The sequence below is a fragment of the Brienomyrus brachyistius genome, chromosome 22, assembly GCF_023856365.1.
Source record: "Brienomyrus brachyistius isolate T26 chromosome 22, BBRACH_0.4, whole genome shotgun sequence".
NCBI classification, from domain to species: Eukaryota; Metazoa; Chordata; class Actinopteri; order Osteoglossiformes; family Mormyridae; genus Brienomyrus; species Brienomyrus brachyistius.
The window spans coordinates 6,871,867-6,943,955 of NC_064554.1; the positions used below are offsets into that span (position 1 = coordinate 6,871,867).

Below are 72,089 nucleotides of genomic sequence, written 5' to 3' on the forward strand. Positions count from 1 at the left end.
TTATCCCACGATGCCTGTTTTCTCTTTATTGTACCCCAAATGCACCATTTTTCCCAGAGACAATCAGTGACTTGATTGTTAACCACCCCAGCATGGTGACCGAACAGACACACCTACAATCGCAAACATGGTACCTACCTTTAATATCTATGATCAAAACTGTGAAAAAGGCGCAACTGGTAGCGATGGGGAGATGATCTGGTCAGTCTTAAAATAAAACACCTGCAGACTCCAACAATCGATAAAATGGAAATAAAAAGAAAATTAAATGTTTTTCATTCTTTCTCTACAGTCTGGTACCAAATGATCCACGGCCTGGTGGTGAAGGTGCTTTAATCTGAGCCACTTATGGAAAAACAATAAAATGCACAAATATGCCTGAACCTCTACACAGAGCACTGACCATCTGTTAATCTCATGACACCAGCATGGTACCATGTCACCTTACTAGGCTATGAAGCTAGTGAACCTCCTGAACATTTCACTGACCTGCTGTCCTGCCTCCCTCTCTACGACTCAGTGAGTGACGTAGGTGCTCAGCTTTGAAGTGAATTATATATACATCTGCTGGCAAAAAGAAAAACAGATTTACTGATTTTGCAAAGTGCAGAAAATAATTGTTGATTTATTTGCATGAATTTAACACAAAGGGGTATATTTAAACTGCAGCCTAGTGATTACAGTTTGAGAATAATGCTTTTATAAAAGGGAAAAGTCAGGCTAAATGAATTGTATATTTAAGCTTGACTGCCATTCTGAAATTCAAAATTCATCCGTGAAAACTCTTGCTAATAAGAATGATGGCATATCCTGTGTTTTTCGCAGTCTCTGAATTCAGTATGCAATGAACCATTATATTGGAAGTTGTAATAAAAAATGAGAGTGGTAGAAAAATGAGAGTTGTAAAAAAAAAATCAGAGAGCAATTTAAAAATTTTGGCAAGACCACGGGTGGCACGATGGCATGACGGGTAGCACTGTTAGGAGCCCACTCCTCTAGCATTGGAGGTTTCATTCCCATCTCTGCCAGTGTACACTGTGCATCATTCCCATCTCTGTGTGTGCACACTGTGCATCATTCCCATCTCTGTGTGTGCACACTGTGCACCATTCCCATCTCTGAGTGCACACTGTGCATCATGCCCATCTCTGTGTGTGCACACTGTGCATCATTCCCATCTCTGTGTGTGCACTCTGTACATCATTCCCATCTCTGTGTGTTCACCCTGTACATCATTCCCATCTCTGTGTGTTCACACTGTGCATCATTCCCATCTCTGTGAGTGCACACTGTGCATCATGCCCATCTCTGTGTGTGCACACTGTGCATCATTCCCATCTCTGTGTGTGCACTCTGTACATCATTCCCATCTCTGTCAGTGTACACTGTGCACCATTCCCATCTCTGTGAGTGCACACCGTGTATCATGCCCATCTCTGTGTGTGCACACTGTGCATCATTCCCATCTCTGTGTGTTCACACTGTACACCATTCCCATCTCTGTGAGTGCACACTGTGCATCATGCCCATCTCTGTGTGTGCACACTGTGCATCATTCCCATCTCTGTGTGTGCACACTGTGCACCATTCCCATCTCTCTCAGTGTACACTGTGTATCATTCCCATCTCTGTGTGTGCACACTGTGCATCATTCCCATCTCTGTGTGCACTCTGTACATCATTCCCATCTCTGTCAGTGTACACTGTGCATCATTTCTATCTCTGTGTGTGCACACTGTGCATCATTCCCATCTCTGCCAGTGTACACTGTGCATCATTCCCATCTCTGTGAGTGTACACTGTGTATCATTCCCATCTCTGTGTGTTCACACTGTGCATCATTCCCATCTCTGTCAGTGTACACTGTGTATCATTTACATCTGTGTGTGTGCACACTGCGCATCATTCCCATCTCTGTCAGTGTACGCTGTGTATCATTCCCATCTCTGTGTGTGCACACTGCGCATCATTCCCATCTCTGTCAGTGTACGCTGTGCACCATTCCCATCTGTGTGAGTGCACACCGTGTATCATGCCCATCTCTGTGAGTGCACACTGTACATCATTCCCGTCTCTGTGTGTGCACACTGCGCATCATTCCCATCTCTGTGAGTATACGTTGTGCACCATTCCCATCTCTTTGAGTGTACATCGTGCATCATTCCCACCTCTGTCAGTGTACACTGTGTATCATTCCCATCTCTGTGTGTGCACACTGTGCATCATTCCCATCTCTGTCAATGTACACTGTGTATCATTTCCATCTGTGTGTGTGCACACTGCGCATCATTCCCATCTCTGTCAGTGTACGCTGTGTATCATTCCCATCTCTGTGTGTGCACACTGTGCATTATTCCCATCTCTGTGTGTGCATGCTGTGCATCATTCCCATCTCTGTCAGTGTACGCTGTGCACCATTCCCATCTCTGTGGGTGCACACCGTGTATCATGCCCATCTCTGTGAGTGCACACTGTGCATCATTCCCATCTCTGTCAGTGTACGCTGTGTATCATTTCCATCTGTGTGTGTGCACACTGCGCATCATTCCCATCTCTGTCAGTGTACGCTGTGTATCATTCCTATCTCTGTGTGTGCACACTGCGCATCATTCCCATCTCTGTCAGTGTACGCTGTGTATCATTTCCATCTGTGTGTGTGCACACTGCGCATCATTCCCATCTCTGTCAGTGTACGCTGTGTATCATTTCCATCTGTGTGTGTGCACACTGCACATCATTCCCATCTCTGTCAGTGTACGCTGTGTATCATTCCCATCTCTGTGTGTGCACACTGTGCATCATTCCCATCTCTGTGTGTGCACGCTGTGCATCATTCCCATCTCTGTCAGTGTACGCTGTGCACCATTCCTATCTCTGTGGGTGCACACCGTGTATCATGCCCATCTCTGTGAGTGCACACCGTGCACCATTCCCATCTCTGTGAGTGCACACCGTGTATCATGCCCATCTCTGTGAGTGCACACTGTGCATCATTCCCGTCTCTGTGTGTGTACACTGCGCATCATTCCCATCTCTTTGAGTGTACATCGTGCATCATTCCCATCTCTGTGTGTGTACGCTGTGCATGATTCCCATCTCTGTCAGTGTACGCTGTGCACCATTCCCATCTCTGTGTGTGTACACTGTGCATGATTCCCATCTCTGTCAGTGTACGCTGTGCACCATTCCCATCTCTGTGTGTGTACACTGTGTATCAACCCCATCTCTGTGTGTGCACACTGTGCATCATTCCCATCTCTGTGTATGTATGCCATGCATCATTCCTATCTTTGTATGCCCCCAAGCAAAATGTCACCTTGCCCCCCTCCCTCAGTACATTCTGTACCTCCCAGCCCTGATGGTCCTCACCAGGAAAGTGGTGGTTAGAAAATGCACGGTGAGCCTGCCAGTGAAATAAAAATAAGCGTATCTCGCTGAATGGGAGGACCCCCCTCATGAGAAGAGGAGACACTCAGGTTACTGGGGGGAAATATATCTAGTGGCATAGGAGACAATTTGACATGGGGGGCAGAAGATGGTAATTTAAATGCAAATGTCTGTTAATTGGGGGTGGGGGTGTTCATATTGTCCCTGGTTCCTATGCACCCTGAATAAATCATCCATCTTCCAGCCTTCTGAGGCATTATAGGCCTAAAGGGGCACCCTAAACATTTATGATGCACCAATTAGCCTGAGCAAACCATGGAGCATGGCAATGCACACAGCAGAAGAGAGATTCAAACCAGTAAGCTGGGGGTTTAATGCAACAGCACCACCTACTGAGCACCAGTGCCACCCCGATATGTGTAATAATGGAAACACCCCATGAAAGGTAATTTTAATACTGAAGCAACTAAATCAAGATTACAAATACTGCCACAATGGTGAGTCATGTTAGGCTTAAATGCCAGTTAGCAGTATGTGTTAGCTATTAAGGAGCTCTGGCAAATAGTGCTTTGATTTACGAGTTTTCAGAGCAGCAGGAGGCAGCCAACATAAGTTCCGAAGAAGCGCGAGAGTCAGTGCCCGTAAGGTGCGGTATTCCCAAACAATGCAACATTGTTTCATGGGCCAAAGGACCCAGTCACATTCCTCACAGCAGAATACGCCAGACGCAAACAGAACAGGCTCTTTATCAAGGTGCTGACAGCCTTCCACAGATTCTCAGAGAAAATGATCCTTTTCGTTGTCCTTGAAATTTATGACTAGACATAAAAATTGCTTCATTATAAATTTCCTTATATCAATCATATGGAAGATTTTTTTATTATTCAAGTAAATCTAGAAGAATTGACAATTTGGGATAAGCAATTACAGTCTTTTACCTACAATTACCCTTTACTTAAGGGGGCACAAATATTGTTGAAGTGCTCTCTTACTTTATGTATTAATTACTGAGAAACAGAGAAAAAAAAATGAGATGTAATATATGTAGAAACTTCAACACACAATTCTGGGTTTTGCTTAATCTATAAGTAAGAGTTAAAAGGTAGGACACATTTCCGCACATTTTAATGTGTGATTACTATTATTACTACGTTATTGCAGAATAGATAAAAATAAATAAGAGCAAACAATAAATGTGGTATATGCACCCTGCCTGTCAGTACTAACACCTCTTTCGGAAGAAATAATCACTTCCAAACAGTTATTCTAGTTCGTGTTAGTTTTCCCACTTTTTCAAAAGTCTTCAAGTACAGAAACTTTCTTAGGTGTTTCCTTTAACTGCAAAAATCAATCTGTGAAACCAACGGTGTCCAGACCTTTGTACACAGCTGTAATTCTACTGCTGAGCACTGTAACACAGCAGAAAATGATGTGAGACCTTTTGAATTACCTACATTTATGTATAAACTTGATCGAGACCAAATTTTAAGACACAATAATAAATTAACACAATCCGCCGTAACTAAAAACAAGTTATCATTATGTGCTTTGCATATTCTCAGTGTAGGTTGGGGAAAAGTATGTGAGCGTGTAGGCTAATGACTTCAGCGAAAGCTAAATGGATTCAGCAGTGAGCAGAGCTGGAGTCCAGTCGATGAAATGAGATTAGAGGTGTGGGTTAGAGATACTGAAGCATTATCAGTTTGCTGCTCCTAAGAACTGTCTGCTATGTGAACCATGTCACATAAAGAAGAGATCAGACTCAGAACACGTGACCAAGAACTGTTGATTTGCATAAACCCCGAATGAGATACAAAGCAATCTGAAATAGTTTCGATTTTCATAAGTCCACAGCAAACTGTCTTTAAATGTAGCTACTCTCGCGAATAGTGGGCACCCGTCCGAGGTTCCTGCACCAACGCAGAGGTAAAGGCTTGATGGAATTATTGGAGATGGTTAACCTATCTGTTTGTGGGGCTACCATATGCAAACCGTTCAACAGGAATGGTAAGAACATGCAACACTACATATGGTGTAAAACCGACACCACATACCAATGGGAAATCGTCATCCCAGAGGCAAAGCAGAGTGGAGAAGGAACGTCGGCGATTCTGTCGGGGGGCTGTTTGCTCAGTATAAGCCGAATGATGTGGCAGGACAATGACCCTAAACATCAAAGTAAATCTGCTACAGAATGGCTTTTAAAAAAAACCACCTTTTGGAGTAGCCCAGCCAGAGGTCAGACCTTTACCCAGTAAAGATGCTGTGGAATGATGTCAAGAGAGCCATTCACAGCAGGCATCCGAAGAACGGGGTGAAGCGGTTCTATAAGCAGGGTACGGTCCGGAAGTCCTCCAGAACGTGTGCACGTATAATCGGCAGCTAGCAGAAGCCCTTGTTTGGAGGTTATTGTTGCCAAAGGAGGTTCGACTCGTTATAAAATCACTGTGCACAACACCGTGAACGTTCAATGGGTATGTTCAGTGTTGACATAAATGATTACAACTGTTGTGTTAATAGATTAAGCGCATTTTGTTTGTCTATGCTTGTGACATAGATAAAGAACAGACCACATTTCATGACCACTTAATACGAAAAAACAGGTAGTTCCTAAGGATTCACGTTTTATTTTCTTGCTACTCTCTTGCTGTGTGATGCATGACTTGTTAACTATGGTATTTGCATAGGTTAAGAACAGGTCACCAACAGCTTACAGGAACCAGAATGAAAATGTGATGCTTAAAATGTTAGAATAATCCAATATTAATATTTCTAATATAAGACATGCTCCCGCAGCAGTGATTCACTAGATTCTCTGGGATTCTGGGATTCAAATGATGCCTTCATATTCCCATGGTAACCATTCCCTTAACCTTTATAATCAAATAATTGTGCAATGTTTCTTATTAATGTAAATTGAAGCTGTTAGGGCATGTTAGGATGTTACAGTGTACTTACATGCTGCTTATGAATGTTTCATGGATGCCTAATGAATGCATTATGATGTTACAGTTACTGTAAAGATTTACCAAATAGTCATAATTAATAGTAAATTAAAAAAAAAAGAAAACACGACAACAGAGGAGAGGAAACAACAGAGGAAGAATACAATCTGAATCATTAAACAACATTCATTATCAGTATGTATGAAATCACCTGCTTTAGGTTTCGTACCTAATACCTCATAAATAATGTTAGTACTCTGCAGTTAGTTTCCTTCTTAAGCTCAATGCATGATTTACACAACTGCTTACTACAAAAAAAAACTGCACCTGGTTTTATCCGTTTTTCCCTTAATTGTTCTGTGTTGATGACGAGTTTAATGAGCAGCTGGGGGAAGCGGCATCCTGCTCATAATATCAGCATGTACAGAACCAAGAAGAATATGCTGTCGTTCATTACTCCTGTTAGGTAACAAGTGACCTTGAGGGGACGTTACACGCGGTTCACCCAGCACAGGACAAGCTCTCATTTCAGCATATCCTCCCCCCCTGCCCCCCCATGGTCTCTCTCAATGATGTCTGTGTTACACCAGGTGCTGCCCCTGTCCATTAACATTATAAGGTTTATTGCTCTCCGGAGCTTTTCCTCTGACACAGAGAGCAGGCAATAAGCCAGAAGGGCTTCGATTATTTAATAAATGTCATATTGGTCAAAAAATGGTTTCGTTTTTCATTTAAATCTGCAGCCTGCCACAAATGCACCGATGGGCAATGTTTTGATTAAGTTTGAAACACTCAAGTAATAAGCTTAGAATAAATGAATTGTTTCATTTAATTTACCAGAGTATGACCCCTTTTTAATTCTGAGTTTCAGGCTAAAAACACAATAATCTGAAAAAACGTCATTTTAATAGGATAAAAAAAACAGAAATAATTTTTAATTTTTTTTTTTAGATGTATGTTTTTCAGAGTCTGTGTGCGTGTGTGTGTGTGTGTGTGTGTGTGTGTGTGTGTGTGTGTGTGTGTGTCTGAGCGGGTATACCTATCCTTATGGGGACGCAATGTCCCCATATCATGACAAATATCCGGAAACCGGTCCCCATAAGGGAAAACTCTATTTTCAGTCTAAATCAGTGACTGCTATGGAAAAACTAAAATGCAAAAACTCTTGTATTTAGTTTGGTTACTTATGGTTAGGGCAGGGTGGGGGGTTAAGGCTGTCATAGTTAGCGTTAGCATTTTTCCCGTAGAAGTGAATGTACGGGCCCCATAAGGATAGGTATACCCCACGTGTGTGTGTGTGTGTGTGTGTGTATGGGGGGGTGGGCATGTATATACTACACTGTGGGGGATCAGATGTCTCCACAATATGATAAAAACCTGTTATTTTGACCTTGTGGCAACATTGTGTGGCCCCAACAGGGGGAAATTCAATTTTATAAAAATCTCTGAATGCAATCAAAAACTAAAAATGCCGCACAGGCTTCCTGTGAGCCTCGGAGTGATGGGCACGTCTTCTCAACACGTACCTTTCAATGACCAATGTACAAGCTGTCGCCGCAGTTGGGTGATTGTACCATGCTTGTTTGTACCATGCTTGTTTGTACCATGCTACCTCCGGGTGCTACACTAAGACCCGTGTTCCCTCCGCCATCCACCCTGTCCAAGCGGAAAACACCCATTCATACCCACCTGTCCTCACGTGATCAAACCACCCTGTGCAATACACCCCCCAGTGGCCAAAATACATAATACACCCCAAAGTTATAAATGGCTCCCACAAATGCCAAAAGACTTGCATTTTGTTTGGTTACTTATGGTTAAGGTTATGGCTGGGTAGGGGTAAAGGTTGTCATTGTTGGAATAAGCTGTGTGTGTGTGTGTGTGTGTGTGTGTGTGTGTGTGTGTGCGTACTGTACTGAACCATCATCCTACCCTGAGTGTCCACTGCCAGTAAAATGGAAGATGGATGAATAAGGCTAATTCTTCCATCCATGCATGCATGCATCCATCCATCCATCCTTTACCTATACTTACTTGCTCAGGGTCACAGGGAATTCTTCTTCCCACTCTCCTTCTTCCTCGGCTGCTAGTCCATGGCTAATTATAAACTCATTCCCTTATAGACACTGGTCTGTCAGCCTCCTGTATGACACCCATACTGACTCCACAGCAATGGGAGCCGAGGATCACCCTGCTTAACAGCAGATGTTCCACAGACCTTAGAGCTTAGAGCTGCTTCTGGACTCTCATGGGAGTCAACAAGGCGAGGCTCACAGAACGAGTGACTCGCCGGCGTCCCGACAGGCGACAGGGTACGTGAGAGATGGCCAGAAGAGACAGGCTGCTGTAAGACATATGAAGGGCTGGAGTGGCATGGAGTGTGTGTGTGTGTATTGGGGGGGGTCCTTTCATATCCTTGTTTGTGTCTGAGAACCTCTGAGCGTCAAAAGAAGAGCACACATATTTGACGAACCACTGAAGGAGCACCTGTGACAGGCTGTTTTTTTCTCAGTCAGATGAAACTCTCCTCAACTGTGTCAGTTGTTTTCATGCTGAAACTCTCAGTCATACTGATTTCTCGCCAAATATGTCCCTCTGATTGCTTCCCTGTGCTTCCAACGATAGGCTCCAGGCTCAGACTTTGCTCAGGATAAGTGGTTCTTTCCCAGTTTCCGATGTCTTTAAACCATTGAGTGTGGCTTAACAACCAGCCCTGTAAACCACAGATGACCTCTATAGATCCTAGGCCACTGTGACACGCAAGGTCTATATACCGCACAGACACAAATGCATGGGCAGGGGGTTTTATTTCAGTGCTGCAGGTGAGAATTTGGCTCCAGCCCTGCATGGGCGCAGTCCGCAGTTCCAACACGAAGGCTTCCACAATCACCTGCAGCTTCAGTAAATCAGTGACCGCCAATGTACCTTCATGCCCGAGTGCCCTGTAATATACAGGCGTCTTTTCTTGTGCAGGAATGTAGTAACACTAACCAAAGGACCGGATTTCAGGAACACTGCGCTGCCACGGTCATCAGCGGAACCTCTCGCTACAACTTTAAATCACGTGACCATTGAATGTTAGAAGACAGGATTTGTTTTTATGGTTTAAAGAACTGTAGAAAGCCCTGAAACCGCGAACCACAGTCTGCTTAGCGTTTTGCTAATGGCCCTTAAAGCCACTTTACACAGAGATTATCTCATTTTAGCACTAAACTAAATTCTTCCCTGCTCTTGATGCCTTTAAATGTTTATATTGCCTCTATTAAAAAATATATCTTAAAATTAATTTGTACTAAATTTGTAGATTGACATGCTTTAGTGCCATAATGGATTTTGGGCTTTTTTGTATCCTAAATCCTCCCGTTGAGTTGCCACCTCTTTGGAAGGGACCCGAATTCACATTCATAGCACTACAGCACAAAGTAGATCATTGGAGCTCCATTATTTTAATTTTCTCCCTTAGTCGTCATGGAAACATGCCAATCTATTAAATATAAAAAAACACCTATCCCAGGCTGTCAAATAGTCCACAATTACATTTAATAATTTTACATGTAACATTTAGATAGTGTGTCAAATATTTCAAATGGAAAAATACACAGGCTGGCAGTTAGCATAATGCTTAAGGAGATGGGCCTGGGAGATACGAATAACCCCCTACAAACATGATGCCTTCTCAGCTAAAGGTATGAGCTGTGAAAGTCTACACAAGCAAATAACATATGGCACCTATAAAGCAGCTTCTCAAAACAAACAGCCCCGACTACCAACCCGCCACACTGGCCTCGTGACAAAGCCTACAAATTGTGAGAAAATGACAGCTGGATTCAAACCCTTTGTCACGAAATAATGGAGGAGCTGTATGCAACATGGGGCGGGCAGTTTGAGCACAACTGGAATCACACGCAAGAGCAGAAGAGAAAGGTCGAAATACACAAAGGGAATCCAGGTACAAAAGGGAGAAGCAAAAGGCCGGGGTCAACAATAAAGGCACGGCAGCCACATCCAAATAATCAGGCAAGAGTCACAAAAACAACAGCAATGCATGCAGAGACCAGACCCAGACTGTGTTACAGGGCTACTAAGAGAAGACCGCTGACCAGACCAACAATCACCCCAATGGCACATTGACTACGGAATTCAAAATGACCGCACCCTTTATCAGAAGAAATTAAAGCTGTAGTTTTATAATGTTCATTAGTGGCTCATTAAATCGGTCGTACACACAGTACTGTCCAACCTCTAACTGTGGACCTGTTGCTATGGTGTTTTTATACGCAAAATATGTTATCAACTGATATTCTGATATTGCTAACAATGGCTAACGGTGCACCTGGCTAGAAGTGAGAGAGCTTTAGGGTAGTCTGGGCTAAATGTAAGTGAACAAAGATAAAGGCCATTTAAACTAGGGCAAATTTTGTGTGCTGAAACGGTGATCACCCCACACACTGAAATGTGTTGCTAAAATGGTGTAGATTCTCATGATTTAGTTTGATTTTGTTTTACATATAAGCAACAGCTAATGAGACATGATTCTCCCACACTCTTAAGTATGAGAAATAAGCCTCACATTTGGTCCTAACTTGGTAAAGGATCAAAAATCGCTTCAGTCATACTTCTGAGAACAGAAGAAACAGAAGAAAGACAAAATTTCATCACACAGTATCACCGATGGATCATAGAGCTGAGAAGACAACAGTAACACTTTTGCTTTGACTTGAATCCTCATTTGACTTGAATCCTCATTTGACTTGAATCCTCATTTGACTTGAATCCTCATTCACATTCACGGAATATCTAAGAATAAACCAGACATTGCTGTAAGTCACCATCCACGAAGAAAGCAGCACTCAATTGAGGTTTAACTCCACAACCCCTAATCCAAACACCCCCAGCCTCCCCCTGCTACCACCCAACTATGGCCGAGTCAGATTGTGAACCCTGCAGTTTGCTGATCAGGGCAGAACGACTTTGTGATATCTTCACACCTGTTGTTCCCTGCAGAAGTGGAGAGTGGAAATGGAGTCTCTCTGAGCTAATCCTCCTGGCCGTAGGAGCCTCGCACGGTCACTGAGATCCCAGAGGTGAAATCATGTGCAGCACATCCAGAACGTCATCAGCCTCTTTGCTCTGCAGGCTAATCTCCTTAGAAAGGACTAAATGACTTCACTTGGCTCATGCAGGGAAAACATTTTGTTAAAGATTTTTAATGGAAACCAATAATATTGCTTTCTGGCTGTAAACACCGCAAGAGTCCGATTCGGAAGGAGTCCTCGGAACGGGACGGCTCTTCTCGCACAGCTGTGACACATTCAGCCTTTGAATGCAGAAGGATGCAGCCCCTAAATTCGGACACAGCTGAAGGATATGAAGGGAAAAGGCATAGACTCAAATGCTGTGTTCCATTTCAACCCAGAAGTCGGAATTTGTGAGTTCCTAGTCGGAAATTTCAACTGGAACGCCCCCCCGACTGGGAAAGTCGGAGGGAACTGTAAAACCTTGACCTCAGAATTCAAAATGGCTGTGCCCTTTACCAACAGATGTGAAAGCTGTAGTTACATACTGTCTATGAGCATTTATGTCTTTATTCATTAAAATTGTTGCTACACACTGTACTGTCCAACTGATATCTGAGTACACGTTGCTACAATGTTTATTTGCGCAAAGTAATATCTAATGTGTTATCAACCGATATCGCTAGCAATGGCTAACAATAACCAAGCTCGAACTGGGGCCAGTTCTGGAAAGCAGGATTTCCTGCTTAACTGGATAACGAAGATGAAGGCCATTTAAAGTGGGGTACCTTAAATCTGACGGGTTGTTTGGCTGCTGTTTGCAACAGGTCCTTAGTATTGCTAAATGGCTTTCCCACTTGCTGAGCTGCAGGGCTGCATAACCCTGCACTTGGAGATCTACTACAATGCAGCGCTTAGGTGCAGCCCTAATTTAACACACCTGATAAGACAATCAGGCCCAGTTTTAGAGCTAACTTAGCTTCAACATAGCTGGCTCTTATACTGAGATGCTACTCAAGGGCCTGATTATCTGTATCAAGTGTGTTACTTTGGGGCTGCACCTACTGTAAGCTCTGCGGGGGGGTAGATCTGCAGGAGCAGGGTTGGGCAGCCCTGTCTTACTGGTGACCGCGGTGAACTCAGGTGTGACACCATTCACAGCTCTGACCACCAAATGGAATGCAATATTAGCAACTTGGTTTATTCCTTTCTAAAACATTGCTCACAGGTTAAACATACTGTGATCCGCAATATTTGCTTTACTTCATCGAGTAATAACTTAAAATGATCGTCATTCCAGTTACTAAGTGCACTTTCAATGTTTGTCAAGCCTCCGTCTTTAAAGCCATTTGCCAAATAGGTTTTAGATTTACATCAGAAGTATGCCAATCAAAGAGGAGGATGCCAGCAGTGAAACATACCTATCAGAGTGGAGGGAGGTAATACTGTCGGTGAAATTTGCTGATGGGGGAGGGGGGGATATCGCACCAGATGTCACAGTCTGAGGGGTATCTGACACGGGGGCGAGGCATGATGCAGGCAGGTAAGAAGGGGGAAGATCCCCCTGCAGCTCCAGGAACAAAACAGGGGTTTATTAACAGAAGCAGGAGACAGTAGAAAACACTGAAAAGAAAAAAAAAACAGATGACGAGGAGTCAAGACTAAAAAGGGTACAAAGTAAGAACAAAATGATCTACAAAGAGAAACTAGCTACACAGGGAACAGGAGGGGAATCAAAAAACAGCCAACAACAGATCAGCAGCAGCAACAATGACTCCCCACCAGAAGAGAGCGGGGTCAGGACTTATTTACAGTGGCCAACAAGAATTAACAAGGGCTGCTAAAACAGGCAACAGGTGAAACTAATAAAACTAAATCGTGAAACTCAAACTAGGAAACAGAATCTAATGCTAGGGGAATAGCAGACAGGTAAAACACAACTACTGGCACAAAGCAAGAAACCAAAACCGAATACAAATTACAAGACACAGGAACTAGAAAACTGATACAAATGAAACACTAGGGAACAAAATCTAGAAAAATACAAAAAACAGAGGAGGCAGGATCTGAACACACAACCGCGCACTCAGCTCATTGAGTCATGTGACCATCTGGGGAGTTGAAGACTCCCCACACTGAGGACTTTAACAGGGAGGACAAGATGTCCAGCGATACCTGCTGGCCAAACAAGGAGGATACATGACAGACTGGTGCTGACACTGACACCAGAGGATTGATCTAACATATTTAAGAGGCGTATCCATGTCCTCTTTTGCTAAGCTTAGTCTTGAATTCTTGCATATGTTTATTTAAATGTGTTCTCGTCTCGCCTGTTCACAAGCTGTCTACCACTCTAGTGAGAGTGTCAGACAATTAAGGGAGTTGTAATGTTAGTCTGGTATCTTTGTGCAGTTTTCTTTTTGTTAGGCTACTTTATGTCAGTTTGCTTGCCAGGGAACAACTGGTAGACCCCAGTTGTATATCTTAAAACTGGCTATAAAAATGCAAATAACATGTTAATATGTACCTTCTGGAAATTTGTGAGGCCCCTGGGTTTTGGGTGCCCAGGTAGCTGTCTGTAAATCCTCCCCTGATTGGAAACATGCAACACAACAGACAATTTATTTTTTACTTTATTCTGAGACATGTTTGCAATAATGAACATTTCTGTAATTAATCGTTACAGTTGTAGTCTTAATTAATAGCGTACAGTTGCATTTGCAAACAGGGTAGGAAACCCTGTATTTGCATGTCGTTTTGAGCACATCGTTTTAATAAAAGTGTGTGGAACATTTCATAAGGGACTTTGATTTACAATTTAACATTTTGCTCACGTCGTAGAAAATACCGATACAGTATATGACATGTCCCACTATTCTGCCTAAAAATGTTGTGTCTTTGGTCCATATCGCCCAGACCTACATGAAAATCTTGAGCCCGCCTGTCAGAATTCTTCTGGCGCCGGCGCTGATGTACATCTATAATCATCTTAACACTTATCTGCAATTCAGGGCTTTAGATGGCAAATGGAATTAGAATGTTCTTCACACTGTTGTATTTTTACTCTCACCTGTCGGATGCTCTCACGGCCGATGGATAGAGCGCTCCGGAGGGGAGTTACCATCCTGCAGTCCCACGTCACCTCAGACGCCGAGCCCCGGGGCCACTTCCATCCGCCGCGGGCTGACAGCGCTACCCGCTGACCCAACCTGCTGCCCTCCACCCTGAGCGACGGCTAGACACGGCCAGAGGACAACAAAACTGGACGTCTTATGATTATAAGAAACCCTTCACCGAGACCAACTATCCACGCAGTTAACATTTATGGTTCAATGATTGGTTCTTGTGTGTTAATTGTGCCGGTGTACACAGATATATTATCTAACTGGATGGATAAAACACACTACAACTAAATTTGAACACAATCCATTCCCTCTTTATCTCTGTTGGAAATGAATAATTATTGTTATTACAGGAATGAGTATCTTGTGCGTGCCGACTAGATCAATATAACATAATATTGTGCATTATTGAAAATAGAACTTCTAATGCAATACATATTCCAGTCTGCTCAAGGTGAGCTTTATTTCATGTAACAGGGATTTTTGAAATTCATATGGAATATTTTTTTAAGAATATACAATGGGGTGCGGGTTTACATATAGAAGAGTGAATATTTATTGATGCCTATTGGGAAATTTTCTTTTCATCTACTCCATCTTGCTGTATGTGAAACACACATACACACAAGCATGGGTGGAGGGGGGGAGGGGGTTGCTACTGCACCTGGTCAGCACCCCTGGGGCTTAAGGACCTTGATCAAAGGCCCACAGATGCATAACATCTCAGCCAAGGCAAGGGCTTGAACCAGCAACCTTCTGCTCGCAGGAATGCAGCCCACTGAGCCATTCATTATACAACAAGCTTGGCTGGATTGTGCCTGCAGAAGGCACCGTGTTACTAGAATAGCACAGGTTAGACATTCCACTGTAGATTACAGAGCACCATGTAAATTAGACAGCTGCACAGTGACAGTGAGGGAGTGAGTGAGCAGGCTGGGCGCTGCTGTCCTCAGTCTGGGTCTCCTGCTCGCCCCCAGGCTGGCTGGGAGTGAGAACACACCTGCTGCGGAGGTGTAGACACTTTCCTGGCTGCAGGACTTTAACATATTTAACTTTTTACTGATGGTGTTTAAAGCTGAATTACTTTGCTGCATGACTTTCCAGCTCAGAACATGCTGTGACAGTCACAAGCCCTTTCAGGATTTTATTAGAATTTGTTTAAATTTAAATAAATTAATATCTAATCCTTATAAATTGAAAAATAATACCTGAGGAAATATCTCCAGAAATCACGCACGCCCCAGTTCATTCTGTAGCTATTTTAGCTGTTTCTGTGAAAGTTTTTCTTCAGTGGAAATGCATTGTAACTCCTGAAGCAGATTTTCCTTCAATATGTCCCTAAGGAATGACAAACTACCCTTTTTATCAGGTAGATGTGCTTAATGTAGCCCTGATTTCCTCCCCAGCACTCGACACTCGCGGATTGAGTGGATCCTGAAATAATCAGCAAACCCTTGATCAGAGAGCATGTCTTTAATTGCCCCCGTGATTATAATTTATCTGAAGGAATCACCAGACATGTGCTCGTGCTCAGCTTTTCAGCAGAATCCGGCTTCGAATCGGAAAAGGTCTGTCTTCTGCTGCTGGTGATACAGAAACACCGTAACTGGCGATGTCCTTGAAAGCATCAAAGCAGCTGGGGAGTGAATCTGGCTTGACGTAGCAGTTCATTAACCAGCCCCTTATTATACAAACTCACCACTGTCCTGTCAAAGAAAGAGAGATGATATTCAAGAAAAATGAAACTGGCAAGTGTGTGCCCTGCAATGGGTTGGCACCCCTTCCTGGGTAATTCCCTGCCATGCATCTGTAGCTTCTGGGATAGGGTCCCTGCATAGGCCAAACTAGTATAGAAAAAGGATCACTGTATGGATGGATGGATGGAACCTGGCATTTGTATTTTTCAATATCAGGATAAATACATTAAATGACACAGGAATTTATTTCAGGTTTTTGGGATTCTTTAATTGTATGCTTTATTGCAGGTTATCATGTTGTAAAAACAACTAATCCTCTTTCAGACATGCATAATATTCATTAAGGTCCTTCTGTCAAACTCTCAACAACTGTCAAAAGCGAAACGTCAAACGTTTCACAATTAGCCCTTTTGCCATGTATGTCCAGCTTCTTATACGCTTAGAAGTGCCTGGCGACTCCTTGATCAGAGTAATGTGACCGGCGTCACATGACCGGTGTGGCGTGCTGTTCACGACAGCTGCAGGCAGGGTCTTCATCTCAGTCACCCACTATATGCCTGTAAAATCATCTCTAATCGATTTGCTGCCATGCTCCACTCTCTCCATTTGTTCCCGTCTCTGTATTTAAAGAGTTAATCATTAAAAGTGTAGCTATACATGAACAATAAGCTCAAAGCAACCCCCCCCCCCCTTTGCACCACTAACTCTTCTGAATACAGATAAAATCACACTCACAACTCTGGGCTGGCAGCTTTTATTAAATTTAACAGTTTAATTACTCTTTAGATGATGGCTTCCACACGCATCGCTTAGCGCTGTCTGTTGACAGTGCCGCCCCTCCCATGGCATTCTGGGATTGTTGGGACGTGGGTCCTGCGATGCTTCGGCTCTTGACTACGGCATCAATGTGCGATGTGCGTCAGCGTCTTTGTGTGCGCGTCTACAGCGTCATTGCGGAGTTTGTGCACTCACTGCTCTCTCTCTCTTTCATTCCTTGTACCATTACAGCCTGTCTCCATGATAATGATGCAGTAACAACAGCATCACTCACATCCAATCCGTTTTCGAGGTACTATGCAATAAGACACTGACGTGACACGACTCAGTTCCTCTCTGCCTGCCTTTTACTGCATTTACTTGTCTGCATTTGGGCTTCCGACCCAAACAGTCAACGTAGCTAAAAGGGATGTTTACATCTGGCTTCTTGTCGGTCTTTGTAAATAAGTTATAGGAGACGACTCTGTGGACAGACAGCCAGACATCAATTCCCCTGTCAGCTCCAGAGTGGATTATTTGCATCCAGTTTAATTAAAATATATTGAGCTGAAGGAGGCTCAATTGCTAACTAACTGCATGCGGATAGAATTTAATTCATTCACTTTGTGATGTGTTTCAATTTCCGAAAGCAGCAGTGATTTCTGCGAGTTGCAGGGGCTCGGAGACAGAGAGGCGCCAAGAGAAAAGAGCATAAAAACAAACGAGACCCTAACCCCGCAAAATAAGCTCAGCGGCTCACTGACGCAGTTTCAGTAACGCATCGCATTGCTCTTTGTATTCAGATGTAAACATCTAAGTCTTGTGTCAGTAGGGATGGTGTGCAGAACCACGTTATTCTGGGTAACAAAGGGAAACTGGACTGATGTTGAGCTTAAGGAGGGTAAGAACATCTGAGGTGTTAGGGCACGAGGGCTGAACATGAGGGCCTGACACCAGTAGTTTATGTCCATGAGTTTGTCACCTGACTTTGCTACACCCCTAGAGATCTACGCCCTGCCCAACCATTTAAAATACAACGTGCTGGGGCTACCATGCCAACGGTGTCATATTTGACCAAGTGACACAATGGTCTTTTGCAATATGCCGATCTGAGTTTTCCTGTTACATGGCTGCTTGATGGGTGCAGTGTAGCTCAGCAGAATAGGGATCTGTGGCCATGCGCGTAAGGTCACTGGCTGGCAGTGTGACCACACCTCTGCTGGACCCCAACCCCAGCAGCCCCAGGGATGCGGGCTGACCTGGCACAAGCCGCTCTAACCTGTGTATCTATTTACGTGTCTGTCTCTAATGGAGACTGACATGGCTATGAGCACCTTCCCGCAGGGGTAAATAAAGCAGCTGTATTTTATTTTAAAAAGACTGGAAGTTAAAGTGACCTCTTACATTTGTACATTGCTGGTCCCCCTGATGCAGAGATACGGTTAGATTGTGAGCACCGGCCTTCCTTGCTATCAGTGATTCATAACTTGTATCAGATGAAAAGATGCCTTTTCCAATCCAAGCACAGTGTACCTTGTAATAAGTAATTTTCAGTGTTGCTCAAAGAGCACCATTGATCCATCCTTTGCCTGTTTCCTAAAGTCACCTGCAGGCAAGGTTGTCCTACACAGAAACATCAGCAGCCGGAAGCTCTCCCATGCTAAGCATTAAAAGCTACAGTTAATCTAGAAATCCATCAACCTATTTAAAGAGACTCCAGTCAGCTATTTCCTGTTGTGTGAGGTCATGCTCAGTGACTCGGTCCTTGCATCCTGTGCTGGAGGTCCAGTCTTTGATCTGTTTCCTCTCTCTAAGCCACCAGGTGCTATTTGATTTAGCCGTGTGAATTGGTTCTATCTGTCCTGGTTCAGACTTGCAGATTATTTTCCGGATTGAAGGTGAGCTTTGCATCCTGGATCCCAGTTACTGCCCACCTGGACCTTCATGCATCTTTGGTGGCTCCGGTTCAACGCGACACTTGGGTCCGTCAGACCAGTTGGTGACTCTAAAGCTTCCGTCAGACATGCACTGCCACTCGGAACCTGTGTGAACGCAAATGTCTGAATCAGCGGACCGGACAATGCAGCACTTAACAAATAGTAATATGTCTGCATTTTAAATCTATTTAAATATCTCCCAAAACTACTAATGTAGAATCGGGTGGCAGCGAGCCTGAATCAAAGGGCACGAGACAGGAGAGACTCCAGAGCGGATTCACATACCCTGTAACAGCAGACCATGCCTATTCAGGCTATAATGGGCACACTAAACGCTAATGGCCCAAACAGTGGATACATAAGCTGCCAGCTCTTTGTCATTGGTCACAGGCATCCAGCATCATGCTATTTGTTGCATGTAAACCACATGTCTTTGGGCCATAGGGATACGTCATGCTAGCACATGGAGACCATTTGTACTTCACATGCACAGATAAGGGCACAGAAATCGAAGCCGAGAGGTGCGAGGCTCCAGCACAAGGCGCTGAGCTGTGTTTGACCCACATGAGGCACAGAATGCGAGATCTTTGCCTAGGGCCAGTGTTCAAACAGGCTGCTGTGTGCATGGAGTTTGCATGTTCTCCCTGTGTCCCTTCCTGCGTTTCTTCCTGTTCTCCAAACACCCGCAGCTAGACCACTTGGTGACTCTAAAGCCCCCCCTCAGACATGCACCACCACCCTGAACGTTCCTAGACATTACCCAGTGGCAGCGTATTGGTGTCCGCAAATGTCCGAGTCGGTCGTACTAGACATTTAACAAACTTTAGCCCCATATGTGAATGAGAGCAGGAAACTGTCCCGAAACTTCACCGTGAGCAAGTGGATGTTTTAATGACGTTTATTTCATGCGCCTAAAATAAAAACAAAAGGATACAAACGCAGGAGACATTATTTACAGGAAGAAGACCCTGACAAACATGGCTAGCTGAACTGAAGAGGCGACGAGATTCAGGAACTTCACTCAGTAATAGCCGACGACAAAAAAAAATAAAAAAATCAGCCGACAGATTCAAGGAAAGGCGAGAGACTCAGCTGTGTGGTAAATTAAACCCTGAGTTTTCTGCAGCGTACTTTTCCTGTCATGTCCTGCCTCCTGCATGCTCTGCCCAAGCTCCACCCCTCTTCTAAACCAACCACAGTATTTCTATTAGGTGTGAACACGTCTAACAAGGACAAACTCCAGCTGTGTACCATGTGTGAAAGGGAAACTCCGGATTCTGTCCGGACCTGATTCTCCGGACGGTGTCCAAAGTTCACGTGTGCAAATGACTTAAGTTATCCAAAAAGTGTCAGTGCATGTATATTCAGGGCTGGAAAATAAGCTCAGAAAGTCACCTGAGGTGAGTCATTTAGACGATGGGCAACTGCAAAAAACTGAACACTAGCCCACTGTCGGACTGCCTTGTTAGTGACCTAGCTCTACTGGCTGGGGGTAAGTCATGTCGATGTGTGCAGGCCCTGCCCAGGGTGCTCACATGCCAACTGGGAGATGCCCCCAGCTCTCTGTGACCCTGCACTGGATACACAGTTGGAAGATGAATAGCTCATCTGCCAAAAACATTCCTCTCATAGACGAACCATTAAAAAAAAACATAAACACTGGACAGTTTGCAATTAATTTTATCAGCTCATTCACTGCGATAATCACCTTTCAAAGGAGCACTGAAGCCTTGCGATGCTGTCGCTTGGTCATCTGGGAGTCCCGCTGGCTCCAAAAACCCAGCAAGCCTGCGGTCTCAGAAAGGGGGGGGGAGCTGCCTATTCATCATGGCGACCGCAGTTCGGTGAAAGACACATGGAATATTATTTAGCACTATATAACGTAGAATACAAGTATTATGATATTATTAAAAAGTATGCCAAATATCCATGATGTAATCATTACAATGTAAACATTATAATGTAATCAACACAATTTAACCAACTGAGTATGTATTTGCACCTTTTGTTAGTCTGAGTTTCTGTTAGCTACTTTGTTAGTCCTGAATCTATGAATATTCACTTTTATTAGCGTATATTTTATCACTATGTTAAAGGACAAATATATTATCAACCTTTTAGTTAGACAATGTGTAAAAGGCTGAAACTGCCAAGGTTTACTACTGAAGGAAGGGATTCGCCTGAGTTCACCAGAAGTTCACGGCTGAGCATTTTTAAAAAACCAAGTGGAGCTGCTCACGCCACCATTATGTTCAGCCGAGAGACCAAACGGTAAAAGAAATGACAAACTTATCACCTAGGGGTGTGGATTAAGGGAAAAAACAATTATTGTGAATGGCTGAAGGAATGATGACGCTTAGGTGACGAGATATTGTTAAATGATAAGAACTTATATAAAAATTGGTGTAAAACAGTACTGGACACACTTTACGTGTCCAGCCTTGGTTGTAACTTCATTGTTGCAATAAAGACTGAATTCTGGATACTGCACAGGTGGCCCTCTGACTTCTGATTTGGCGGGGAAGGAGAAAAAACCACGACAGATGCGGGTGTGTTTTCGGTTTAGTTATGCCCCCACATGCCGTGCTCATGTCCTGCCCTTTTTTATGAGTTACTGTATGTGCATCTAGTACAGGGGTAGGCAGCCTTGATCCTGGAGTGCAAGTACCCAGCAGCATTTCTATTCTACCTGATGAGTTACTGTCTGCCTGAGATCAGTTGAGGTTCATCAGAGACCAGGTAGGATGGAAAACCTGCTGGATACCGGGACTCCAGGATCAGGGCTGCCTACCCCGATCTAGAACAACAGTTGAGGAACTTGACTCTGATAAATAACAGGAATCTGCAGGCCTGGTTTACCCCACTAGTGAGGTGGTGTGTAACCTCTTAGGTTAGCCTATGATCAGAAGGCTGTGGGCTCAAATCCTAGGGTCCACAGAGTCATTTTCCCCTGGTTAAGGTTCTTAACCTTCATTCGCACCAAGGACCGGATGACCTGGCTTTCTCAAAAAAAAAAGTGCGTTGCTTCAGATCAAAGCATCCACTAAACAAATAAAATGTAAATGCACTGTCATGTTTTGAAGGGTGCTTGAATGTTCCTTCAGGTTCAGGTGTGTGATTCTGCCCTGTGATTGATTCTGAGAGAAGGACCGGCTGTTTAATTAAGCGGTTTAGATTCGGCACAGAAGAGCAGTGGGAAGAAATGAACAAAAAGTAATGAAAGGCAGAGGATGCGCTCAGGGAGTAAACAAAGGAAACCGCGTCCAGTCTGCTGCAGGGAGGGACAGCAGGCGCATTGCATTTCGAGGACAGACCAGAACGTGCCAGCGCCTGCTCTCTGTAAAGGAACAGCATGTGTGAGTGAAGAGGCCCAGAGACTTATTAGTCGTCCATCCCGCCCCCCGCCCCTGCCCCTCAGAAACCGAGGCTATTACAGAAGGGTGAAAGGCGAAAATAAGCAGAGAATGGTAAGCGAGGGGAGTCGCGATAGTGTGGGAACTCGTGGGCTAAAGACCCCGGCCTTACAGTCAGGGCGATCGAAAGCCCTGTTCTTTTTCGTTTTTTACAGATCAGAACCGTGTGCTTCTGTATCGACCATATGCAGGAACACTCCTACAGCAATACGGGTTTCTCCTCTGCCAGTGAGTCACCACATCGCTAATTAATAGCCACCGGTAAACCCACATTGCAGGAGAGGAAACATTCGCGATGCACGCCCCGGCCCGCACACTTGCACGGCGCCCAGCCCGAGAAATAAATCACTCATCAACGGCGTCTCCCTCATGGCAGCATCTCGCTTTCATGTCCCGCGTGCCGCCAGCAGGCCGCTCATGGAAGCTGCGCTTTTTAATGGGCTAATTTGGAGCTGAGGAGCGTAAATTATAGAGAATGACAGGAGTGTGGAAGAGCGAGCAGTTTTTTCCGTGACCCCCGCCTGACTCCCTGTGACGGTGAAAATCTCCGGCTGGAATAACAATTGGATCAAGGTCCTCCGTTCTGACGCTACCTAGACAGATAGCCGTATGGATATTGAGTGGCAAAGCCTTGCGGTGGATTTCAAAGCTGCACCCAGATGTGCATCTTGACCTATTGGTAGGTAGCCAGAGAAAGGATGCTTTAAATGCTTTAAAAAAAAATACTGAAAACTACCAGCACAGTCTAGAGATAAAAGTTATATTCATCACATTCCTTTTCTTTCTGGTCAATGGTCATTCTGGAGATTTGATTTCATGGTGCAATTAAGCGTAATTTGTATATGTTGAAAGCTGTAGGATGGAGAATACATGCTCCTATTGTGGCATGAGAACTCGACTGCAGGACAGGAAGTGACACGGGCACGGACCTCAAAGGCATGGCCTCCGTCTGCCTGTTTTAGATGTTGCGTATGTAGTGAGTTACGTCACCGAGGAAAGGCGCACAATGACCACCCACACAGGTCACCAAGACCTCAGTCATCTCAATCAGCCCAGCTGATGCTGTTTGTTACACAGTCACGCGAGCAGCCAGAAATCACACCCGACACTCAGAGGGCTCCCAATTCATCCTCTTAACTAATCATTCCGCTGGATACCCAGCTAAGCGATTCGGTTTAAGCACCAAGGAGAAGAATAGGAAGCGTAACATGTGCCTTCGAACTGGTGAGTCACATGCCGCCTGTCAGCCACTGCAGCGTGCCCCCCCCCCCACAATGTCTAGGGGGAAGTTTTATTAAAACCGGATATTCTCTGGATGATACATCATCTAGTTCTTCTTTGTCTCTCTCTGAAATCACCCACGTAGTAACCAGCGGAGATATTCCCCCGGACCAGCAGGGGGCACTGTTTGTATGTATCTGACTTTTCCTGCCTTTGCGGGTGAATGTAGTCCTTTGACAGGTAACAACAGGCCATATCACCCACATGGAGAAACACAAATGTTCTGCAGAAGAAGAATATACGCCTCATAGCAGGATACTGGCAGCCTGGCAGAAGCTTACAGTGATCGTGACTGATGTGTGTGAGACTCACAGAGCTCAGGACAGAACCACATGACACGGGGGGAGGCTATATTTGAGGAGAGGGGTGGAGACAGGGAAAAAACAAACAAATGGCAAGGGAGATGATGCAGGAACATTAAATGAGCATCAGGTCCCAGAAAGTGTGCAGTGGGGTTTGGGTGAGGTGTTAGGGTCACGGTTCATGGAGGAGGATGAATGAATGGGTGATGAAGTTCCTTGTCATCCAGTTTTGCTCCTCCTGTGATATTCTCTGTAAGGATTTGTACAATATGAAACAAATTAGACTAAAATTACTCTGTAATGATGTAATGATGGCTGTAAAACCCACTGTCAGTGGGATTGCAGTGCTCTGATAATCATAGTGTCTATTGATTCCTGCAAGTTAAAAATAAAATGTGCTCCTGAATTATAACATATACAGTACTGTGCAAAAGTCTTAGGCAGCCAAAGAAAATGATGTTTAAAAGATCTTTATGTTGGTGTAAAACTATGATGTTATAATGTGCCACTAGCACACCTCGTATAGCTAATCAATATCTTGATGATTTTTTTAAAACTAATTAAGTTAACCGAAGTAACCAAAGCGGTCTTTATCTAGCCATCCAGCAAGATATCAGTAACTTTCTGGAGAACAGAACGGTTTTTCATTGTGTAGCTCTTATTTTACATATGTTATATAGTTAAACTGTGTTTTTTTAGAGCACGTGTGCACTCACTACCCAGATAAATAGCTTTAAACATTTCTTTTGACTTCTGCACAGCACCGTATTTGACAAACAAAATGTCTACCCACCTACTGCGTGAAAATGAGGATTCCACCAAATTGCCTTTTTCTGTGGTGTCGGAGAAATACATACAGTTATGCGGAACATGAAATCCCTGAAATATGTCAGTTTAAAACGTGTGGGATGTGAATCAGTTCATCACTTTATTGCCCGTTTTTCTTGTCATCTCTCCTGAAAGATGGATGACTCGAAACAAAAAAGAAAAACGTATTCAAATAGCGATAATGAACGACTCCGGCACTGAATCGGATTTTTACCAGGATACAGGATATGAATGGAGATTGCCGGAAGACATTCTGTCAGGATGCATTTAAGTTAAGAAAAAAGTGCATGAGGACTCCCATTCATAAAAACAGGCACTGTATGAGTTAATCTCGTGGAAAGCTTCGCATTAGAATCGCATCTCTAATCGTCTTCTTTACTAGCACTCGGCTGCACCCAATGTTGCATTTCAAGTTTCTGACACAATCCGTGGGATTAATCACCATGCGCTCAGCTGTCTATGATAAGGACGTGCAATCAGACATGACTGATGAGTGATGCATGTCTGTGGCAAATAGACAACGATCCCGTGATTCAAACACATGGAGATGGTGGACAGAGGAGAATCAAGGAGTCACGCAGGGCGGTCATTCACAGATAACAAGACACGACAGGCTGCCATGTTCTGGACGGTATCTTACGCAGGAGCACTCATCAGGAGTGTCTGACTGTCCCCGTGTCGCATCAAGACCCAGAGATGCAGACATGACAGCAAACACAATCACGGCAGAGGAAGGGGCAGGAATTTCACTGTGGTTTGGGTTTGGCCGAAACAGTGCGGAGGATGGACAAGCAGTTGTGGCAACAGGAAGATGGATAAATCTGGGTTGGGCCTTTCAAAGACTCACTGACGCAAACATTTTACTTTAGGGGGTACAAATAATATAGTATTATGCTATTACTTATGTAGTAATTAGCCATAAATTAAGTCTTAGTTACACACTGATCTCATGTCAATTCACCATTAATGAATCATAATGCGTTAGATCTCAAGCAGTTACTATTTGTCACTAAATCTGTTAATTCCATAACTCTTTATGAACTACTGAAGGAACAGGTAATGAACGCAGTACTGATCTCATGTTTATCATTAATGAACATTATGATTAATATGAACATATGAATGAATATATGAATTTAGTAGCAACTGAGTGATTAGTAAGTACTTGTACCCAGTCAATACATACTGGTTCTTACCAACATTATCTCTCCATTTCTATCCATCCATTTTCTGAAACCGCTCATCCTATGCAGTGTTGCGGGGTTCCAAAGCTCATCCTGGAGGCTACGGGCGCAAGGCAGGGAACCCAAGATGGGGCGCCAACCCCTCTCTCTCCATTTCCTGTACACTTAATTAGGCATTCTTATAGCTAGACACCTCAATTAAATATTTAAATACTCTTTTCTTGACAACAGGGTTTTAATTTCAATGTAGAAAGAAAAAAACTGGGTTATATTAGATAAATTAAAATTACTTTACACGCCTTCCGGTGGGAATTGAACCCAGAGGTCAGGTTCCGGGATCTCATTCCCTGGCGATGTGGCACTCTCTGTACACAGGATGTAGCTGCATTAGTATTGTACACTGTTCATACAACATAACCAACGATTCTGCCGTAGGAGCACAAAAATCATTTTTATTTTCTTTTATGCATAAAAATTCCTCTATTGCAACCATCTGCCAACATTCCCCCCCAGACCAAGCGTTTGTTTTTGTTTTTGTTTTTTTTTTTTAAAAAAAAAGACAGTTGACTAATATCTCGACTTAGCCTGACATCTAGTGGCAAGACAAGGGCAAGACATATTCCCCTTATTCTTTAAAAATACCATGACGTAGAAGGTTTGCTTTGAATCTGAAATGGAGGGGCAGCATTATTTTCATGACAAACACGGCCTTTACCTCATCCGTAATGGAGGTCAAAAAAGTGAACATTATTCAACATTATATAGCAACTTCAAAAGAAGCACAATTCCTGGAACTTATTCTGTGCTTCATAATTTATTCAAGAAAAATCTACATGAAGACATGATTGACGACAGATATAAAATATATACAGAGCAATCGACGAAGACAATAGAAATCTTGAGTCTTATTGGCTCAGAGTGGCCAATGAGATCAGCGGGGTCTTCGGCGTGACATGGGAACATCCCCAATGGTCACGGGCAGACAGGCAGCAGCGAGTGGTGGTGGTGGGAGGGGGGGGTTCACAGATCGAGGGTTAGGACACGCTGCAGAAGGACTGTTTGGTATCTCTTGTCTGCGGGGGGAAGGGGGCGAGGCAAGCGGCTTAGCAAACCCATATGAGCAAATCACACAAAGCAAATTCAGAACATGGTGCAACGAAAACCAAAGTCAGCACATCAGAGGGGACAAAAGTACATTAAACTAAAAGCATAGAAGGACGCCTGAGGGATGGGTCTCCCCTAGAAAAAGATGGAGGCAGGCCTACATTAGCCAGCCCTGCCAACTTGGGGATCAGCACCCGTTTGGGCTGCTGTTCTCTGCCAGATAACACCGCAGGTCTGCACGCGCCTCTGTGATCCTGGGAGTTATGGTAATTAAACTATAACTCCGCTAAAGATTCACTGTTACACATCAGGCAGCATCTACAGCCTGTTATTAGCACGAGTGTGTATGACTAATGGACTCCTTTACTGTCATCAGTGGATAGATTCTTTTTTACTCTATTTTCCGTAACGGAAAGTACCGATGTTTATATTAACACACACGTTCTAGCGATGCCTGAGCTGTGAATAAAGGACTTTGAGGTTAAATAAGGAAGGGAGGCTGGCTGAGAGCCCAAGTACCTAGGCGATGTCCCGTTAGCATGCTACCGACTGCTAAGGGTTCCGGGTACCTGTTGTGTCTGCTGCTGGAGACTGAACTCCTGCTCACTAACAGAGAGGGCCTGAGCCAAAGCAAGATCCTCCTGCTCCTGAGGACTGAAAGCCAAAAAAGGGACGACATGTTAACCAAGATCCTCACACAAGACTGACATCACATTGGTTTACTGGGTCACTGACTCGGGCCAAAGGCACTGTTAAGACTTTGATAAATGACATGTAAATACTAGAGTTCACACCATCATACGGTCAGAGGTGCAACCATGATTCCGCCCACATACAGGCCAAAATAGACGTGAAATCCACCCACCCCATTCTCAGTACTGCCAGTATATCGATAATAAATGTTCCAATTATAGTATAACATAGTGTAGTGGCTACGAGGACAGAGAGACAGACAGAGAGAAGGAAGGAGAGACAGGCATGCGCACACCATGGCCAACAGCTCATCAGGACAAAACAGCAACCTACAGGTTGGTTAAGGTCAGACTAGCATCCCTGTTCTGCTGATATTTTAATAAAGCTGCATTGGGAAAAATACAACCAGCAATGCAGTACTAAAAACGACTCAGATGGTCGAGATGATGGGGAGACCACTAGGAGCTCCGAGGCGGGTCAGTCACCTGAGTGTCGGCCGGGAGCTGGGCGCGGACTCTGCCAGAGACATCTCCAGCGCCCTCTGCAGGGCCTGCTCCTCGGTCTGAGGAGAACCAAACGGAAAAGGCACAGGCAGGCTTCGTCACAACAGTGGAGTAAGCAGGCTGGGCCAGTGACCCCACCACCCCTGCCATCGTGGCGTCACCATGGGGACGGACAAAAGGGGCACCTCACATGACTAGGAGACAAAATCTCTGCCTCCTGTTAGATTATATTAGGTGTACAATCTGCAGCAAGACACCCATCGTCAGACACATTGACCGACATACCAGCAACTTTGTTCATCTCCCACAGGTCTCATTTCTGCGCGGCTCTACAACCGCGAAACTGATTTCTAGTAAATTCATAAGCCGTTACCATTTTACACGCAAACCACCACATAAGCCACCAGACATTCTTCTCGGGGCCGGAATGTTTCGACTTTTCCTGATATGTCACATACCTCTAATCTATTGTTCTCGTGCAAAATCGTATCACACCGCTCTGACATGTAAGAGGCTCTGACAAAATATCAGACGGTTCCATCGTTTCATTCTGAAATGCTGAAGTTCCCAGTTGTACTGGCATTAGTCAACATCATCGTGTGAGGAACGTACCATTCCGGCCTGGAAGGAGGCAGACTGGGAGACGGCCCTCGGTGCTGTAGGCTGTGCCATAGGTGGACTCGGTATTGTTGTTGAACAGCTCCTTGATCCGGGCAAAAACAACCAAAGGTAACCAAAATAAGGTCTAGACCAGTGGTTCTCAAACTCGGTCCTCAGGCCCCACTGCCCTGCTTGTTTTCCTGCTATCCCTGCCCCACACACAAGTCCCAGCTGCCGTTCAGCTTCTGATTGACAGAACACACCTGATCCAGGTAATCAGCAGTGTGTGGGGCAGGGATAGCTGGAAAACAAGCAGGGCAGTGGATCCCGAGGGCTGAGTTTGAGAACCACTGGTCTAGACAAACATCACAAAAACACAACCCTTTGCCAAGTTTACATTTATCCACATTTGAGTCTCCCCCAATACAACACAGACTAGAACACCTTAATAATCAGACCCCCACCTGTCTGGCTGCGATCTGCCATTAGCGTTCAGACCATTGGGAACAGACCTTGAGCTCCCCCTACTGGAGGCTACACTGCCATTACTAGCAGTAGCATGCTGTGATCGCATCAAGGCGGCATGTCTGGAGGGGGAACAAGAAAAACAAAACCAGCTATGTTAATGCTTAATCCACAGCTCCAGCGGGTGCTCCACCTCCTAGTGAGACAGGAAGGGCAGCGGGGGCCCCGTACCGGCGGCCCTTACCCAGACTCGGACATGGGCCGGCTGCCAGCCTTGCAGTCATGATCCAAAGGATGTCTGTGCCTGATACAGTAGTTTAAATGACACTGGTCGCATGTCACCTTGATCATTTCCTTCTGCTTGCAGCCCCCCTTGGAGCATTTATTTGTAAAAATCTGGAGAACGAAGAGTGAGAACTAACTGATACAGTGGAAAAGATCTTTAATACTAATGATCAAAAAGCCTTCAATACATCTATCAGAGACCTAGTACAAGAGTTGCAAAGTCAGGGTCCAAAAAAACAAGATTATAAAAGGTGGCAGATTGAGATTGAGAGTCAAGTGAAGCATCAGAGATTCTGAAGTTTGGTCGGTAACAGGGCAGCACAATATCACACTGGATCGTAATCTCGAATATATGCTGCATGCTCAATAATCACCAGGGCATGAGATACGGGATAAAACATTTGCCCGGATAATGGCTTTTCGGTACTATAGAGACATTTACTTATGCCCACAATTAGGTAACTTAGTATGCCTAAAATATTCATGAGATGCGGACTGTGACACCCCTAATTGTGCATATCCTTACGTTTATGAAATTCGGTTAGCGGCACAAACCACATGCTACTGTTCTGGTAAATCATGGAAGCGGTAAGAACTGGAGGGTGTGAAGACAGGGACAGATCAACAGCTACAACTTTCAAAAGAGGGGACATCGTACAAATACGTCGGTGGAGTAGCGGTACTTATTGCAGTTTACATCCTACACGATTATTAAACAAAGATACACCGAATTTGGAATCAGTGGCGATCTGTTTATACAGATTACTAACTTTTGGATCTCATTAATACTTTCGGTGTAATTACCAAATTGTGGGAAGTAAACGTCTGTATGGTACCAAAATGGCAGTGTCCGGAGAAATGCTTTGCCCGACATCAGAAGTCCAGGTGATTGTTGCGAATGCAAGAAATATCATCAATATCGCCCAGTCCTAGTTGGCAAAATGATTAGTGTCCCCGTTCGCTTGCAGGAGCCTCCATACCTTCTTCTTTCTCTGAGCCGGGTCTGACTTGCACTCCCGGTCGATGTGTTCTCCCACTTTGATATCAGGGATTTCCCCCCTGTTGACAGGGACGGGCGTATTGCAGAGAGGGCAGACGGGAACCTGGACGTCCTGCGGAATGCACCATGTCACACTAAACCCAACAAACACCCCCCACCCATCCTCAAACCCTAAAATAAAAGCTTACCTTCTTGTAAGATGAGGTGCACTTGTGGTTTACATAAGTGATGTGGTCTTTGCAAAATATTCCTTCACAGGCATCACATTTCATGGGTAGAAAATCTATCAAAGATGAAAATATTATGAAATAAGATGGAACAGACAAATTGTAACTTTTTCCTATTACACTTGACAATTTCGCTATCAGAGTACTGCAGCATTCTCGGGAGCTGCTGAATAACTCACCCAGGCGCTTGCAGGACTTCTCCGAGCAGTGCTCCCCCAAATCCGGAAACTCCATGATACTTTACTTTGTTACAGCCTCCTAACTGCACAAGAAAGGGAAAAAAGACTAATCTCATATACAGCATACTGCAATGAGCAAGTTGCTGAAAGATATGCGCTAAAAACAGCACACTAATCCACTACACTACCGAGTTAGCCAGGGCTCATGGCACAAATGACTACAGTTTATATGAGGTAGTTAATCTCCTTTTTGCTTTATAAATACTGCAATATTACTCACAGAATGTTGACATATCAGACAGCCCTACAGCCCTTAGCTCTCAAACCCCATACACAGGACCTGCAGATATTTTCCTATAACAGCTACACTACCTCCTGGTGGGGGGTGTAGTTACTACACGTTCATGCACTGGTTTTAAATAAGACCCTAACCGACAGACATCAGAACGCAAGTGGACTAGAGCTGTCAGGATTACTCGATGAAACTCAATTGCTAAAAAGTATCGATTCAAACTGAATGAAAATACAGTCGTCTCTATTGTAAAGGGGAACTTAAATATCATCACAGAACGACTGCAATGCTAGTGCATCATAAAAGACAACATTCAAGAAAATAATAATGCGAGGACAACCTAGAAATATGTCATGTAGCCTTGCGGAGTAGCCTAGCCTGTCCACCATCACATTGACTTAAATTATGTTGCTTAATTGACTTTATACAATTCCTGTACATCAAAATAAATTGCTGCTTAAAACGAAGGTCAGTCCAGTCACTTAACTGCATCATCTTACATAAATTCAGGGTTGCCAACTTTGGTCAGCTGGCCGGTGTGAGATTTCAGTGTGAGACAAGTCTGCACTCACATTTACTTGCATGCAACACTTTTATTACCTTGTAAATATTATGTACGGTTTGCAAACTACTATCACACTTTAATCGTAGGTAATTTGAGGTTTTTAATGGAATAATATAGACGTGCCACAAAATTTCTTGCATGTCTCATGAGACATGAGAGGTGGAAACCCGCAATACTAAAGTAAACTTTAGACTTTATTTATTTTTATATATACTACATGATTTTGAAAAGGAATCATCGTTAAAATAAAATAAGGCTTATCGAGTTCTGTTTCCAGTGACAGAGTTTTAGTGCAACTTACTCAAACTTGAACCCAGCAGACCATGGAGGTCCTTGAGATGTGACAGTTGCATGTGCATGAAAAGCCATGTGGATATTAAACAAAAAAAAAATCACACATCGTGCATGCCTGTCAGTGCGGCAGAATGGTGCGGTGGTGTATGTGTGAATTTTGTTCACCCTGCGTGGGAACTTCTGCAGATCCTCTGGTTTCCTCCCACTATCCAAAAAAATGCAACTTCAATGATCTAGTGTGCTTAACCTGGCCGTATGCGTCACCGAGTGTGCACCCTGCAGCGGTTGATTTATTCCTTCCTCGCACTAATTATATTACATTATATATAAATGATTACTCGCGGAATCGTCAGATTAAGCTGTAGATTACTCTATTATTCGTATAATCAATAGAGACAGCCCTAAAGTGGACCTGCTCCTTTCTGCCTGTATGGTTGCTACGTGAGTTTTCAACTCACTCCTGAGCGCAGCGTAACACTTTCCACAGGGTGAATCCCTAGGGAAGCACTGTTACACAACACGTGAAATCACACCTACACACCAACCGACGTTCTCACCGTGTTTGTTGTAGGATACCTTTGGGTATCGATACTCATGGCAAAGTCCGAAAGCATGTAGTTTAGTGGCACCTGCGTCGGTTTGCGTGTGTCAGGGTTGTCAACCGTTCGTAAAAAACGCATTAAATTCACCCTGTCCGTAAATCCATTTGGCATGCGAGTAAAAACAGACAGTCTCGTCAGTAAAATCACAAATTTAATGTTGCCAATACTGGTGTGTGTACCGAGATCGACTAATATCCTGTCCAGGCCAGGCTCTCCACCACCCTGTACTGGGTCTCTCACAAAACACACCCACAAACTCGAATAAGTGCAGTTTGATTAAATGATCTTATAGTTTCACCCTTCAGTGTCAACATCAAATTTTGCTGACTCACATTACCAAGGACACCGGACACCCCCCCCACACACACACACACACACACACCCCCCACACACACACACACACACACACACACACACACACACACACACCCACACACACACACACACACACACCCACACACACACACACACACCCACACACACACACACACACCCGCACCACACACACACCCGCACCACACACACACCCGCACCACACACACACACACACACACACACACACACACACACACACACACACACACACACACACACACACACACACGGCCTGCTGCGTTGAGTCTCTCCTAAAAGCACCGCACTGTAACCCGAACTGGGCCTCCTTGACAGTTCATCCATAAAGGTATCCAGATATGGCCGCGGCCACACCGACATTACGCGCTCCACTGCTTTTTTGTTACCAGGAACCAATCCGGCCCGGAAAATGTCACCGATCTTCCAGGCCGCACCAGCACCGACTGTGTCCGGAGTGAGATCGCAGCGAAATCACTACAGTTTATCAGCGCCGACGCCAGCGATCCGTTTCATATTCAACACGTAAAATCAATCTCTTAAACTCTACCCGCTCCCCCAAAGCAAAAATACAGTATTTCCTCGGACAAAGTTCACTTTAAAAACCCTGTTTTAACCTCACTCACCGCAACACTTGTTCTCGACACGAAGTCCAACTTCAGCTAATCTCCAGGAGTGAGTATTTACTACACCCACCGTGTAAATCACCACCGGCAGAAACGTTCAGCTCGAAGAACATCAACAATATATAACATTAGCGGCCGCTCCCTGCGTCTTACGTCAGCTTCCCCCCGAAGACGCCCCTGACGTCATCACGCACGCCGCGAGCGTTCCAGAAACCGCTCGGCGATTCCATGACGGAAAAGTGGTGTGTCATTATAGATAAGCAATTCAGGTATAGATTGGTTTAGTGTTTTCATGCTATATTTCACACCTTATAGCTTTCAGTTTGTACATTTAACAAGAACTCTGTGTCTACATTTTTGTCATATAATACTTTTCCTCACATTAAATTCTCATATTACACGCATATTTTTATATTTGTTAGTTTTATTTCTGACATAGAAGCAAGTGTCAGGCTGGAGAATTAAATGATATAGATTGTGTCAGACCCAGGAAACTCGCTGGGCTCCTGTGGTATTTTATGTGAAAAGTTGGAAACCAAAAAAAAAACTTTTGAAAACTGTAAAGTCACTGTGAGGTGGCGTGTTACACTACTGCCAAGCAAGTCCGGCAAAAAAAAAAAGCAATCAGTTCATGCCTCAAGCTCTACGCATGACTAACTTCTCCCAATGGATTAAAAAGATATATTCTAAAACATACATAGGTTTAAGCAGTTAGCCAATCTGTACAAATAAACAAAAATTAGCAAATAAAAATTCAGCAATTTCTGGCTACTAATAAACTTCGAAACAGGAAAACAGAGGAAAAAACACACCGGTAAAAAAACGGGTTCATTTAAAAAGGTTGTTCACATTGTTTTCAAATATCAATGATATAATCACCTAAAAGGCATATTAAAGCGAGATACACATGTGTCCCATCTTTTTCAGCGTGCAGCTGATAAAGTGGGCACTTTTGAACACTTAATACAGACTAGAGTGAATAACCGGATTAAGTTGATTTCCAACTATATTAGATTTGCGTCACTCCCATTTCGCCAGACGATGGCACCATAGGACTTTCGTAGTTAATTCCGTTTACACGTCAAATTCATTTCGGCAGGTGGAGGCGGAATTCCAAAATGACATTCGTCTGCGCAAATAGGGCCTCAGCTAAGCTTGATTAATAAAAGCCCCCCATCCCTATCAACCATTTTTATCTTAGACGTTCCCTCCCCCCTCGATAACAACACTATTTGAGAAAAGAGTAGGGGGCTCTCTGACAACTGAAATACTCCAGGGGCCTCTGGAAATATTAATGTACTGTGAATTATATCATAGGTGGATAGTTCCGGTCCAGAAAATAAAAATCCAGACAAAATTTTTGTTATAACAAACGAATTGGATTCTCTGTGACTGTGACTCTTTATACTGAACTAGCTTGTCGAAACAAAATATTAGTATGAATTTTTTATTTCCTGGACCTGAACTGTCCATCTCTGGGTTATAGTTATACAAATGGATTCAGTTACACGAATAAGTATTGGTCTATGTTTTTACACAACCTTGGATGCCTTATGGGATTTGTTTGTTTGTTTGATTGTTTCCATATTTGTTTGCAAGCCGCCCTGAGAGGCCTCTGCCTTGGTAAATGCGCAAATGATAAGAGAGAAGAAATAAAGATTGTTCACTGTTTAATGTTGTTTAATTTCATGTAATAACAATAAAAATGTAACACATTAAAGATTATAATAGCACATTGATTTCCTTCTGTAATTCATCCAGTTGGCACTGCATGTGCTTTCGTAAGTAATTCTTCAACACCCTTCTGACCAATCAGACTAAAGAACTCAACAGTGCTGAGATATAATTTCTAAATTTTTAATAGCGACCTTCACAACCTTCCCTTCCCCCACACTGGAATTGTGTGGCACAGCGTTACATTAACGAGCTGAAGTTGGTGCCCTAGGTGGTCATCTTTATCGCCTATAGGTCTAACTGGACCTGGATGATATATTCACTTATTTTCATATATGAACTAAAAATATCGAAAGGTATGACCATTTATCATCCGGCACACTCTGAAAATTAAGATGTGGACAAAGAATCATGCTTACGCCGCGCGTAACTTTACACCTTTACGTCAGTCACCTGGAAAAAGTCAGCATTAGCAAAGGCTGTGCAGAACCAAGATTTTATGAAAAACAAGTAATCATATATACAGTCCTTCTGACAAAGGTATATAACATGAATATCAAGTTTAAGACCAGCATCAGACATATTACTAAAAATGACTCACATTTGCTCTCATATACATATTCATGTGATTCATGAAAAGGGAGAGGATTGGATTAGTTTTTTTGGACATGCAGAAATGTATTAAGCTTGTCCGTCCAAGTCTGCATTTCTTGTCAAGGCTGCTGTAACCAGTACATATTACTGTACAGTAACAATAAAAAGTGTTCCAAAACATGTCTCCTAAGAAATATATTATTCAGATATACCCAAAATGATTATTCCATATATTTTAAGAATAATATAATAACTAATACTACTAACATAAATATAATTATTCTGTACTGTGGTTACGTATTACTGAATTATTAGTCTTATTGTTGTTGATGTTGTTGTTATTTCATAGTTTTCGAGCAATTCAAGTGGCCCTTATAGTACTTTAAAAATTACGCTAGATAATTAACAAAAAAAAAAAAAAAAAACATTCTGGTTACCGAAATGATTAATGGATGGCTGCCCATTTACCCATTTAGACACTCCTGCAGTGGGAGTGTAAAATGTCACTAAACGCCTTCAGAGAGTAGCAAGAAGGTCCCTTGCTGTACGAGGTCTGGAGGGCCCAGATTGAAGACTGGGGGTGGGGGGGGGGAGTTCCCTTAACAGAAGTACTGGGTACCTAAAGAGTTAATTCTCACGCCAGATGGCGCTTCTTAAATGGCACCTGCTTTACCGCTGAGATGCTGTTACCCTGCTAAGACTCCCACTTGCTTGAAAAATGGGACGATTGTAATGATTATATATATTCATTTCCTTCACGATTGTCAGGGAGCGTGTTTACTTTCAGGTCGGATTTGGCGAGGCTTCTGGCCAAGTGGAAGCAACTGTTCAGCATTAAAATCTCCTTCTGCTTGTGTCTCCCGTAATGACTGGAATGGCTCCTTCTCCACAGCGAGATTCCATTACTTGTCACTCACTTTGCTTTTCGTGTGTCCAGCTGTTTCTAAGGAATTCGCACTGACTTACTGCAACTATTTTAGTACTCCGATTTTTCAGCATCCACAAGAAACCGAGCAGGAGACGGGGGCCTATCACGGCAAGGCGGCAAATTTTACAAAGTGCCCATCTTGATATAATTGACATTTACAGCATTATATCAGACGATCACGCAAACATTTACTAAGAACTGACCCCACCGCGGGACGACAAATTTTTACTGGGGGCTCCCCATGCTGTGAGACCTCTCCTCCGCCGGTGCACAAAAGGCAACAAAACAGAAATATTAAACATTTACCGAATTCATACGTCATGTGGGAAACATATCTTTCGGTACGCAACTCGTGACTTGGGGTGAAAAATATGCTTTCTGTTGCGATCACCAGTATATCACGCGTAATCATAATGAAATCTAGCTTTGAGTACTTGAGGCTGAATGTATAGTTAAAGAAGTCGGTCTCTTCCTCTACATGGAATGAGTGAAATGTTTTTAATTAAAATATAGAGTTTGTGAATTAATATTACAACATCCACTCATCTGATTAATGTCCTATTTAAACCTCAGTTTATTTACCTTCTGTAAACTTAAACTATATACGTGTATAACACAACGCAATGTCATAAAAATTACATCAGTTCTCTGCTTAGCTATTTTTAAAAATCGAAAAGTAAATTCGGTCAATTGGTGTCTAATTTGCCTGTAGAGTATGACTGTGCGTGTTTGTGTAAGACTTGGGAGTAGAATGTGACACAGGAAGAGATTATGTCAGGGGCGTCATAAGCATTTTGAATGTGTGTGTGTGGGGGGAGGGCATACTGGTATAAAACTAATATTTTATGTTAAATGTGGGGGGTTCCAAACGAATAATTATGAAATGTGAGGGGGACGTGTCACTAATGGCGTCGACGCCCATGTATTGGGTAGTTGTATACAGTATTTATTTAATTTGTACGGGCACTTGATGTGAGCTATTATACCAAGTGTGAACCGTACATCTTCTAAACGCTTTTGTTGGCCAGGGTCACGAGTGGCTGATACAAATCCCAGGCAACAGAGGGCTCGATGCTGGGGTTCACCCTGGGCAGGATGTCAATCCATCACAGGACCTTACAGCATGACGCAGCAACGAAAACAATAAGAGAACAAGACTGCCACCTGCTGCTCATAACTATGTAAAACTATGGCTGTGGCATAAAATAAATTAACTCCCCTCATTACTATTGATTGCGAATCAAAGCATTTCATTATTTATTAAATTGAATCAGTTTCACATTTAACTTTTAATATGCTACACAAACTTACACAACTACCATTTAAAAGAGTATATGAAGCTATCCATCAAGATCACATTTTCTATATTCTATTTTCAAAACAAACAGTAAAAACAAATACTTGTGATACATATATAGGTCTTACTATACTTGACATGCAAAACCATGGATGGATGGAAGTTATTTAAATATATCTAAAATCCAAACTTCTAACTACAGAAAGACGGAAAACTTATTAGTTGATGTTGTAATAAATTAATGTTGCCAGTATTTACCTACAAAACAACTCGGAAGCGGTGAACAGGAGTTTTTTAATTTTTTTATTATTTTTTATTTTTTTATATTTTCTGTAATATTAAAGATTAAGGGTTTTTTGTGGTTTGTTGCATTTGATTCGGCCTCCATGATAATTGTACCTAATGGGCTGGTAGCCGCTTTGCAAATATTTGTATAACTCTCCCGATAAAAGTTAAAGTAATTTATAAAGTATGTTTATTTATAAAAGTAAATAAACATCGTAAATCATTACCCACTGAGGAAATGGCAATAACAGGGTCATGGAGTGATTTTTGTAGTTGTTACCTGAAAATATGTTTGTAAAGGCAAAAAATGGGAGTTATAATGTAAAAAAAAAAAACGGAATATATTTACTTCCTATTCTATCTTTTCATTTTAAACCCGTATATTTCGCATATTTGTTGATTTGGAAAACGGAAATCCATTAGTTTTCAGCATTGTTTTTGTTTTCTGTAAATGAATACTGTATCAAAATAACTGGCTTTTGAGTCAGACTGTAAGTAGAGAATTGAATTTGACAATTAGAATAGTGGCATAATTGCAATCTGTCGCCATCTATTCAATATTATTACACCACAAATGCATTTGAATGTGATTTAGTACACACGGGCTCTGTTTTACATTTTTGTAATTATACATGAATTTCATGGTGCGGGTTTTATGCTAATAAATTCCTGCCCACGAGTCAGACAGCAAACTGGGGATGGAGGACAATGTGAGCTCGGAGACTGAGTGATTCATTAATGCAGGGGATCAGATTTCAGCCCTTTGTTTAAGCAGACTCGATCTCAATGGGTTAATGGGGCAGAAGATATCGGTGCCCCGCTGGTTTGTAAAGGCTGACAGAAGTGTGGAATTAAAAAGGTGTCAATAAATGTGTGAAAGACAATGAGGTAAAACACACACCGGCAAAAAGGGGGACAGAGGGAGACAGATGGGGGATAAAAGGGGACTCCATTCGATGACAGGCGCTGTCAAACGGGGATCATTCGGCCGATGCAAGAAATTTATTACCATGTAGGGACATAATTGAAAATGGTTGCAGGTCCTTGAATGGAATAAATTACACTTTTATTAACTTAACTAGCAACAGCTGCTGGTTTAAGGCCAAACCAAGTTTTTGGGATGTTGCCAAAATTTGCTATCATACATTGATATCGGGCATCCAAATATTTGTATTTGCAAGAGAATACATACGATACGTCAAACTATGTAACTGCGAATAGAAATAAAGCGAATTAAAATTAGAACGCCAAATCTCTTATAAACGGGGTTTCAGCAAAAAAATGACGAATGCTTCCGCTAGACGGCGCTCTAGGTTTTAAAAATCCATCAAGCTCAATTGCTTAGTTTAATTAAGTGCAAATTGAGTAAATTTAATGAGTGTGATTAGCCACGGACTCTATGAACACGATAACATGTTTAATTGATAAGTAATTATCTGTAGGGATTTTTTCTTTCAGTGCTGATGTTTTCTCTCTCTCTCTAGTATATTGATAACCTTTTGTTTTCTTGTAAACAAGCTAAGGGAAAATAAGCATGCGTAAATTATTTAATCAAAAGCTTTTGTGGTTGCCGTTGTTAATTTGATTCTAACATACAGAACGGCAACAGTGCGCATTAATATTGTAAACGGAGAACGACAGCAAATACAGATTGCTGAGCTGAAGTAATATTTTTAATAATATTTAAATTTCACCCTGCATTAACAACGTTCTTTTTTTCTTAAGGAACTGGTACCTATTTTCTTAGTTAATTAGTTTCTGAACCGCTGGAAAAAAAGTCTTCAGATATACACTCCACAAAAGAGACCAGAACAGACAATTCATTAAGCAGGCAGCTTGTAAATTAGAGTTAAGTTAACCTGATTCCCCTTAATTAAAACATCTTTTCCCGTTTACAATGTGGATATAAGTAGCTCTCTTGGGTTTTGAATATCCTACAACAGCAGATGGCCAGGCTGATGATAATAGTTAACGCTTTATTTCTAGCAGACCCGAACAGTGTGATGTACCAACCTAGAAGGATTAAAATAAAGGATAACAAAGAAAAACGAACCATTTGATGTCGATTCAACAGTGGTTTTCCAGTAACACCAAACATAAAATGACATCTCTCTGTTACATACGTGTTCAATTTTTACTACACTGCTCTTACTACATATAATATGGTGAGGTAATTGTTTTTAATTTGTTAAAGGTTATTATTATTATTATTATTATTATTATTATTATTATTATTTGTCATTTAATTCTTATGTTGATTTTGTTGTACACACTAAATGAAATCTACACATCTAAAAGGTTGTGTAAACTTCCAGCACAAGCATTTTGTGATGATGATTGAAAACGATTTTTAATTAATTTTCAAACATTTCCATTTCTGGTTGCCCGAGGTGTGAAAAGGCCAACGAACTATTATGTCGGCCTATACTTGAACTTGTGTCAGTTTCCGCAATGTGTTTCAAAGCGAGATAATCCTCTGTGGAAAGGCCTTTTCTATAAAAAAAAATATATGTATAATAATAATAATAATAAAAACGTCCCATAAAACTGGTACTACATGAAGCGCACTTGTCTGCACTTACATTACTTTTGTTTTGGTAAATTTAACAGAGCACATCCCCATGCGTGGCTGTAAAGTGATGACGTAGATTGTGATTTTGGCTCTAATAATCTGTTTGCAGGTTAGATGTAGCGCTGTTAATCAGGGCAAAACGATTTTCAGAGAACAAGGATTAAAATGACCTTTCCATGTACGCAGCACACAGTGCATGACCATATAAACACGCACCACAAGGACAACTAACGAGACAGCATGTTATTTTTGTCTGAGACACCAGCACAAAGTTAACAGGAAAATACAGAAATCCCTAATTCTTCAGATATTCTTAAAGGACTGTAAATTGTGAGGTACATGGGATTTCAAGTAAGATTATGAAATGCAAGTGTCAAATTCCTGCCTTGACATAACAGTACTTTGATACACCTGTTGAATTAACTCTCAGTAGAAACACCCATCATTCCCATTTGCCGTGCACGTGCGGAGAGAAGTCAGCTAATAACCGCGGCCATAACAATACGGGTATAACAAATATCAAAGTATCACACTGGCATGTAGCAGGGGCACGGCCTGCAAAAAATGCCTGCATTTATACACCCATACAGGTTCGGCTTAGGCTCCGGGAGCCGCTTCGAAAGCATTTTAACCAGCTAAGATTTTGAAGTCATTTCCAATTCAAATTTCTGCTCTGCTTCTGAAGCAGTTATGGAACGAAACGGGGTTAGCTGAAGATTTGGTTATATTTTCTCTTGTTGTGTTAAGTTACTAAATTGAAGTTGTATAATAAGGAATAAGTCAAAATTCAGCCGCTTCATCAGCGGAGCTGTGATTAACTGGGGAGGGGGGGATGCAGGCGGCGGAAAAAATGCAAATGACTCCACACAAAGGCTTCTCGCAAATTGGCGTCACCATTCCTCAAATTATATCATTACTATATTTTGAAAATGTTAATCTGTTGAGCGGATTTCCCGGGGGAGTCGAGTAAATTAGTTCTATTTCCGAACTGCCTCTCTGCAAAGGCACGGGAACGACAAGCACCTCTGATTTGCAGATTGGAATTAGAGTCGCTGATTTGGGCTCCTTCAAGCATTGATAATTTTCGGCATATTAAGCACGTTTTAGCAAAGGTGATAAGTCAGTTTTAATTGAAATGAAATTATTATTCTGATGGAAGTGTGGTTATTACCACATTGCTCTATTATCTGTATATATATAATATATATATTGGTGTGTGCTCTGAGCATTTGAAGGGCGTGTTTAAAGGGCATTCGGACTGTCAGGTCCGAAAAAGGTAATTTGAAGTTTGATGGGAATTACTTTCTCTTTCCATCAGAAATGAAGAAATTACGGGAGGTAAATTAAAAGTCCAAATCAATCGCCTTCTACTCAGACGGAAGCACAATTAAAGATGATTAGATGGTGAACGTTTTTAATTGTAAGGATTAATAAGAAGTGGGGGAGAATTTTGCATGAGCATAAAAATTTGGAGAGATAGTTCCCTTGTAAAACTAAGTCAGTGTGCTGGTTTGTTTAAAGCACCAACAGAATCGTGCTTTCCGTTAACTGGAATCTCGGTCGACGGATCAAATAACCTCAAACAATTAATTTATATTTCATTCTGTAATTATCAACAAATCGGGCAAAGCGCAAGTTAATTTAGATAGTTAAAAATTAACTCGCGCGATATTAATTGAGTAATTAAACCCCTCCACTGCCGCCCATTTATTCGCTAATTAAAAATAAATTTGATTTTGTGTCATTTAAAGTAATATTGACGTCAAAGTTGTACTGGGACTTCGGATTCAAAGTTAATTTAAACACCTGGCATTACACGTCTACGAGGGTGAACCATGTGCAGTAATTCTGTCTTTGAATTTTAATTTTACTTTTAGCGGTATTGCAGGATTCCCACACATCATCTGCTATAGATACAGGTTAATTATGGTTTAATTTGTGGTTTTTGCATGATCGCATAAAGAACGTCAAATAGATTTAAGACAAAAGTGTGGAAAATCCTCTTTATATTTCTTCCTATAATAGAAAGATTTCAGTGTGGGGGATGCATGTTTACCACATCGTGTAGGCCTATATATACTCTTTGGAAAAACACTGGGCAAGTCTAATGTATTGGCGATTTACAATCGCTGAGATATTCATTACTGGAGAAAATCCTGGCATTTATGAGAACTGTAAACTCCGTTGAATAGTTTTTACGTGAATATCGAAGGAATTTGATGCATGTCTATGTTTAAGACAACAGAGTACATAATATACTGACTAGGTATCGTCAGACAACCCATGATTTCACACAACATCTACGTCCTGGCATAAAATAACAAACCCAATTCCTAGATAACACGCTCACAGCGCTTATTCTGCGAAAGTAATTGTGGGTATAGACGGAAGGTTTAACTCTACTGGAGCAAATCGGTGACACTAATATGCAAATTATTGGTGAACTGTAATAATGATCTTGATTGCCTCCCTTACCAGCCCATTACCCAAACTTATCATGATTCTGTTGGGTCCAGTTCCAAAATCATTCAGAATAGGTGGTGCTTGTAACCCATGAAATACATATATCTGGACATCATAATTATATTTTATTGGCCTAGATGGATTGCTTGAATGTCTTATTAGTATTATGGACTACATTCAAACATTAAAATATCACGTTAGCTTACTTTGTGCTGCGTTAACTTCAGATTTGTCAGCCGTTACAATGCATGCGCAACGCTTTTGATGAAAGCTCCCCTGAAAGACTTTCATAAAACATTGATAACCAATGAATCAATCCCTCCAAAACAATCACAAATCATTTTGTCACACAATGTACGTGTAACACTCTACTAAGAGCACATGGTAAAAGCGGCTTACAGTTCATTCATCGTGTCTTCGTGAAAAGTACGTAAACATCATTATGTAATGCTCATCTTCTCTTGCTTGGACGCGACAGATTCTGTTACTCTACCAAAAAAAAAATATATAATAATAAAAATAACACACGGCCTTCCAAACAGTAAAGCTGTCGTCACGTGTATCTTTAAAAACAAACAAATATTAAACATTAAAATGTTTCTCCTTCAATATGTGAAAAAAAAGAATTTAGGCCTATTTGGTTTACATGTTTTAGCTTTTCACTTTAAACTAAAACCAAGCGTTTGGTTCTGTTTTCTGAATTTATGATCTATTTCTGATTGAAAATTGTTACATTCCGTCAGTGTTTATTTACATTTGACATTGCTGTCATCAATTCTATTTGCCGACCGCTTGATATAAAAAAAAAGAACCGAAGGTTTGATAAAATGGGCAGGAATTTGAGGTATATGATTGTCTGACTAGTGCCTCTTATTATGAAGTTAATTAAACCTAGCAACTCGGGGGGGGGGGGGGTCACTATGTCTCCAAGGTCTACACGTTCAGATCTGCCATTCATTGGGCGTTACGTTTGCTTGTAAGTGCGTTTGTGTGTATGGGGTGACCATATATTATTATTGGATGCTATGAACTAAGTAAATATCTCCATAACTTTTGTATTAGGAGAAAATAAGGGGCTAGACACTAAGAGCATCAAAGCGTCAATATCCTGCTTTTAGTATTCAAGATTGCTCTCGTGGACGAGATTAAATAACTAGACAAGACAAGAATCCCGGAACATTTCAAAGAATTTATTCAAATGTACACATTCAAATGCAGAAAGCTGGTTGCTATGTGAGCCTGAGGTCAAGTGACGAACGGATTATATGCTTCTTCATAATAATATTAATTAAACAATTTGCATGCTAATAAGGTAACAATTATCAGGGCTTCTGTTGAAAGATTCGGGTTATTACAACACCCCAATCCGGCAGTCAAGGGTCAGAGAGTGAGAGGCGAGAGAAATTTCAACTCAAATTAACATTACGTCTGCTTCAGACATGGTATAAATAAAGAATTAAACATAGTAACCGGGAGAGGGAAACGCAAGACCATTATTATAAACGGGATTGATTGCCTTTCTCTACACAGAAACACAGTCCCCTGGCAAACTCCCGCTGAACCCAAGTGCTGTGAACCGCCCATCATTACAGGCTGTCTGTAATCTGAGCTTTAGAAATATATGGAGTTTAAAATTTATATAGAGTTTAAATAAACGTGTTTGCTGAAATTACACCGTTGTGCTGCTTCATCCAGTTATTGGGACCCAAAAGATTGGCTGATATTTGCATAATCATCAATATCTCAAAAGATAGCCGGATTACTTGACATACGTCAGCTGACATTCGTTTTGTTAAGTATGAGGTCTTCTTGCTTGATATGTTTTTTCCCCTCATATTTTTAAATAAATATTTTGAATTTTGCTTATGATGCGAATAATATAACAACAAGAATACATCCATTGAAATGTACAACAGCAAGAATAATAAGAATCACAATAATAATTATTAATAATTAATAACAACAACAACAACAACAATAATAATAATAATCTCGTATATTCCATTTCAATGTTTAAACCTTTTTTTTCTCATTGCAATTTGTATAATTCTTAATTCTGGGCAAAGCTACCAAAAATCATCTGATCTAAACGTTAATTGCGCTTTGTGGAAATTCTGTATTTTAGTGAAATTCATTGCCTTTTATTCCCCTTCGCACGGGTGAAAAGTCAAACATTTCGTAGTTTATCGTCTTTCTATAGTTTAACATCCAAAATTGGATGGTGAATGCTGATCTACCACAGTCACGTTGTAAACAGCACCTTTGACTATTGTTTTGAATTTGGGGAAATGGTGAAGAAATGGAAGAGGTTGTACTTTTAAATTCAATGTGACAGCTTTGCAAAGAAAGGATGATGAATCCGCTGGTTTTAGATCAGTCTATTTTGCGCTCACTCCACTGTAATTGGAAAACATAAGTAAAGAGCTCTAGAGAGGAAAGTAGTTCCACTAAAACAATCTTCACAAGATGTTTACTAATTTTACGCAAAGGGTGTTATTTTAAAGCGAGCGAAGGAGACGCGGAAAAAGTCTGTAATCCGTGTCTGTCTTAGCATTTAACCAGACATCAATAAGATCGGATCGCTTACCTATCCGAGCCCCCGCCTAGTCATAATGTAGTTCTTATCAAAGCGCCCCCTTCCCCCAAGCCCTGTTGTGACAGCTCTGATATTGTTTATTGAGGTAGATGTCAGGTTTAATTAGCAATCGATATGGAAAACGTTTTCAGACGACGTTTCTGACGTCACAGACGATTAACGTTTCTTATTGGTCCCAAATTCCCAAAGCCAGGGCTAATTATTGGAAGGTTGATGTTGATAAAGTAAAGCTCATCCTCCTCTCCATATCATGTCCCCTCCTCGCTGCCCACTCTTACTGCATGCTTTCTAAATCCCCACAACCAGCTTTCCTGCGTTGGCTCCTTTCGCCTGGGAGATGATGGACAGTAGGATACTGGATCACCCTCATGCCCAGTTCGGGGGCTCTCTGAACGGGATGGTGAGCTTTCCTTACCATCTAAGCCACCACCATGTGTACGAACTAGCCGGACACCAGCTCCAGTCGGCGGCCGCTGTTCCTTTCTCCATAGACGGATTACTGAACGGTTCCTGCACAGCCTCCGTGGTTAACTCGAACCCTGGCTGCGGTATGAATGGTGACAACCAGCAGTACAAACTTACAGGTAAGAATAAAAGGATTACGGCAATTTTAATACATCGGCTGTGGTTGGAAAGTCAGTGATTTAGTACAACTACCAGTACTTAAGTTGTTTTATTTAAGATAAGGCTATTTGTAGGAAACCATTTGAAAAACGTAAAACGAAAGAAGATACAGGCTGTATGTATTCTTATACCGATTCGTCATATTTAGCAGTCAGAATTAAATGGCGATATAGTCAGAATGATCGTAGAAACGATGTATTGTTGAAGCGAGAGATTTGCTTTCTTTATAATAGGAACTAAATTCAAGCTAGGATTTCATTCCACGTCGTTAGCGTGGAGACTCGTGCTTTGTTGTTTCACGAAAGCACATCTAACGATTTTAAAATACCCTTTGTCGCTCATTGAAATATTATGCATATATTCTTTAGACATTTTTTTACATCTAAAATCTTCAAAAACATACAAGCTACATATTCGTATGAAATTTTGCGTTTCAAGCTTGTCAAAGAATTTTTTTCTTAGCGGAATTAAGATCGTGTATCATTCAAACAAAAATAATTTTATTTCGCCTTCATTGTAGGTGAAACATCCGCTATATACATTGTTTAATGTCATTTTAGACACAACATGTTCTTTCTAATGTACTCATAACGTCTTCCTCATCCATGTCAGATTCGGGAGATCCAGACAAGGATAGTCCTGGTTGTAAAAGGAGAAGAACCCGCACAAATTTCACTGGATGGCAACTTGAAGAATTAGAAAAGGCCTTTAATGAAAGTCACTATCCAGACGTTTTTATGAGAGAGGCACTTGCTCTGAGATTGGACTTGATCGAGTCAAGGGTCCAGGTAAATAAATTTGGAATCACATCTGTTTTACTTCTTCGCCGTTCTTACAAAGCTATAATCCATGTTATCGGGTCTATTTTCGTCCACGAAGCCAGTGTTTTAGTACACTTAAAAAAAAAGAAAAGAAAAGAAAAAGAAAACCATAAACTTCTATTAGAGGTAATGAACGTACCGTAGGCTATATGCGCAGTAAATGCGGACGTCTACGTCAATAATTACACCAGTTATTTATTAATTCATATTTATTAATATTGTCCTCTAGGCATAAAACGGCTATTTTGAGTATTTTCTTTTGCACATTTATCATTTTGCACGTATAATAATATATCTATTAAAGATTATTATTATTAAGAATAATAATAATTATTATTATCATTATCCCGTTGATTACATTACTTTTCCCTTATTTTACTTAATGTAATATTAAAGACAAGACATAAATATCATAATACAGCTAAATAAACAGCGTTAATACATCAATAACAATGGAGAATAATGCGTTTTAGAGGTAGCAGAGAGGAAAGAATTGTATCAAGTAATAAATTCAGATAATGAGAATAACAAACAATTACTGACCCGTAATGTCATTTTGCCACCTAGATGACCTCTGTTTCCCTGGCGCTGTATCCAATTTGTTTTGGGGTTGTTAAGCGAAGTCGAGCGCCACAGTTTACCTTCAAATCGGTAACGAGAGGTCCTTAGCTGCAATTCAGTGTGCATCATTGCAGTCCGAAATGTATTGTCTGAACAGCTGAATTACAAGTTATTTTTTTTCCGGTTTCACCTTCCGGTGCCTTGTAAGAAAACGATTATTCGTACTATTTCTAAAGAAGTCACTGGGGTGCATGGATAGGACCATGCAAATGCTACAATAACTGTTTTTGTTTGCACATTAGTGTTCTGTTCCACGCGTATTAAAATTCATATACATATTAAGCACGACTTCATTTGTTCGAAGTTCCCAAATATTGACACATTTGTCATCACACCAATAAAATCTATATAGGCCTAGTTACAGTGTGTTGCAAGATGAGGCACATGACTTATTACTATGGCGATGGTTTGTTTATTTAGCCGTAAAATTCTTTCATTTAATCCATGTGAGTAAAAATAAAATACGGATCTTTCTTAATTAACTCATTAAATGTATTACAGCTATTGTCCGTTTAAAGAACGCATGGTACTGATTGATGTTATATGAACTAGGCCTACTTGGTACTAGAATATAAATTTGTATCCTTTGTGGGTTTTTTTACTCGCAACTTTTTAAAAAAAAAAAACTTAAAGTTAAAGTAGAACTTTTTATATTTCTAAATATAATTTCGTATGTAGCACTGTTAAATAAAGTAATTGCTAAAAACAAAAACTGACAAATGCATAGTTACGTATTACGTGCTAATGTACTGTATGGATGTTAACTATTTTATTTAAATATTTATATAGGTCTATTTATTAATAAGTTTTAAGTCAAAGATTTTTTTTTTAGTTTTACTTCAATGTACATGATGCCAAACCTTTAAAACGCGTATAGGCCAATTATAATAAAGAATTTTTAAATCTAGCGGAACACACGCGTGTACGTCAGCTAGGCCTGTTTGTAAAAAAAAACAACGTTTTTAATCAGTGATTACATAGAATTAACACAAACAAATTGTATTCCTCGATGTGCAGGTTTGGTTTCAAAACCGTAGAGCTAAATGGAGGAAAAAGGAGAATACGAAGAAGGGACCGGGCCGGCCGGCACACAACTCCCACCTAACTTCATGCAGCGGAGAGCCCATGGACGCCGATGAAATCGCCCGGAGAGAACACGAGAGAATGGAGAAGAAAAAGAGAAAGCAGGAGAGGAAGCTACAGAGGTCACAGAACAAACTCCTGTCGTCTGATTTATTCCACACCCCGGGATCAGACAGCGACAGCGGAGTGTCGCAAGTGACGGACAGCGAGCAATCCACGCATATAGCACACCCTAACCCCGCAGGACGCAACCAAACTGAATCAAGCTGTGACCAAACGCTACAAAACCTCCAGAACCAAAGAACTCTGGGTAAGGATGCTAGAGAAGCAGAGCTGGACTCCGACAGCAGTCATAACTCCAACAGCAGAACATCAGGGCTTCAGAAATTAAACCCATTTAGTGTGGAAAGCCTTCTATCAGACTCAACTCCACGGCGAAAACCCACCTTGGATTTCCCTGCCTTATCTACCCCGAGGCCTTTAATAGGAAAAGGACATTTCCTGCTATACCCCATCACCCAGCCGCTTGGTTTTATTGTACCTCAGACTGCTCTAAAGACACCACCAGATTCCAGTAATTCAGGACAAAGAGTCCCCACAACTGAAAGCCATCCGGCCCAAACATGTTTTGCAAATACAAGCCGAGGATGCGCTGATAAAAATAATACTTATATGAACAATGACGATGTAAGTGACAGTGGGACTGCAGACGAAGTTGCCGGAGCGAAACCGGGCTCTCCGCAGAATGATCCGCTCCAAACCGTTCTGGCTAAAACTGGGGACCCCCACTTTTTGGAATCCTCCGCTGATAATCATTCACTGAAATCGGAATCAAATCACGTCCGGCCGAACTCGCCACATTCAGACTCGAAAGAAAAGTTGATACAAGATATTACAAACAGTCCCTTGACAATAAAAGACAGCGGTGCACCAGAAACAATCACAGACTGTGAGGATGTCGATATGGACTAATGCACAGAGAAATAAAATTAAAAATAATAAAAACATAAATAACGACAAATTACAATTGCGTTAAGAGAACGGCTAAATACTTCTCACATTCCCAAAGCTGAATATAACATAAACAACTTCCTGCCATATCGGTATATGAACTCGTCTCGAAGTCGATATATTGATACAACAATTCTGATTCAGGTTAAAGAAAAAAAAGCTATATGTGTTTATCTTTTATGTGGCTTACGGAAATGTTTATTCGGATATTAGCAGCAGGACCTTCTTGTGGTATCTGTAAAAAAGTAACAACAAAAATCCTCACGCACTAAATAAGGAACGTTAAAATATTTCTATATGTAACCTTTTGATAAATAAAGTTATTGTAAAATGAATTCCATGCGTTCGAGCGTATTATAAGTAGTATTGGGTAAACCCTTTCTCTACTCAAGTCCGATTTTGTGTTTATGTTTGCTTTTACAAATTTATTCATTTTGAAAAAGCGCCGAAATGAGGTTAGGGGCCGGAGGCGATAGGACCCGGTCGGCTCCTGCAGAGTTTTGATATGAAAGTAATTATTTTCCCGGTGGCTACTATGGGATTTTTTTTTTTTTTTGTAGCCCAAAGGGTTATTATACATTACCGATTTCTAGTGATATGGAATCACATAAACTTCCTACAATAATAGAATTAGCATGAAAGCTGCGGTGTCAAATTGAAATAGGAAAATAATAGCCCCGGCAGCTGGGAGTGTGAGCTTGCATATTGGATGGGAGATGGGAATTCGTGGGGCGGAATTTTCATGAGCTTTTCTCTTTGTCAGGGCTCTTGTAGCCGGCTATATTAAGATAGATGTTCGATGATATCCCTCATTGTTCTGTCGCTTATATTGATGTTCCTGTGTTATCAGCCTATTGATCATGTGTCGCCTGTAATAGGACAGGCGCAGCCAACGCGTCTCTTTACAAAAGCAGCACACATTTGTTCTAATAGGCCTGGAGTCCTTGGGGAAGCTTTGCGGGGCTTCAGACATCTGCACCAACAAAATATTAGCAAATTTGGCCAAGATCTAAAGTCGAGGTAAGAAAAAGCAAAAAAAAAGAAAAGAAAAAGAAAAAAGACTGAACTCATCCTGTGTTCCAAACCTCTTCAATTTTCAGGGCGCTTATGAAATGTAAACGCCACCGATTCCCTAGAAATTCAAATCCCAATTATTAAAGCCATTCATTCTGGCGGGCCTGCGCGCGCTGGAATTGTGTTTACAGCCTCGTTAAATATCCCGGATCCCTCCTGGTCATCGGGCCTTTATTTGCAAATAAATTGAAAATAATCAGAGTCGCAGGCTGGCTTCTGCGCTGGCGCAAATGAATGTCTAAGCCCCAGTCCCTTTAATAATATTTACATAATTTTCGTTTGGTGACTTTGCTATTTACTCAGCAGGGGACTGATTTTATAATCCATAAATAAATTGATAAATAAATAAATAAATATCAGATGCAAAAAGGCAGAAATTGAGTGGATAAGAATGCAAGCAAAAGATAAGTGCTGAAATTAATGTATTCCAGATAGAAATAAATAACCGACCTATTGTCTTGTATTAAAGTATAGCTCACTTTATGTAACAGAAAGCAATTCATCAATTAGGCCTATTCCAAATTTCCCGTTATAGGCCTACTCAAAGTTAATACAAGCTTAATATAAGATAAGGATATTTTCAATGCTTTTCGACTCTCTTAACCGGTTTTCTTAAATATTACGTTTTTCAAACATTGTATTCGGATACAAGAAATCATTGCAAATATGAAGTGAATGTCATGGCAATAACCAAACATTTGTTTCTAGCAGAACTACCGAATTTGGAAGTAGGCTATGTTTGTGTAAAATAGATTTACGATATGGATGTAAAGGGGATGTATTGCTGACTGCAAGCTGATGTTCTTATAATGAAGCTACCGGCATCCTGATTTTTTTCCTCGATAGTCAAAACAAACTCAGCCAACCCAGTTATTCAACAAACTGTCGATCGATCTGGGCCGGGCAGCTTCCCGGAGGTGTGTCTTCCATGAATCATATTTAATGGATTCAATTTCTACCGGCAGAAATTTTCAATTTGAACGCCGGATCATTATGAGAGAGTGTAAATAGTTTTTGCTCTATTATGCATCGGACGGCATCATTTTTCTTTCTAATTACGGAGGTGTCAGGTCGGGCTGTCATGAAGGCGCTGATTTTCAATTTAACTGATCATCATACATTCATTTTCCCATTTGATAAATCTGCTATCTAGACAGCTCTCCATGCCTGGAATATTAAAAAAAGAGAAGCACAGAGGCTCGGTAATGTGCCGTGTGTATGCAGCAATAAGTGCAGATCAAGAAGCTAATTTAACTGCTCCTGATTTTCCATCTCCATTTCTCATTTTCAATTCTCAAAGGAGAGACCGAAGCAGCCCAAAGGCTGGAAGCTCCTGTTTAACAGCGCAGGAAAACGGCTCCAAAACGCTTGTTTTCTATTATACAATTTCCAAATTAGGATATCAAGCTTAATTAATGCTAATTGAGTTCTTCAATACGTGTTATTTTTATTTAATAGAAACAAATTTGCACAATTAATTATGGAAGTAATTTCAAGAGCCTCATTTGCAACACTCAATACTGCCCCCCGCCCCGCCCTGCCTCAGTTTTCCGTCACTGCTTTGACTAAATTAACTGCTTTTGTCATTTCCGATTTTAGAGAATTCAGCAAGGGAATGAGGTCAATAGATTAGGCCTTAAACTTAAAGAAGTTTACAGTTTATTAAATATAAGGGGCGCTATGACTTATAACAATCCGATAGCAGACTTTGTACTACACGTTGGCGAATTTATTAAAGGTATATATTTATTAAAATTGGTACTGTAATCCATTAAATTTATTGTGCAGTTTACAAAGCAAGAGACCATGATCCCTTGGCAAATGTAAATTTGTCACATGTCATTTGCTACGTTACGATCTTTATCTGAGTGCACGGATCTGTGTTCGGAGAACCTTCTTGACAGGTCTTACTTTTATCGCTATTACTTACTTTTTCGGCTGTATATACCTTAAATACGTTGTGAGTAGGGCAGTAGCGGCCCTAACAGTTTCGACGAATTTGCTAAGCTTCTCGGTCTCCTAATGAGAGGATATTATTTCAGCACCTCGAAATGAGCGTGAAAAATTGACAGGGAATTCATTCCAAGGTGTCGAATCAATTTAAGACCGGGATGTAGCTCAAACTCAAAGTCAATATCTCACGACAGATAAGGCTCTTGGTGATCAATTGATTACAGAGTGTACAAAGAATATCGAAAATTTCATATCATGGACTGAGGTTACTGAAATAGATTACTCTGTGCCATTCATGTCATTTCAATAACCGTTTATCCGAATTGCGTCGCGGTGATCTGCACTATATTCCAGTGAATTACAGGCGGTTAAATGGTGCCCCGTACACTGGGAACCAGTGTGAAGTTGAAGAAAATATTAAAGTTTCTGTAAATCACTTGCAAAACATCCAACCATCTACACTCAGATAACATAGTTACGTAAATGATTTAGGACTCAACTTGTAATAAAATCAATTTAGAAAGGAAACATATAAAGGAGCAGACCGATATACTTCTATGTCGGGTTTGTTGCCAAGTCCTTCAGAGCATCAATAATTATGTTATAATCCCGGGAATGGATGACAGCCTTGCTTTTGAAAGAAAAAAAAACGGCAAATGTCAAGTAGTATTTTGAGCAATTTTCTGAAATGTCTAAGTCGCAATATCCTTCATTTGCAACACAAGGTGTGGTTAAAACCATTCAGTCAATTACCAGATAACATCGACATAATATAAAGCAGGCCTCAGCTTTGAATACCAAATTAACCGCCTCTCCTCACATGATTATGAAAATGGTTATTTAAGTTAATGGAAATTTACCAGCCTAGGCATTAAAGGCGGCCGCTTGGCGGTGTGCAGTGTGAAATATGAATCATGTGATGACTCGGACGACAAGTTTATTCTGTGAAATATATACCATAGATGTCCTGGCAATAAAGATACATATACACAAAAAAGCAGCAGCAATATTTCACGGAAACATACATCAAATGTAAAGAAAACAACGCCTACAAAAGAATAATATTCAAATACGCTGACATCAAGCGTAATAGATGCGGTTTTCATGCAGGCCTATCAATATCTGTGTTATACTATATTTGTACTAAAAACGTCAGTGTCTAATCTGTATTTATAGTAGATTTTTACAATTGTTGATACTGAAGAGTTATCATGCGTGGGATTGTTTGTGTTTCACACAAGTACGGGCATAAAGCCACACTATTAATGAATTTCTTTGTTTTGCTTTTATTAATTTATTTTTGCGACGCAGAACATGTAGAGCTTCGAGAATTGTTGAGAAGTCGCGAAAACTTTGCAGCTTCAAAATTTCAAATTAAAAATGACCAAAGGAAGAAAGAAATGAACTAATGAATAAGTAATCCTTCTCCGGCACATATACATGCACACGAGCGGAATATTATACACTTTACCTTAGAAAAGCTGTATGAAATGGTATCACAGTTACCGAGCTGCTTTATTAGCCCCACTGCTAACATATGCACTAGCCTGTCTGGCCGATAAATGCAGCTATCAATATTTAATGCTATTTTACCATTTCTGTTATATTCATGTACGGTATCTGAGCATGTTTATATATATATATATATATATATATATATATATATATATATATATATATATATATATATATATATATATATATTCTTAAGCATAGCATTAGTCTCCATCTCCCCATTTGCTGTGGTTATTAAATAAGGTCCAGTGTCTACCGCACCATCCTCACTAATTATCACCTCATGGAAAGTGTTTCATTATGGTTCCCCCCTCATTTTGTCAACAATCTAAAGAGCACTGACCACAGGGAACGAAGAATCAAATCCCTTAGTTCTCGGCACTACTCACTACTTACTGGAGAACTTTAAAGTACCCAAGAAATAAACAAGTAAATAACAATTCATGGTGATGATGTGAGAACCTCATTTTTGAAGTATTTATCAGCGCAATTATTACATTTGATTTAACATTCATCTAACGATAAAAGCGCATGGCTTGTACATGGTTTCTAAATGTCATTACAGCCGGCCGGATGTAAGGAAGACAGGACTTGCACATTACAGGCCGAGCTGTGAACTTCGGTGTGCTCAGCTTCTCCACCTGTTAGTCTCTTCCCTTTCTGCTGGTCCTGACAGGATCGGGCAGCTGATTTGGGCTGAAGTGCCCAATGCAAAAGGATCAGGCGAAAGCCTGGTCAGATGATCAGGAACCAAGATACAAAGCAGTACCAGACACCAGGGAACCAGAACCAAAATCAATAAGAAAAATCCAAAGACAAACCCAAAGAACCACAAATCAGAAACAGAATCAGAATTCCAGAAAGCCAATAGCATCGGTGATCAAGACCAAAGCAGACTAAGTGTCAAGGCAAAGCAAGGAGACATTCATGAGGATAAGCATAAGTGCACTGATTGCAGCTGTGGCATTATTATGTCATCAAGGGTGGGTGTGGCTACAGGGAATGACCACACCCCTGACAGGTAACTGCAGTTTCGGATTCTGAATGGAATCTGACCATGTGCCGCATTTTCGCATTTTATTTGCCTTTTCATTTGCTCTTTTATTTCGCTGTTTGTAATTCTCACTGAGGCCTTAAATCAAGGCCGGCCAAGTGTAAGCTGTCCAAACACGACTGTCTTCTGATGACTGACACCATTTTTCCGTCATATGCAAGTCAAGATTTACACGCCAATAACTAATCATTATTTTTAAACAGAACAATAGTATTCTGTCATTGATATTAACAAATTATTTTATTACTAGTTCCATTGTTGTCTGATTTATAAATACTATATGTTGTTCTCAAACATCTATATTGATATTGTAATTCATACCATAATCTGATTAGAATACACCCCAAGTTACTAAAGATGAATGGGGAGATCCATTGTTACACTGAGCATGCAACACTTAGTGTTCTCTAATCGTTTTTCACTCCGGCATTTACAAGTGTTCCCAGCAACCTCACTGAGGTCATTTCAGATCATGTGACCTGTATAGATTTGATGGCTGGTGAGGCATCAGATCTGAGGTGACATCATGGTACACACAGCCTGGTGTGGCTTTAGGATACATATAACAATCTGTTTTGTTTTTCAGTACAGGATGGGGCTTGGCTTGGGATTTTGACTGGGGCTGTTATGTGTCAGCAGTGAATTCATGACTTAGGGGATTTGTTAATTCCTCATAAACATTTTAGCGGTTGAGTCAATCACCTTCATTTGCAGGAACATGGCATTTAAGTGTCTAAAAGCTTTCTGTTGCACATTAGGTGCTTCAAGCTAAACTTTTATTGGCTCTAAGACTCCTGGGTCCTGCTGAATTGATTTGCAAAGTAACTTTCAGTCATTTCAGCTACGGATTCCTTTTCATTTATTTCTTCTTACCCAAAAGCCTTTTCTTATACACATATCACACCATTTAGGGAGCAAATCCAAGGCATTGATGCTCTGTGGATGCAGTCCTCGGATGACAGCGAACATTAAAGTAACAGAGGCAGTTATTAGCCGAGAGCACCCAGGTGCGAGATGCCACCTCCGTTCTCACGTTTAAGCGAGGCTTCGATGGGGAGACGGCGATTCTAAGGCACCCACTCGCGGAATGACATCTTCACCTTTCCACGGCGGAGACAGATAATTGTCGAATTTCCTCTCTTGGCGAAGTCTCGCGCACATTTATCAGCAGTGACGATTTGCCACAGTGCCTTCTAACCACTTGATAATGATTTAGAAAATAGTGTGTAAACAGGCTTTCTCCTAGGCTGCGCTTCGGAAGCAGCCTGCGCTCCTCAGGTTAATGAATCGTGAAGTGTGAAAAGTCCTGAGATGGGATAACTTGAGTGGTTTTTCCAGATGTAAAGGCACCACTGTCTAAATCTATTTGGCCCTGTCAAGCCTATGAAAGCTTTAAAATTACTCAAGATATTTCAGAGATGGAGAGGCCCCGCCCAAGCAATTTGCCATCTTTGTTCACTACAAGAGCTTATCATTGCTGTATTTAATCTGAGCGCAGTGCTTCCAGAAGTGGCCCTATCAGACACACATAATCTGAAATGAAATGTCAGAATCTGTGCTAATAGTCACTCGAGTACGCACAAACAGTTTTGCTCGAGAATGTTTTGATGCTCGGTGGGGAATGTCATTTATGGGTGCGTTTGTGTGTGCTGTGATTATCAAAAGTTGGATGCTAATCGGTTCATTTTATTGATCTCTAAGGCCTGTTTGAGTCCATTCCTTAACTTTTTTTCCCTTTTGTGGCTCACTAACATCATCAGTTTGAGTTTTCTGTTTGGCATGCGGACTTAAAAGAAAAGACTTTCACGCAAAAAAAAAAAAATGTAATGCATTGAATTTTCCAACGATGTGCTTTCTGAATTCTACTGGTGGGTGTTTTCTTGTAGAGAGGCTGGAATGAATTATCACACTTAGGAGATTAATTCCATCAGCAAACAAGCATTTTGAATATAAATGAAGAAATTGCATGACCCATTTAATGCTAATAATTTGCGATTTTGATTTTCAGCCTGAGCATCCCGCCTGCTCTTCGTAAGGCAGCTGTGATGTGATTCTCCAACAATGGGATCTCGTTCAGGTCTAACCAGCATCTCTGTGTTTGTTGTGAAAGAAACGGCTTTTTAAATACCTACTGTGCTAAAGATGTTAACGAGCCTCATTAACAGTAATGACAGTACTAATAACAGCAAGTAATAAGAATAAACAAAAACAATAGAATTAATATCAACATAAAACATGGATGTATGTGTGTTTGTGTTCAGTACATGTGTTATTCGTGTGTGTAAGTTTTTTGTTTGTAGGATATCGATTGGAAAAAAACATTCTGTTAATGTGTCCCCTATGGACTCACAAAGGACGTAACAGGGCTGGTATCATGATAGCTGGGGGTTCCCGCGAATGTTCATTGATTTGGGTCAAGCTCACTATACTGGAGCAGGGAGAAAATGGCCACGGGGTATATTTAACCTAAAGCTAATTAGGTATTATTTTAAACTTCAAACTGCATTAACCTTTTCCCTCTCCTAGCCGGATCCCGCTTAAAAGCAATCACTCTGAAAGAAAGTTTCCTTCCTTCAAATATTAACGGTGGAAGAGATCTGCCTTGGACAGCAAGCAAAAGAAATTTCGGTTTTTCTCGGTAGAAATTCAGTTTAAATGACAACTGGGATACCCCACAAACAGCTTTTTCTTCCCCCAAATCATTCTGTTAGGGTTTTCCTTCTGTTTACATTCCAGCTGATGACCAGCTATCGAAACAGTCCAGGATTTACGGTACGTACAGTGCATTTTTTTCGTTAAGTGCCTTGAAGCTTAGTAGGTTAGTGATTTCAGTAGAGTATGGGTTCAAATCCAGTTTAAGATGGTAGACCAATTTATGATAGGTGATCAGCTTAAGGGATGTTTACGCATGACGGTTTGATGCTTACCTGGTCATACCAGCCTGACCAGCTTGATAGGCTGGCCACACCAGTATGACCAACTGGTGACCCACCCAGCTAAATCATTAACGTTCAGCAACACCTGGGACATGACCATCTAAGACCTCTTAGACCAGCTAAAAGCAACAATCAGCATAAGCTGGTTTTCAGCTGTTTTTTGTCAGTGGGGATCATATTACCATTGGGTCCTTGAGCAAGGCCCTTAACCCTGGCAGCTCAAGGGCCACTCGCCGGTCCTGCCCTGTGGCCCCAAGCTTTCCCCGCTTGTATGTCACTAAATAAAATTAATGAATCACTTCATTTATGTTCCTCCTTCTTGTCCTGTTCAGAGACGGTTGGACAGAGAGCAGGATAAATTCACATCAGTGACAAAGGCAACCAACACACAGAATATAGCAGTAAAATAAGGCTCAAACAATATGGGGGGGGCAGGGAATTTCTTTTTGTATGTGAAAATATAAGCAATGTTTATTTCATTTTAAATCAGCACGAGCATATCTCACATTAACATGAGGTAGGTGTGTGTGTGAACTACATTGTGCTGCATCGTGTTATAATTTATATGGAAAAATAACAATAACTAAGACTAATAAAAAATACCAGATTTTAAAAATGCCTCTGAGTAGCTTGGATTAATTTAAATGTAGGAGCTGTGTTTTTCTGCCTGGCACAGGGAGGGCGTCCCAGGGATTGTTTAAGCCAGATAAGCCGCGGTCCAGCATGTGTTAAACACGCAGCCGTAATTACACTCCTCCTGTGTCATGCAGAACAGGAAGGGTGTGGTCATGTGACCTCTACTTGAAAATTAGGCAGCGCACAACCTGTGAGGATAAGAGGGTTTTTCTCCAGCATACAGCTGTTTCATCACCATAGCTCATCACTGTGCCACTCTGAAAGAAACAGGAGACAAAAATCTCACACTTCACATCAGGTATAATGGCCGACGACCAGACAAAAGCTATACTTCGTTCTGTTACTTGTAACCATGCAAGCGATTTTTCCCCGACTGTGACCTGTCACATCCTAAATGTTCCTGTGTCTTTCGTTTCCTCTGCAGTGCAGACAGATTGAATGATGTGTCACTCTGACCTCATTTACAGCAAGTGCATAATGGAGTGAGATTTCACACAGAGATAGCAAAAAGTGACATAAATGCACTTTAATGACTTTTAAAATCTGTCTAGGTATTCAGGAGGGAGTTAGATTATTTGGGGTAAGAATAAGGAATTCCCAGATCTTGTGTATGGGCTGATGTGTAGGGTTCACACAGAACGGTACAAGACCTTGACTGTAGTATAAGAGGAACTCCTTGTGTTTTACTTACACAAAAATGTTCTCAGGGCAGAATGAAAAATGGGGGAAATGATTGGTTCAGAAAGATAACCAATCAGATTATAGAGGAGGTCTGTCCAAGCAACTAGAGGAGGCGGGACCAAGACGCGTGGGGCGGCTTTCCAGAGAGGTTCGTAAGGCTAAGTAGTTGGTTATCTCGTACTTAAGATTGATCGTTAATAAGCACGCGTTTCCAGAAACCCTTCGTAACTAAAGTAGTTCGATTTACGAGTGCCCTGACCCACTCGTCATTTTCTACATCGTTCTTTTTTTGAACTTTTGCCTGCTGCCCTGTTACAGAGACGCAGACATCGGCCAAATAGATGACAAAAACACATTGACGGTGCATTGTGGACAACGTACTAATGCTTATGATATAATGAGGTCAATAGTGCAATATAAAACTATAATGTCGACTATAAAGTATGCTCGTTGTTGTAACACGTGTAAGCCATTTGAGAAATTCAGAATTCAGCTTTGAATATAAAGAATGAGACTTAAAATGAAATTAATTTCAAATACATTCATATGCATAGTGTAAGTGCAGCTTTAACAATACAGTTTAATACTTCGGTATGAATTACCCAGCATGTAAACAGCATACACTAAATCCCGCCCATACACCCCCAGCACGCGATCACGAATATTTACGGAAACAAAAAGTACCCGTCGGCCATGACCCCCCCGTTCGAGCAGCTGCCTGAAAAGTCAGTGCATGTCACTGATATTCATGATGAATGCCACATTTTCAGTGTTGCCTATAGAATAAATAATTTAACTGTGACTTTGTGTAACATGGCGAAAGCGCACTTTATACATTCATACAAATAACCCTATCACAGCCCTATCCATCTGACAATCCAGAGCTTTTCCCAAGAAATACTACTGCAGGCTCGTCACAAATGGTAACCCACATAAACAGTTAAACATGCACAAACAATTACAATATGCATATGGAAAATATCGTAGAGGGCAGTCATAAACCAAATGCCTATTGTTAGAGCAGGATAAAACAATTACACAGTTAGTATCTTACAATCATGCAAATATAAAGTTCACTCACTTGCACATATTTGAGGGCAATATATATAGCTACAATGTTAGAAGTAAATATATGTGTGTGTGTGTGTGTGTGTGTGTGTGTGTTATATGACTACATTGAATTGAAATTAATCAAATTCTTGTCATTCCAATTCAAAATATTACGTCAATTCAAAATCCAATTCATAAATGTTGAACAACCCTGGTAAGGTAGATAATGAGCTAACCAATCTTACAACCAGCAGTGGCACAGAATTGTGCAAGTCAACAGAAGACAGTGTTTGAGAAGATGCCATCCAGGAAGCCAAGCTGCTTTTGTGGATGACCATGAACCCCTTGGACCATGTCAGTACAGAGGAATACAGGCTGGCCTCGGGTGAAATAATGAACCTCCTTGGTCTGGTGCAAGATAAACTGAATAGAGGGACACACCAGAATTTTGCCCTTAGTGCACCAGCTTCTGATAGTTCTCTGCTTCTACACCACTGGTGGATTCCTGCAGACCTACAGATGCGCATGGTCCCAGCAAGGCTGCTGTGTCCTGCAGCTGTGCATGCAATGTGCCAATCTTCATATTTGCAGTATATTGCATGACATTGCAGTAATTATTTTATTAAAATATATTTTGACCACCTCCTCAATAAGTTTTTTTACGGCTTTTTTTGAGAATTACTACTTCCTTTCCCTATTGATGCTCACCATTGTGTTTTGTTTACAAGGAAGCAACATTTTGAGCCTATTTTTATATTTTCAACAAATAGGTGAATTTATTTTGGCCTTATTTTGGTTGCTTTGGTTTTTGGATTTTGTTGATTTTCTAATTAGTATGTATTTTTATTTACATTTGCATAAGTCTGATGACAATCTTCTTGCGTTGAGGCTGCGGAGGAGCCAACAAAGTACTACTTAAAGTTCGCTTGTTAATTCTGGAATAACGAAGGGTTTCTGGAAACACCCGTAGACCTCACTCATTCTTTACGTTGTTTGCTATCTTGTTCATTATTTGTTAAAGATCGATCGCTTTCTGGAAAGCCAGCCCTGACTGGCTGGTCTCAGATCCTCTAATTGCTTGACCCACCTACTCTACAATCCGATTGGTTATCTCTCTGAACCAATCATTTTTCTTTCTGTCCTCAGAACATTTTTTTGTGTAAGTAAAACTCCCAAGAGCAAACTCTTTAGGTTCTAACGTGACACAAAGAAAGCCAATACTTTGAGCGGGCCTTGTGCCGTGAAGTTTCCTGAGCCTGACGTTGATGATGTAAGATCATGCCCAGAGGACTGAATGCTGTACCCAAGACAGGTGTTTCTCATCTGCGTAATTTGTTTTCAGTGTGATGTACCCATCCAGAGAACACAAGCTTGAGTCATTATTTTTTATGACAAATGTATTTAAAATGAATCCAACTCTTAGCCAGATTTGCAGTTTTATTTAAGCCTTTTTGGTATTTTTCTCTACAGTCATTGTTTATGGAACCCTAATTAGTTATTGCCACGTAGCAATAATATTTGTATTAGTCGGCCTGTAGTAATATAACAATTACCCGTTATTCAACTGCTAGCAGGATTCTTCCTAAATAAACGCTTCACACGAACCAGTTAATCAGTGAAAATGATATAATTCGAAATGGTTTTTGTTTAGACAGTTATTTCATAATGATTAGGATATTGCCAGTAATAGACAGACACTGCGGAACGCGATTCATTTACGCAATTTGTAAGGTACAATCCAAGTTATTTTTGGATGCTTGACTCGCTACACTGTTACAAGTGCGGTTATCTGCACGAAAGGCAGCTACACGACGTTAGATACGCCGCTTGTGCGGTCATGTCTCCAGGAGACACACATGTATAAATAGTCACTCTAGCTGCACACGGCATCTATATTCCTGTCCCTGCATTTCATGCTACAGCTGCAATTTAACAGAGCAAAAGTTGAGAATAAAGGCTGAGAATAAAAAGTGTTGATGGGGCCCAGGACACAGCTGATTTCTGGATGCCCGGGTGCGTGTTATTGGTAATAATGACAAACACATCTTCAGCTATATTTGGGGACATCACCGGTGTTATTGCCTGTCTGGTTATTGGAACGTTCTATAAAGACAGTTTATTGAGTTTAACCAGCTCCAGATGCTGCAACAACAGGGGGGGTGGAATCAATTAAAACATGTTTCATTTATTCAGGGACCACACAGCTCGACAGGGCTGCATCAGGAGAGTATTAAAATTAAAAGAAAAATTAATAAAACTGACCCAGGTTCCCGGTTGAGGAGTGAACCTATCATTGCTCTGCACTCTAACTTTATTGTAAAATAATAGCAACCTGACCAATCAGCTCTCCAAAGCTCCTACCCAGACACACCGCTGCATACCAGGAAAAAGGTATTTATGAGGGTCTGCGGCAATTTCTAAGTATTTAAGCATCCCTGAATAAACAGATGTACCAACATACTGTCCGTTTTCAGCAAGGAAAAATATGTATTTGGAGAGAAGACCATGAATTAGAAGCTCTGAGATGTATCTCACAATTCTTTCGCATTATGAACCCGTAGGGCAGGATGCTACATAAAAGATGATTGGACAGACCAGGAAGGTTGTGAGTTTCTGTCCATTCATCTCAGAGCGCTGATAATTACTGGCACACCTTTGATACATACAGGAAAATAGGAGAATTTTTAGGGCTTAAGAAATCATCTTAAATTGGACAGGAACCAATGATTTTAGCAAACCAGCCTCACTTGGTTATTTGTGTTTCACATGACATGAAAACCTTGGCCTTGATATAAAGTGCACCACTGATGAGTGGATGTTGCTGTGTTTGCGGTCACACCTTTTTGTCTCAGCTCAGTCCTGACGTGGTCATACTTTCCGTTTTGCGGCTCTGATATAGAGTATGAGGATCCCAGTCGGGTTTTAGTTTCCTAATCGCAGCACGATTGGTTAAGAAGTGCAGCAGGGTTTAGGGGAACACGCTGCCTGTGCGACACATATATCTGTCAGCCTATCGTGTTTTTTAGCAGTGACGCAGTTTTCCACAGTCTACCTGAGTTTCCGAGTCCATTTATCATGGACTATTTGATGCGGACACAGGAGCTATGCAGAGAGGGGGGGTGAGCGGGTGAGCGACAACTTGACGTTTCCCGGCACATCAATAAATCTCCCCACCAGATAAACCTAACATCGTTCCCGGTTTGCCCGGGCCAATAATCGTCTCGGATGACGAAAAGAAACTGAGGGAATTGCGGGATATAAAACTGTGAACGAATTCAAAGTGAGGAAGAAAGAAACCCAATATGTCAATTCCGAGCTCATTATTTTGTAATGTCCATCCATCTTCCATAACTGCTTTTCCAGTACATGCTCATGGTGATCCTGGGATCTGGAGAGCAAAGGAACGCCCTGGACTGGATTCCAGTCCATTGCAAGGCATTGATTCGTAACACTTGTATTCAAATCCTGCACATTTAGACAGTTGGAATTCCTAGCTGAGTAAATCAGGTACAATCTGCGCTGGGATTTAAACCAGCCGCTTTCTTCTTGTAAGGTGCCCATTGTCACCTCCGCTGCCTTCTTCCCCATTATACACCTACACTCATGGATATGCAGGGAGAGACACATTCACATAACAAGAAGTACAAACGGTTTCTGTTTATTGTTTTTCTCTGTTCTCCTGTTGTGCCAATAAGGTTGGTATCAAAACCGCCACGTTTCAGTTTATATTCCTCTGCTTCTCTTCCGTTTCTTTCCCACCATAAACCATGAGGATGTTCAAAAGTGAAATAAACTCACTACAGACGCCATCGCAAAACATGCAGTGAAGATACAGATCGCAATACTAAAAGTGGAGAGTGATGCGATGCTCGTTCCTGACATGAGAGGGACTTTCTCAGTTTTCCATCAAGCATAAAACTGGTCCGGTCATCTGCCAGCTACAACTAACCCTGACTGGCTCATCGGCCTTATATATGAGGCTCACTGTACAGCTCCCAAGGTCATGCACTGCATTAGCGATGAGCTCTGTCTGTAGTGTCCCGTCCGTTTGGACCATGTGCAGAGTGGGGTGTGCCTTCCAGGACTCTTAAACTCCATAACCGCGTTGGAATTCCGTTGTGTTGGTTCTCCATGAAGGGGTGGAGCTTTACAAACCTGACGTGGCTCCTCCAGTGATGTCACGTGCAAAACGGCGGATGTGAGACTTTTGCTCTGCTATGTGAGACGCCTCGTACCCTAAGGGCTTTGCGAGAATGTGGCTAGCTTAAGTTGGCAAAGAGAATTAACACAATTAATTCATTATGTGTTTTTGCTGCCAAGTTCTTCTGGGAGCATTAAGGAAACTTTGGCTCATTGACATAATACAAGCCGTTTATGTTCTGCAGAGTTAGCTGAATCTCTCCCAGGCGTTAGACAAAATGTTCCTAAGCACCAGGAATCCTTGATCCACATATAATGAACGATAAAAGACATAAATATTTATGTGGCTCTCACATGGAGACATGTCCAGCTCTGACTGCTGGTTCTTGTGATCAGAAGTCTGAACACCTGTTTAAGGTTTTTACCGTGTCAACATTTTAAATGTGTTTTCTGTTTTTTGGCCACACTTAAATATTCTTATTCTGGGAATATGCAACAGTCATAAAAAAACCCTCTTTCTGAAATTATGCTTTATGTACCACGTCCACAAGCACATTAGAATGCTTCATTTTGAATTCTACATCTTTTTCTTCTTTGAGACACACACACATACACACACACCTGTACTCATATCATTTCTATTGAAAAAACCTTAATCCCAGCAACTGATAACATTAACCCCTACCCAGCCCTAACATTAACCATAAGGAACCAACCAAAATACAAGACTTTTGGAATTTTTAGACTTTTGATTGCAGTCACAGATTTTTATAAAATTGAGTTTTCCCTTGTGGGGACCAAAAAGTAGTCACCATAATGTGAAAATAACAGGTTTTTATCACACTGTGAGGACATGTGGTCCCTACAACGTAAAATATACAGAACCCCACCGCCCCCCTTACACACATGAGCAATCTGAAAATACCAACTAAGCAGAGGGAGTGTTGTTATTGTTGGTTGTTCACCTTATTAAAATGGCATATTTGTCCTTTTATTGTAAAACTCAGAATTACAGACGGATCATACTCTGATAAACATACATATAGGTGAGAGCAAAGCTTGGAGTCCAAGGGAACTGGGCCGTTCATTTACCCAGTATTAAGCGGGGTTAGGGGCCTTGCTCAAGGGCCCAACAGCTATGGAACCGTTCTGCCAAGGACAGGTTTCAGACCAGAGCTCCTCACCACCCCTGAAAATAGCCCTGCAGTGCGAATCCTGCAGTGCAAATCCTGCAGTGCGAATCCTGGCTGCTTACACCTGGGTGCGGAACAGAGCGTCCCTTAGGCCGAGGAACCTGCCGATCCGTCGTTTAGTAACAATAATCTACTGCATGGTTTGCATGCAGATATTTAGCATGAAATTGAACTTTGTCTGTCATGTGCTTAGAAGATTAAAATGGTCGGAAATGTTTCGTGTAATATCGGGGAATGCGAAACTAAATGGACGACAGTATTATCTAATATCGACATTTCGAATTAATGCAGTTTACTGTAACTGTAGCATGAGATACCAGACACCGCATGCATATAGATATAAAAATACATCTTATAAATATTCTAATTTTCTTCCCTCCTTGCATATCATAGAAGAAATATTTGTTATATATTACAAAGCAGGATTTTATGTTAGCAGACACTCAATGCGGAATTGCCGCAGAGAGCCCTTCCTGGCTGGAGTCCACAAGATATAATGGCTTAGAGCCGGTAACTTATCACCTAAATTAAATAGTGCCCAATGTTTCATTTCACGAATCTCGCTCTGGCTTCCTTTCGCTCCAGCGCTACTTATTAGGCAGTTTCTGTTTGCAATTAAAATGGCTGGCGAGAAAACTCCCGCCCTGAACTCCAAACACGCCGTCTGCCGGGCCCTTTCCTGAGAAACTCAGCGCCACGAAACTCCGCAATCCAGCGACAGAAAAAACACCTTAAAATTTACGTTCCTCGTACGCATTCCGGCCTCTGTTTCTTCCCGGGCCAGCTATGCGTTTGCTAGAGCTCTCCTTAATGACTCGCCTTCATACGTCTTCTCAGGGACGCTAACAGTACAGAATAGCAAATGCGTTTCCCATCACCAGATGCTTAAATCCTGAATTGCTCGATAAATATCCTTTCCGATAAAAAAAGGGGAAAATTGATGACTGGTCGTTTAAGTCGCTCAGATAAGTGTGAATGCTATGTTGGATGAATACCGTAACGTTATGTGGCTCTAAATTCTAAATGGCTGCGACAATAAGGACCAAGATGGACGCTTGACAGAGCCAGTATAAACGGGGCCTGTCGTCCCACCACTTTTTTTGCTTCAAAATCGATCGGCTGAATTAGTGTAGAGCAGAGCTGGCAAAAAGAAGAGCAGAACCACTTCAGTTCATCTTAGTGCTAAGGGCATGGCTCTTAAAAATAAGGAAGTCTTGTTCTAGCCCTGTTAGTGGGTGTGATTAGTCATAAAGGATCCCACTGCAGCACAACTAGCAGGAAATTAGAGGTGATAGCGGGACAGAATCGATACTATTTACCCTTCTGAAGCGTAACCATATCTATTGCTGGCTTCGGGATGACAACGTATCACTGCTTTCTCAACACGTTATCGACGGCTGGGAGAAAAGCTGAGGATGGAACATTTTAAGGCATGACGCTCATTTTCCCGCTATCGACGGACGGGCCGGTCTTTCGGAATAAAAGATTAAAGCAAGGGGGCAAATAATTAAAGTGCCACCTATCGCTTTTTAAGGCAGATATATGAGAAGTAACGGGGCATTAATTTTCGGATAGCAGGCTAAGACTTTCTCCAGCAGGGAGACCTGCCACGGATGAATTAAATTAAAAGCAAAATATGGAAATAAGCTTTCAGGTTGTGCAGCGGGAGCGAATAATATACGGCCCTGCTTTCGACATCCACGAGAGCTAACAATACAAACGCCATTACATAATTCAAGATGTTTAAACAGATACGTAACGATGCATCCTAATCGCTTTCACTGTCTTCTCGCCTGGCGTTGGAAAACAGCTGTACAAATCTAATCTGGAGACATTTACAGTGAATATCGGTGGCGGTGTTTGTGAATAAATTAGCACTGGCAGGGGGGGCAGAGAGAGAGCCTCGCACATGTCCTCAGAAAGAAGGTGTGTTCTCTCCATCACTGATTTCTATTCAGTGCACCAGCAGTTTGACACCCTAATCCCATACGGTTTCCATCTTTTCCGATGCGCTCAGTGTGGAAGTCGCAGGTTAATCCTTCGGACTACTGATCGGGTGCGTTGCCGTGGCATCCGAAGGGCGGGAATTGTTGACTGTAATAATTTACGACCCATACCGTGCTCCCACCAAAAAGTAAGCGGCATGTTTATTAAACAAACAAAACGGTATAATCCAACTATCACAGTGGGTGACTGAACTGCCACTCAGCGGCAGTGATGTTGACAGAGTAAACGCAAGAGAACGTTTGTTTTCGTTAATGAATTATTCGCGAGTTGACCTTCCCTTTCGGGGCGAGTGGAGTTGGGGGACCGTTATTTGGATTCGGGATGATGGCCGGCGGATGCCTTTTTGCGGTTTATTTGTTTTATCCGCAGTTCTTCATTCCGTGATATTTTATGGACACAATTGGATCGAGTTCAGGTGATTGGGCGAGCAGTGGGGGCCCATTCATTGCCGCCACTTGTCCGCTTTGCCAAACCATTCTGGGTTAGAGTCCTGCTGAGACCTCCATTTGTGGAGGCTGAGAAGGTTCCAGCGCCCTTTCCGACTCTATTTCTCCGTTTACTTTCTTTTCACCCCTCTCCAAACATCTACTGGCGCGTTGATCGAATCCACTTTCTTCCGGTCGAGAGGATCCAGAGGAAATGTTCAATTGCTGCCTTTGTCTTTCTGAGCCGGGTGCTTAAAAAGGCTAAAGAAAAACAGACACAAAGGGGACATCACAGCGGTCAGAAGTCGTCCACCACCCTGAAGCATCCTGCTGTACTTTTTGCTTGATTTTGCACAAGTACAGTTGTTGACACGCACTGCTTAATCACCCTTATCTTTTTCGCTTTACCTAGCCCTCTCTTCCGCTAAGCTCCATGGGTAAAACTGTAATTTTTTTGCTACTTTGTTTCCTGCTTTTCCTCGGGGTGCTGAAGATCGCTTTCAATATATGGAGACAATCTTTCAAGGTTGTGATTACAGCACACAATGCAGTAAGGACAGGGAGCACCTATTTGTTTCAAGAAATAACCTTCGGTCACCTCCCAAGCATTACATTGCATATCCCGGTGAAGCAGGTCCCTCTGGGCTGAGAGGAATCTGAAACAGCCACTAACTGATGACACCTGACAGATCCATCAGCCCATATCACATCAGACAGGCTGTAGAGGGGCCAAGGAAATCTGTAAGGCATTTATCAGACACTTTGGTGAGTGAGACCCCAGTAGGTTGTGTCTGTTGTCGCACAGGAAAGCCCGTGCATCTCTGGAACTGACATCCGCAATGAAAGTTGGCAAAGTTAGTTTTTAGATATGTCCCAAATCAGTGCCTGTAAATAACACTGGTTGCTCACGGATACCACATACACCAAGGATCCATTCGCCTCTCGCGGCTCCTTTCCTGTTCTTCCGAGAACGCTGACGTTCCACAGGGGAATTCAAAACGGTGTGTGTATCTACAGGGCACATCTCCATCAATCCCTGCCAATAGGTGTTAATTCCATTTCACTTCACATTAAAGTGCTCGTCATTTAAACAACTAGAATTAATCGGTGTGCCTATATTACTGCTTTTAGGGAAATATTTCTAGGGATGAAAGAAATAAGGGCTGAGTTCTCTTAGAGAGTGAGGTGATTGTTCAAATGATTTAAGCAACTAATAGATTGGGTTAAAGCAACTGAGTGAAACTCTGTTATTCCGCAGAAGGACACTCAGTCAAAAGCTGATGTTAAGCAAAATCTTTAAGGGAACGTTATAGGTCCTCATAAACCACATTACACCCACAAGTGCAGGACATTCACAGCGTCTACATTCATTTACCCCTTCCTTATGCTTTGATGCGGGGTGGGAGGCTTCAAAACCATCTTCCAACCAACTCCCAAGTCTTCTTGAACACTATCCGCCAGAATGTTTCAAGTCAAAAGACCTCACACTTCTGAAATATAGTCATGCACTACACTGACTTGCGGTGCTGGCATTTCAAACAAACGGTAGCACTGGAGTTTGGACATCCTGCCTGTGTCTCTCGCAATGTCACACTTTATTACAGAAAACATGGCGGGCAGATGTGACTGCAGCTCCGTGCCAGTTGTCCCTTTCGCCTCGTTGTAGAAATTTCCAAAGGATAGTTTATTTTCTACTTTGACAAGGAAAACTAGTGTATTTTAGAGACGCATGCAACTTGGCTTCGATGCTCAAACAGGGCAGACACACACATCAACAAGTGCAGAGGAAGTGAGCACTGCAATCAGGCGTGTGAAAGGTCTTCTTAGGTTTAAATTAACCAGGTTATTATAGGGCTTTTGGGAGAAGCCGGACAGCTGCACAACCTTGAGATACTTCTGCCTAAACTCTGCAACTGTGTTTAGCTTTGCGGTTATTTGATTCTTTTATCTTGTCACGTCAAGGTCTGAACACTTAGTAAAACAAGGATGGGTTTCATTTTCGTGCATCAGTAGGATGTATCTCACAGATAAATACATTTCAGATAGCCCCAGTGTGTACGCAAGCAAAAATAACTCTAACTGAAAACAATACACGACCCAGATACCCTCAGCTTTCAGCAGTGGAATTACATCATTCAGCATCTCTGCATTCAGCTGGCTTAACTAATATTCTGTCTTCCTTCCACATTGCCCCCAAAACAAAGGTACAAACACCACAATGATTAATTCTATAATGCAATCCTTTCAATCCCCTACCCAGTTCCAAGAAAAACAATGTTTTGAGGGGTGTCTGGGACATTCATTTGATAAATATTTTATTTGTCATTTGCAAAAGTACAGATACGCTGGAATATTTCACTTCACTGACCCCATCTTGTGCTCCATAGCTTGGGGGTTCCTGGTTCCTGGACAGGGTCTGCCAACATGCACCACCCATGGAGTCCGTGGATTAAGAGTCTCGCTCACTGGCTCACAGACATGTGACTGTTCTGGCAGGGACCTTGCAAACCAGTGATCTTCCAATCACAGGCACAGAGACTTAGCCCACTGAGCCATATACCAGGGGTTCGGTCATGACGTCTCTTCCTCTTGTCCTGGTCAGCGTTGTCACCAGAGGCAGGTCTCGCACCTTGCATAGCCTCAACTAGGTCCTCTAGAGCAGTGTTTCCCACCCCTGTCCTCGGGGAACCCCGAACAGTTCAAGTTTTTGCTTCCCGTCAGCTCCCAGCGCAATCTGTACCAGGTATTCGGTGTTCCTGATTGGCTGGGAGCTGGGAGGGAGCAAAAACATGGACTGTGTTGGTAAAACACTGCTCTAGACTAAATGGAGCTGAGAGGCCAAAATAAGACCCACATATTGTAGGATGTCCACTGAGGATTTTTTAAGGGGATAGTCCTGTGTCAGAGTGAGGCCTAACTCAGAGGTGCGTCCGGACCAAAGGGGGAGCCGTCAGCTAGTCCCTGCCCGTTTCACCAGGTACCTTAACTAATTAGTTCTTAATTGTGCCATTTACTCGCTCCACTGCCCCGCCACTCTTAGGGCGATAGGTGCAGTGACGGCTCAGATCTATACACAGCTTGTCACTCAGTTGGCTTATTACCACATTTCCCAAAGGGGCCCCATTGTCCGAAGCTGATTTCAGCAGGACGCTCTTCCCCTTTGGGGTAACAGTTCCTGAATCAGATGATCAGCTACTGACAGA

General features: G+C 41.8%; 2 protein-coding genes and 1 long non-coding RNA gene across 5 annotated transcripts in view; 1 reads left to right on the forward strand and 2 right to left on the reverse strand.

The window, feature by feature from the left end:
• The window catches only part of LOC125717415 (uncharacterized), a 2,576-nt gene extending 2,064 nt beyond the window's left edge, over positions 1–512 (reverse strand). Inside the window, exons 1-2 of the long non-coding RNA XR_007384532.1 lie at positions 490–512; positions 139–222 (exon numbers count right to left, since the gene is read on the reverse strand). This is a non-coding gene — a long non-coding RNA (uncharacterized LOC125717415). The remainder of the gene's footprint in view (positions 1–138; positions 223–489) is intronic.
• Positions 513–26,299: 25,787 nt separating this feature from the next.
• Positions 26,300–33,813, reverse strand: zfand2a (zinc finger, AN1-type domain 2A). 3 transcript variants are annotated; one of them, XM_048990298.1, is made up of 10 exons: positions 33,654–33,813; positions 30,924–31,006; positions 30,706–30,800; positions 30,498–30,629; positions 29,477–29,628; positions 29,232–29,354; positions 28,780–28,870; positions 28,150–28,226; positions 27,541–27,625; positions 26,300–26,940 (listed from the first exon to the last, which is right to left on the reverse strand). In XM_048990298.1, the coding sequence occupies exons 2-10, from the start codon at positions 30,976–30,978 to the stop codon at positions 26,902–26,904; spliced, it is 849 nt and encodes a 282-aa protein (XP_048846255.1). In that variant the 5' UTR covers positions 30,979–31,006; positions 33,654–33,813; the 3' UTR covers positions 26,300–26,901. The 3 variants fall into 3 exon arrangements, with proteins under 3 accessions (XP_048846255.1, XP_048846256.1, XP_048846257.1); XM_048990299.1 differs by having other exon boundaries at positions 27,491–27,625; XM_048990300.1 differs by lacking the exons at positions 26,300–26,940; positions 27,541–27,625; positions 28,150–28,226; positions 28,780–28,870; positions 29,232–29,354 and having other exon boundaries at positions 29,473–29,628.
• Positions 33,814–46,399: 12,586 nt separating this feature from the next.
• Positions 46,400–50,557, forward strand: uncx (UNC homeobox). Its single transcript, XM_048990285.1, has 3 exons — positions 46,400–46,646; positions 47,299–47,474; positions 49,146–50,557. The coding sequence occupies exons 1-3, from the start codon at positions 46,400–46,402 to the stop codon at positions 50,181–50,183; spliced, it is 1,461 nt and encodes a 486-aa protein (XP_048846242.1). The 3' UTR covers positions 50,184–50,557.
• The last annotated feature ends 21,532 nt before the right edge of the window (positions 50,558–72,089 follow it).

Bases quoted from the DNA above. Each gene is read 5' to 3' on its own strand.
- zfand2a (XM_048990298.1), bottom strand. From the start codon at position 30,978: ATGGAGTTTCCGGATTTGGGGGAGCACTGCTCGGAGAAGTCCTGCAAG. The intron at 30,630-30,705 runs GTAAGCTTTTAT...TGCATTCCGCAG, and splicing joins GCACCTCATCTTACAAGAAG to GACGTCCAGGTTCCCGTCTG. The intron at 29,629-30,497 runs GTATGGAGGCTC...TTCGTTCTCCAG, and splicing joins CGGCTCAGAGAAAGAAGAAG to ATTTTTACAAATAAATGCTC.
- uncx (XM_048990285.1), top strand. From the start codon at position 46,400: ATGATGGACAGTAGGATACTGGATCACCCTCATGCCCAGTTCGGGGGC. The intron at 46,647-47,298 runs GTAAGAATAAAA...CATCCATGTCAG, and splicing joins CCAGCAGTACAAACTTACAG to ATTCGGGAGATCCAGACAAG. The intron at 47,475-49,145 runs GTAAATAAATTT...CTCGATGTGCAG, and splicing joins TGATCGAGTCAAGGGTCCAG to GTTTGGTTTCAAAACCGTAG.